The following is a 72089-nucleotide window of genomic DNA, read 5'->3' as shown; positions in this document are numbered from 1 at the left end:
TAGGCCGAAGAGGAAAGTTGAGCTGAACAGTAATTGAGCAGCGAATGAATGACGATAATGACTTCCAGTGGTTGACGAATTCGCGAAAAATAAACATTTGAATCGTTGACATCCCTCATGAACATTCACTGTTCGCCTGCTTCGCCAATAATCCATCGGTTTTTGATTTTATCATGAATATGGTTTATTATGAACATCGCAACTTTGTTCAAAAGTTTAATGTTGACCTTTGAATGTTACCTAACGGATGTAGGATGCTAGATAGTGATGCATGATAATGAACTGCAAGTAAAGCATGGGTATAAACGTCCTTCTATAAACTTGACCCTTCTTTATCGACAGACTTCGCAGTCGATTATTAGAGTACAGGAAAATTACGGGGCTAGTGCAAAGATCCTATTAACTCTGTAGCGGCACCGCCTAGTCGAGATTCGAACATACGACGACTGGTTTGTTAGACTAGCATCGTACCCCGTAGCTAACTGGGTGGGCTGATAATGAACTAGTGAAATTACTCGTCATCGATTCTGCAAATTTCAAAAGTAGTTTTTCTGTTTGAAACAAACATTTTGTTCATGCAAATATATTCGCTGTTGACCAAACCTCGTGATTTTAGTCATGACCTTGAAATGCGGTCGGGCATATGTTAATATTTTTTTGAAACGATGGTTCTACAATTGATGAAGGGACGGTAAGGGAAAGTAATGAAGATGGATTTTTTTGGGAATGGAGGGGAAAGAGTGGGAAAGAGAACACAAAGTTAGATTAAAACTTCTCGGTCGGTGGTCTCTACAGTAGGTGGAGGCACCATTTGTGTCTAAGAATAGCCCAACCCATGTCGCTACGTTAATAAGGGGGGTTTTTCAGACTCCTTTTGTCCAGCGCCTCTGTGGTTCATAGGTACACGGGCACCAACGAGCCACATGCCCTGGCGGGTGTTGTGGGTTCAAATCCGGTTATAATCTCAGATTATAGCTTGGTTCGACCCTTGCACCTTCCAGCATTGGACAAAACGTAGGAGTCACAACGACAACTTGTTAAGCGTAGCTACCTATTACCCCCCCCCCCCACTTCCTTTTCACTCTTTCCCCTCTATACCCAAAAAAATCCTTCTTCATTACTTTCCCTTACTGTCCCTTCCGAACTTAGGCTCTCCGACGAAAAGTTAATGACTGCTAGTTTCCCGTTAAAGTAGTGTTAGTTGTTTTTAAAGCAGCAGAAAATTTTATTTTATTTGCCGATGCTCTACATACGACGATTTGACAATTCTCCAATGTTTGGTCATTTCAGTAGTGTGTAAATATCAAGAAGGTGGGGCTACGCAAGAACGGTAAGTTTCTTCTTCGTAAGTGCGTACTATTGCTGCAGATGGATGTATTGGTGCGGCGCAATGAATGGTTGCGACACCGAGTGTTCAAGAGTAATGAATTTGAAATATGCGAAAATTTGATCTTTTAATGTTATATATTTTTATATATTTGCATAAAAATCTGGAACCCCTGTAAGCAAAACAAAAGATTGCTCTGGTTATTACATAAAAAAGCATTGATAATTTAAAATTTTGTCGACGGCAATGTCGTGGCCCTATTTCATCCGAACTCAACTTCGAGTCAACTTCACAACAATCGTCAACTGAATCCCTACAATATTTCCCTTCTCTACTCTTTCCATTTGCAAAAATAAAAAAATAAATTGCAAATTTTTACAAACAAAAATCTACAACATCATCATCATCATCATCCTCTTCCATCGCAGTTTTTTTCCTTTATACTTACTTTTACATCATACCGTCATACCATCTTTTTCATCGTACTTTCTTTTTCATCATAGTTGACTTTCCCTCATACTTCATCTTCCATCAAACTATCTTCTTTATCACTCTTTCGTTTTCATCATACTTCCTCTTCCATTATAGTTTCTTTTCCATCATACTTCATTTTCCGTCATACTTTCTTTTCTATTATACTTTCTTCTCCAACATTCTAACTTTTCTATCACACTTTGTTTTCCCTCATACTTGACTTTCCCTCATACTTCATCTTCCATCAAACTATCTTTTCCATCACTCTTTCATTTCACTCTTTCGGTTTTGTCATCATATTTGCTTTTGCATCATAGTTTGTTTTCATCATACTACCTTTTCCATCATAATTCCTTTCCGATCATATTTTGTTCCCATACTTTTTTTTAAATTTATTTTTTTTGCATCATACTTCCTATCCCATCGTACCTCTTTATCGCATCATATTTTTTCAATCATACTTATATTTTCACCATACATTTTTCCAATCATATTTTGTTCCGTCAAACTGTTTCGAAGTTGGCATCAATTGCCTAAATCGAAACCGTGTCAAAATGGAGAAACTCTTTTTAATCTGGGAAAATTGAATATGAAAGTGTCAAAATTGATTAACCATCATTAATCAACGATTTATATACGTTTGCAACCATTTTGTTGAAGAAACAACCATCGAGAGCTATCGCAAGCTCTTTTGAAACTCTCGCTCGGTTTGTTTTCATTTTGGACTTGGGCCCTTTTCAATTGTTAGTCTGCTTTTAATTACGATATAGTAATTGCGCATTTGCGATTTATCAAAACCTATAGAATGCGAGTTTCCAGGATGCTCTATATTTTACAGATTCTGTAACTAACGAAGACACCCCATCGTACGGTACAATGATTTAATGTAATCTTTTGCCCTGCGCTTTCGCCCGGCGGTGATGACAGTATTATATGTGCGCCTTTGTCTACCACGGTGGTGGTCTTTGGCGGGTGACACTTTTATTCATGGGATCATGCCGAAATCATATCGGCGGGCCTAGGAATCCTTCGGTTGCGATCCAAGCGGACATCGAATTAGTTTTATGAGGCCCCTTTTTTTCGCATAGCTGGGATGCTCAAGGCCGTTCGGTTCGGCCAATTATCATAGCCATTCCATGGTAAATTTACCATTATATTGTTTTTTGGAGAAAACCTCTATGCATAAATTTGTGACGCTTTTTAATAACCGATTGGCGCCGGTCTACGTTAGTTTAAAGTGAGGCGATTTTATTGCGGTTGATAACTGGCGTGTTGGTGCCAGTTAATATTGAGTCTGCAAGAGTCCATTTTAGTGTAAAGCATTAAGCGTGTAAACCATTCTTTTATTTTGAAGTTTTTGGAGCGTTTTAGTAGAATACGAAACCTGAAATTAAATTAAAAAGAAAACTTTCCAATTCCAATACATAGTAGAATTTAATCGCAAAGTTTTCTTTTTAATTTAATTTCAAGATTCTTTGATTCGTTCTTAAAGGACAATTACTGATTTAGGTCTGTACTGTGCTGTGGCACAGTTAGGCACGCACCCTACCTCTTCTAAATTTTTAACGGTAAAAATTTGTATTCTTGAGCATAGCGTAATTTGAATATTCAGATTATTTAACCTAATCGCCAGGTGTTTATACATAAAAGCAGATCTGTTATTATGTGGTTGTCTGATTTTTTTCAAACCAACGCTTAGTGCTCCGCCTTCTGTAAACATTTATGTGAATTTCATTGCACCCAGGAAAAGTTGGGTAATCGCTTCAGCATTATAATATTCTACCCGCATCGTTTATAGAAGACTTAGCAGAATCGAAAAATTTGCTGCGTAGGCATTTCGGTGAGGTGAATCATCGGCGAATATTCTTCCATCGAAAACGCATCTCGAAACACCTCGACTTATATGGATATGGGGGTGGGAATTTAATATAACACGTTTGTGATGCTGTTTTTTATATCATCAATCCGTGATTTGTTTAGGTTGTATAAAACGTTTGCTGAAGTTTTTTTTAAGAACGTTTGGAACACAATTCTGAAAAATATGCCGACAACAAAATTAGTTCAATAAAAACGTAAAACTTAACGGAACAAAGCAGCAATTTAAAATTAAATCGGAATTAAAATAAATGTGATATCACACAAAATGAAGGTAAACCTTAATGTTAAGACATATTTTCATAAACATGAACATAATAACACTTTTAGAAATAGTTTTTACAATCCAGTTGTTGTGTACTAAATTGTCCACATTTGTTGTGTACTAAATTAACCTCAATTATTCAATATCAACATTCAACTTTTTATAATATTTTCATTAAAACACACATATACCTAAAATTAAAAGGTTCTTCGTACCATGTCAGCAATTAGATGAAAAGCCCCTGCGTCTTTTTATTGGAGTAATGACCCAAACTCCTCATGTAATGCTTTGAAATTGGTGTATCCAATTTCTCAAACAAACAAGAAATCTTCAAGTATATCGTACACTCTTAAATGATTCTACCTGTAAATAGGTCGGATTTAGCTAAAACTTGGTTGAAACTACTCAAAATGCCCTTAACAACTCAAACTCAATTTTGGGTAAAAAATTCAACCCATTTTGGCTACGTGCTACCGATAATTGAACTATTTTCTGTGACAAATAACGTACTTTTATGTTCCTACTACCAATTTTTTGGTTGAAAAACTACTCAAAATCTGAGTTTGCACACTTTCAGGGCATTTTGAGTAGTTTTAACCAAGTTTTAATCCAATCCAATTTACGGGTAAACTCATTTAAGAGTGTACATTGAAATAAGAATAGGAACAAAATCATGCCTGTTTAATAAGCCCTTTTAGGAACAGAATTAATGAGCCTGCAACTCTCAATAAAGCACGGTTCTTTGAACAGAGAACGAACGAACGATGATCTGAACCGAACCGAAGTTTACTGAGTGGCACATGCATCACTATCAACCAGGCAGGCAGACTTCGAGCCCGGTTAGAGCCTGTTTGGTTCTTTTGAGTCGGTCCACATGTGCGCTACCATTGAAGAACCGTTTTGAACCCCCGCACCTCTCATTTTGGAGCGTTTTGTTGTCAATTATTTATGTGTATTTGTCATGGTAATGATGTATTGCCTCACTGGGGCTGTTCAGTAATTACATCCAGCCAGGAAAGGACGTGCTGACTGAATTTGTATATCAATTGTCTTTGATGTAGGGAACGCTAAATTATAGAGTCTGTTCATATTGTGTATAGTTAAATTTCTTCACAGTTATAAGGATGGACTCAAATGAACTCCTTACAACGTCCAATTCTACTTAAAAATAAATTTTCGAGCTTACAAGAACTATCCAAAATTATTTTATTGCCAACCTTATGGATACTTATAGACCTTCTAGAGTCTAAGTTGATTAAAAACCCGATTTAATATACCTAGCAGTGAAAAGAACCTGTGTGAAGCTATCTTACTTGTTATTTGAGCTAGAAGTCGACACGCCTTTGGAACACAGTTAACGCTGTGTTAATATATGAACCAATTAACACATATTGGCTTACCTATATAGGCAGATAATAAATATAAATAATAACAGTAAGTTTATAATAAAAACTAACCCATTATGTCTTAGCGTATAATATATCATACCCCGCCTTCAAAACCTGTTTACTGCTGAATTTCAATAGTTAGCATTGTTAATATATCACTACAAGAGAGATAAGACATCAATTTGATGTGTGTGTGAGATAATCTGTCAGGTTTTGCTATTTCATTTGCATTTTCAACGGTGCAAAGTTGTGCTAAAAAGCGGAAAAAAAGTTGAAAAATGGCGAAAAAAACTTTGTCTCCAAGACGCATGAAAAAGTCTACATTTTGTGACGAAACATGACCTGAAATATAAAATGGTATTTAAGAGGTATATAAGAAATATGTAAACAACTTTGTAATTTGTTTGTTTGAAGCTGAGCGTATGAAATATATATGCGATATTTTGGCCTTGAGACCATTCCAAATGACGATTTTGAGTTTCCCGAGACATTTGAGCCATAATATATTGGATTACACAGTTTCACTTCATTTGGTCCAAATTTAGCCGGGTCATAATGGATTAATAAGTTTATAGGTTTTTTGATGAAATTGAATTATGCATAATTTTTGATATTGGCAATAAATATGAGGCCTTTCAAACGACACTACTAGGGCATAAATCGGTTCGGTCATCTCTGAGAAACAGATGATAGTTTTTAATTATGTCAAAACAAGTTTTTAAGTATAACTTTTAAACTACTCATTTGTTTCGGACCACGAAATAATTCAATAGTGATATAGGGTAAATTGCCAATTGTTGCATAGCTAAACACTCGTTAAGAGCAATTTGGTGATTTTGAACAAATGAAAGCAGATTTGTTTTGGTAAAACCGCTTACTATGCCGATAGACTAATTCGAAATTAGTTCCCCTAGCCGTCTGTATGAAATTCCTTACAAAAACTGTGTACTCTGCACCCAATTATTGCAGACCAAACAACCTTTAAATCTTATTATTGCACACTTCTCGCCCAATTGTTGCGCTTCTTTCTTTTAGCTTTTCCTCATTATTCCAATTGCTAAGTTGATTTATCTGTGGACAAAATCACTTACGTATACTTCAGGATTATCATCCATTAAGGACCTGAAAACCTGGCAACAAATGGTGAAAAACGAAAAAAATCGCGAGATGGAAAACTCCGGTTGCTACCGCTTGCGTGCGTTGAACACAAAGCAACACCAGAGAGAAGTGAACATCACATACGTGATGCAGAAATAAAACGGTTAAAACTATGTTAAACAAAAAATAACAAAATTTTAACAGCAAAACGTTTAATAAACTATCAACAATGATATAGAGCCGATAATACGAAAAAGCCATAATTTACAACTTAATAACTAAACGCTAAACTGAAAAACTTCTTCATTGTACCGATCAATTTAAAAGTGATCGGTAACAATACACACAGACTTGCTTGACATGCTCTTTTCGCTTCTGCCTCTCAGCTAAGCAGAATTTGAAAAAGTGGTGTACGGAGCATTTGTAGAGCAAGTAATTGACTATAATATTGCTGAAGAAAGTAAAGTTATCTTTTGTAGTTACGGTACACTTGTTTGCCTTGCATGTAACCCCATGCATACAAGTCGAGAGAATTCAAATCATGCGAAGAGGCAGGCCACTCTTTCGAAGAAATAAAAGAGTATCAATTTTAAATAAATATAGAAATAAAGTTCGGAAGATTGTCCTCACACCAAGCCTGTGTAGCTTTCGTCTGGTGAGACGGTGCAGAATCTTGTTGAAAGCAGTATGTTGCATTTCAGATGCGCTATTTATCGCTTTGACTGGCAGACACTCGACTCTGCTAAAGATAAACTCTAGACGATGCCGTCGCAAAAAATCTTGAACAACGATATAATATTGTTATGGCCAACTGTTCGGGAATGTATATTTAGGACAGGGATGGTTCGATCACTTTGACTCAATTTTGATTCATTTGACACTACCGTCTCAGCCGAGCAAAATTTGACAAATTGATGTATGGGACATATGTAGATAATAACTAGATCTACAATTTTGCTGAATAAAGTGTTGCTGTAACTTTTGTAGTTACGGCGCTACAATGCTAGTACCTCTTTAGTAACTAAATGAACGTTCATTTAGTTACTAATGAGGTACTAGCATTGTAGCACCGTAACTACAAAAGATACAGCAACACTTTATTCAGCAAAATTGTAGATCTAGTTATTATCTACAAATGTCTCGTACATCAATTTGTCAAATTTTGCTCGGTTAGGACGCTACTGTCAAATGAATCAAAATTGAGTCAAAGTGATCGAACCATCCCTGATTTAGGAACTTTAGAAATGGTTTAATGCGCATCGTTGTTAACTTTAAAGTAATACGGACACAAAACTGTTATTCGATCGATAGTATATGTTATATAATGTGTTTCGTATATTTTGGACCTTATAAAGCTTGATTTCAAATTTTAAACGGATGGATTGATGTGCTCTACTTTACTTATCGAAAATAAAAACTTTTTTTTTCGTCATCCAACAATGTGCCCCTTGAGAAACTTCGAATGCAGATATAGCCTTTGAGTAAAATGTGCATCACATACGGAAGTAGAAATTTTTCCTCTAGCCTACTTGTAAAACTAGACAAATTGTTGATTTATTAGTCACTCATCGGTGTTTGCTATTCGCTGTCAAACGGATCCGTTTCGGTCACCCGTCTAATGACTCCTGTCTACCCACTGCGAGTCCAGATTAGACGATGCTAATAAGACACCGTTAAACAGTAAACATTTTCGACGATGACAGGATGACGTGTTCGTACTAATTTCAAGCTTGTTGCACATCCATCAGACGGTGGTTCGAATTATCATCTGAACGATAACGCGTTCATTATGCTGCGGTTGGGTGCGGATCGCAATGATCTGCTAGATTTATTGCCAGCTAATAATATTCGAATCCACCCGGTGACGTTACGCGCGCTGTTGCTTGGTAGCGGACTTTGAATAACGCACGTAAGTGGCTTTTCGATGGTGATTTATAAGCGATCCGTTAATAGGAAAATCTACTCACCGCAGCACAGAACAGAGGTGAATCAAACGTTGGAATTGGTGATTCGCCGCCTGAAACCGTAGACGTTGGCTAACTGTTTCAAAAATGCCAGACGTGTATTATCTACTATGTTATAAATCTACGGGTTGTTATAAATAGTACTCTGTTTATGCTGGAATTCGTCTGGTACATCCAAAAGTGGTCGTTGCTGGAAATCAAGACATAGCTTAAACTCGCTTTCGGCTGCAAGTTCGGTCACAGATTTCGGTAAAGTTCAAACTCATCACTCCGGCCGTAGATCCGTTTGTGACCTGTTTTTGGTGTTTGATTAAATTCAAAGTGTGCGATAAACAAACGTCTAACCGTCGTGAAATACTTTGACTCGTTACTTCGACGACGTGTTGATAGGAATCAAGCAGAAGAAAAATGGGTCCAGAAAGAATTACCGGAGAAAAAACCGGTTGCAATAGATGGGAAAAAAGTTCCACCAACGATTAATTCATGGATTTCTTCTTTACGTCTTCTGCTGATATTCGATACTGACTAACTTTCGGTTAAAATTGTAAATATTTCTTTGGTGTAACAGTAAAGTATTTAGCAGTAAATTCGACTCGAATGTTGTACCTAGAAAAGTGACGTCATATTGCAGAGGGAGCACAAGATTATTTTGCATTTTTGTTTTTGTTTGATAGCTCTAATTAGGATTTTTTATCTGCTTGAAGAATTATAATTGCTTCTATTCAAAAAAGTTTTAAAATCATCATTTTTAATATCGTCTTCATGAGTGCCTTTTTGATTCGAGTTGAGCCACTTTGAAGCAGGTCCAACACTGCCCACGACGATCCTGTTAAAATCCTTGTTCATTTACCTGAAGGAATCAATTTTATATCGTGGCCCTGAATGGAGTCCAATTTGCAAAGATGGAGATTTGATTATATTTATTTAATTCCTTGTTTTCGCTCCGATCGGTATAAAGAATACCAGTACGGCAAACAATTATTTTTTTAAGCCCGGGTTCTAGGAATATCGGTAAAATATCCGGTTATTTTTTGTCCATGCGTAGGAAAAGGTTACGATCGACCAAGGCAAACTCTTTCAAAGTTTGATTGAGGGAGTTAAAATTTGTATTGTGCAACTTGTTGGTTGGTAATTAAAGTAAGGAGAAAAGTGCGACGCACGAAAAAAGCAGCCCCGTACGCAGGTGATATGCACTTGCATAAAAGATAAATATTCCCAACCGGATTACCGATGGGATTAAATAACGTAAAAGGTAAAAAAAGCATAAATAAATCTTCAGCCGGGTTAACGTTTTCGGAATTGTAAATAATTCCTCGGTGCGAGCGCGAATAACAATCGAACCCAGTCAGACGCAACAGGTCCTGGAACGAAATCAGGCTATTTTTAGCACTGCCAAACCGCTGGCTGCTGTGCTGCTGCCAACAGCGTCGTCGGAGACGCTGACAATAAAAACGGGCTCCATAAATATTCCCACAGCTTTGCTAAAAATAACCACATGCCGAAGAAAAAGTTGAACCCGAGAGAAAGGACAATTTTGGAATGGATGGGACTTTTTTTCTCGCACCACTCGGCTTGTTGCTAACCCAAGCACTGTAAGAATTCCTTTCAAATGCATTGAACAGCATTGACAATAAAACGGAGTACCACGAAGTCTTCTTCGTATCCGCGGGGAATTTATTTGCATATTATTTAAGGTCGTTTGGGCTTACAAGAAAATTTTTCTTGTTTGTTTGTTTGTTTGATTTCTCGCCATGTTAGGATCGTTTGTGTGTAGATTGGGTTATTATTTCGTTTTACAAGCGTCGCGGTTCGAAAGCTTTGTTAAGGAATATATTTTATTTGTATAAAATATTTACTTTAATTTGTGATATGGTGAAAGGAGTCTTTGTTATATTGTAAATTGAAAATGAGCTTTGTAGAAGGTAGCAGATACCGATTACTTTTAGCTTTCGTAGCTGCTAAAAATTTAAATGGTCCTCTCTGTGACCAACTATATGGTTTTTAAACCACGCCCTCCATTTTTAAGGATTAATATTAAATGATAATTTAAAACTAAAATAAATAAATAAAATCGAAATTCCAAAAAACTCTTGATAGATTTGATTGTAGTGGGACCGTTCATATGTTATGTATACCGATTTTCCCAAATTCTTCTATGAAAATTTTTGTCAAAGATACTTCAAACTTAATTGAATTTAACCTTTTTTCTTTCTTAGCCTTTAAAGTTTGAACATTTCAGAGCTCTTGTGAATTTTCTATCCTGGCCGTTTGAAGAGCGGTATTTTCAAAACTATCGAAGCGCCCCAGAATTAAATTTTGTACATTTGGTTATGACTGAAAACGATAGAGAGAGAGAGAGAAAGAGAGAGAGCGAGAAAGAGAGAGAGAGAGAGAGAGAGAGAGAGAGAGAGAGAGAGAGAGAGAGAGAGTAGAGATTTTAGAAATAGATTCAGCTTCAAGTCAATTTCAAGTAAGATTTCAAGCCCATTTTCAAATTTTATGTATGTTCATTTAAAGTCCAGTTCAATTACCAGTTAAAATTGAAATAATGTTTCAATCTTTAAATTGATCTAAATTCAAGTCCAATTTCAATAATTTCCATGTAAGATGAATTTGAAGTCCAATTACATGTCCGAGTTGAACTTTAACAATTTCAAGCCTAATTTTAAACCCGATTTCAAGTGCAGTTTTTAGTCCAATTCAAGGTTTAATTTTAAGTACAATTAAATATTATTTTTTTAGATTTCTGAATTTTATTGGCAAATATTGTTTTTAACGTTCCTTTTTGAATTTTGATATATGATTTTTATTTTTTTTTATTAAAGTGGAGGAGCGTTTGAGGAGAAGAATGGTAGACTGGATAAAACCGCGAAACTTTGATGTGAGGCCAAAAATATATTGCGTATTCAATTGGTAAGTGGGACTCTAACCCACACTCTCTCGGGTTGCGCTCAAGTGTTTTTACAATTCAAATATCACCACACGGCACCCTATATTAGATAGTCTCACATCTATTTTCTAGACGGACGGAACTTTGAACTTTTGTATTTTTATTTTGACTTTCAACTTCTTCTTCTTCTTCAGCATAGAGCCGGGGTGGCTCGTGCTGTTTCAAGCACTCGTCTCCATTCAACTCGGTCTTGGTCCACTCGTCGCCAATTTCCTAGTCGTCTCAGAAGTCGCAAATCGCTTTCGACCTGGTCGAGCCATCGTGCACGTTGGGCCCCCCTGTTCCTGGTGCCGGTGGGGTTGTTGAAGAGGACTATTTTCGTCGCACTGTCGTCCGGCATCCTTACGACGTGTCCGGCCCACCGTAGCCTGCTAACTTTCGCTAGATGTACGATGGGAGTCTCCCCAAGCAGTGCCTGTAGCTCGTGATTCATACGCCTCCGCCACTCTCCGCTTTCAGTTTGTACTCCGCCAAATATCGTCCGCAGCACTTTCCGCTCAAACACGGCAAGGGCGCGTATGTCCTCCGTAAGCAGCGTCACGGCTTCAAGTCCATAAAGAACTACCGGTCTAATAATGGTTTTGTACATTGTTAGCTTCGTGCGGCGGCGTATGCTTCCTGATCGTAGCGTTTTACGAAGGGCAAAGTAGGCCCGATTTCCCGCTTGGATACGCCGCTGGATCTCCTTACTAGTGTTGTTGTCCGCGGTCACCAGCGATCCCAAATACACGAACTCCTCTACCACTTCTAGTTCGTCGCCGTCAACGGTTACCGTCCGTGGGAGGCACGCATTTGTTTCCTTTGAGCCTCTTCCTTTCATGTATTTGGTCTTCGACGCATTTATTTTTAGCCCAATTCTCCTAGACTCCGCTTTCAGTCTGGCGTAGATTGCCTCCGCCGTCGCAAAGTTCCTGGCTATGATATCGAAGTCATCTGCAAAGCCTAGAAGTTGGCTACTCTTGGTAAAAATCGTACCTCTCGTTTCGATGCCCGCTCGTCGGATCACCCCCTCAAGAGCGATGTTGAACAGCATGCAGGATAGACCGTCACCTTGTCTCAACCCTCGTCGCGTCTCGAAGGGACTCGAGAGTGTCCCAGAGATGCGTACGAAACACATCACTGATAGCTCTGATCAGTCGCGTCAGTTTGTCCGGAAAACCGTATTCGTGCATTATCTGCCATAGCTTGTCTCGATCGACTGTATCGTATGCTGCTTTGAAATCAATAAAGATGTGATGCGTGGGCACATTGAATTCCCGACATTTCTGCAAGATCTGTCGGATAGTAAAAATTTGGTCCGTAGTTGCGCGAGCCCCCATGAAACCCGCCTGATAATTCCCTACGAAACCTTGTGCTATCGGTGACAGCCGGCGTAACAGGATCTGGGAAAGTACCTTGTAGGCGGCGTTTACCAGCGTAATACCACGATAGTTGCAGTAGTCTAGCCGATCACCCTTTTTGTAGATGGGACAAACCACTCCTTCCATCCATTCCTCCGGTAGCTTTTCCTCCTCCCAAATCCTAGAAATAACCCAGTGTAGAGCCTTTGCTAGCGTTTCTCCGCCATGTTTATAAAGCTCTGCCGGTAGGCGGTCCTTCCCAGCGGCTTTATTGGTCTTCAGCAGCCTGATTTCTCGTTTGACTTCTTGGAGATCAGGTGCTAGGACATCACTATCTTCCATGGGCGCTCCTAGGTTAATTTCCGTTCCGCCTCCTTCTGCGACTTCGCCATTGAGGTGTTCATCCAAGAACTGCTACACATGTCAGGTTTCGGTGTGTAGCCCTTCCGAGTTTGGTTCACCTTCTAATAAAACTTGCGCGTGTCATTAGCTCGGAATAGTTGCTCTAATTCTTCACGATCTCTGTCCTCCTTTTGGCGCTTTTCTCTCCTCAGGATCGTTGTCAACTGGTTCCTAGCTCGTCGGTACTTGGCCAGGTTCTCTCTAGTGGCAATACTTAGATAATTTTCCATGAATTTCCAGAATTTTTCCAAGCATTTTTTTTTCTCTTCCACCGCTTGTTGGCATTCCCCATCAAACCAATCATTTTGTGTACTCCGAGGTTCAATACCTAGTGCCGCGGTAGCGGCCTCTCCGATGGCCGAGCGTATTCTGCCCCAACCGTTTCCGAGGTTTGAAGCACCTAACTCCTCGGAAGAAGGCAGTGCCTCATTCAGTACTCGCGCGTAGTTCTCGTAGTTAGATACAAATTGTACCTCTTCCTCCACCTACTGTAGAAACCACCGACCGAGAAGTTTTTAATCTAACGTGTCTAAAAATAGACCAACCCATGTCGCTATGGTTAATAAGGGGGGTTGTGCAGACTTCTTTTGTCCAGCGCCTCTGTGGTTCAAAGGTACACGGGTACCAGTGAGCGACACGCCCTGGCAGGTGTTGTGGGTTCAAATCCGGTTATAATCTCTGATTACAGCTTGGTTCGACCCATGCACCTTCCAGCATTGGACAAAAGATAGGAGTCACAACGACAACTTGTTAAACATAGCTACCTACCTACCCCCCCCCCCTTCCTTTCCACCCTTCCCCTTCATTCCCGGAAAAAAATCCTTCTTCATTATTTTCCCTTACCGTCCCTTCATCAATTGTAGAATCATCGTTTCAAAAAACTATTAATTTTTAATTCAATGCAAAGTCCAATTTCAAATAAAACCAATTCTAATGCATATTCAAATTCGAATTCCAATTTAAATTCAAGCCCCAATCCTAATCTGATTTCAAGTCCAGTTTTAGGTACAATTGTCATTGAGGAGTCAAGGTATAGTAGAGTAGAGATACTCTGCTAGAGTAGAGTAGAGTAGAGATACTTCTGCTATACTAGCAGAATAAAAAATTTAGTAGAGTTGAGACTATAGGATGAGTAGTAAAAACTGGCAGTGTTTTTTGGACGTGTTTAATTAAAAATTGGGTAAATCACAGATATGTCTGCATATTTTTCATTAAGAGTATATTCAAATGTCAACACAGTTTGCAAGTTTCTTTGTTTGTTTGTTTGTTTGTTTGTTTGTTTGCAGTTTTTGTTCGTTTAAGAGTCGTGGTAATCATGGACGCAAAAAGGGAACTTGTGATAAATCTGTTTTTGAAAAGTTTCCGACCGTGTGATATTTTAAAGAAGCTGAAGCCACTCTAAATAAACGAAAGTTTCATCTCCTCGTATCAACAAGCGATACAAGGAAACTAATCCTTGGGAAAAACTCCCCACACCTGGCTGGGACACCGAGAGCCATCAAACGAGTAAGAGAGCGAGTTCGACCGAATCAGATCAGTCTGGACGTAAGATGGCCAAGGAACTGAGAATTTCGCAATCAACCATGAAGAATATTTTGGAAGATGATCTTCGATTGATTCTGTGCATAAAACAACGGGTGCACGGTTTCACCGAAAAGCAGAAGGTAGCAAGCGTCGAAAGATGTCGGAGGCTGCACAAACGGCACGGTGATTGTGAAATTTTGTTTCCGGGCAAAAAAACGTTCTTGCCACAGCATCACCACAACCAACAAAATGATTGGATATTTGCAGCTCATCTTTGTGCCATTCCTTGGGACGAATTGGCTGTTCAAAGGTTTCAGAATGTTTCCAACGTGATGGTATGGGATTCTGCAAAAATTTGAAGGTTCCATTGTTGTTCGTTTAACATGGTGTTTTGAAATGAACACTTAATATTACATCGATAATGTTTTGAAGAATCATTCGATTCCCATTGTCAAAAAACACTATCAAGAATGCACTATACTGCCGTTACTCGCGTAACAATCCCATTTTTTTAAAGAGTTTCTTATATAAATAGGATTGTTATGCGAGAAGCGGCAGTATACTTCCAATAAGATTCTGTACCGTCTCTCCAGGGGAAAGCAACACAGGTTTGGTGTGAGGACTATTTTCAGGATTTTATTTCTTCGAAAGATTGGCCTGTCTCTTCGCCGGATTTGAATCCTCTCGACTTCTATGCATGGGGTTACATGCTAGGCAAACTAGGGAGCAGCAAATAATTGACTGTAAATACCTTCAAGTAAAGCTTGTAGAAGATTCGGGATGAAATGCCTCAGGATATCGTGCGTGCCAGTTGTAACGTTTTTCAATAACGATTGCGACTGGTAATTAAAGCAAAGGGAGAAAACTTTGAATTGGACTAATTTAAGACAAATGTTATGGATATACTTTATACGAAATACACTGAAGTCGTTTTTTACGCGGTTTTTCTCTACGCGGTTTGTTTTTTTCGCGACTATTATTACGCGAAATTCGGAATTTACGCGGTTTTTTACGCGATTTTCGGAATTTACGCGGTTTTTTTCGCGAATTTCGGAATTTACGCGGTTTTGATTTACACTGGATGTATCCTTCGCGTAAAAAGTGACTTGAGTGTACACTCAAAATCAGAAATTTATGCAAGCGTCTTAATTTTGTGACCATTTATTTTAATAGTCACCCTGTATAGTAGAGCAGAGAGTAGAGTATATTGGAGTGTAGAGTAGAGTATATTGGAGTGTAGAGTAGAGTAGAGTAGAGTAGAGTAGAGTAGAGTAGAGTAGAGTAGAGTAGAGTAGAGTAGAGTAGAGTAGAGTAGAGTAGAGTAGAGTAGAGTAGAGTAGAGTAGAGTAGAGTAGAGTAGAGTAGAGTAGAGTAGAGTAGAGTAGAGTAGAGTAGAGTAGAGTAGAGTAGAGTAGAGTAGAGTAGAGTAGAGTAGAGTAGAGTAGAGTAGAGTAGAGTAGAGTAGAGTAGAGTAGAGTAGAGTAGAGTAGAGTAGAGTAGAGTAGAGTAGAGTAGAGTAGAGTAGAGTAGAGTAGAGTAGAGTAGAGTAGAGTAGAGTAGAGTAGAGTAGAGTAGAGTAGAGTAGAGTAGAGTAGAGTAGAGTAGAGTAGAGTAGAGTAGAGTAGAGTAGAGTAGAGTAGAGTAGAGTAGAGTAGAGTAGAGTAGAGTAGAGTAGAGTAGAGTAGAGTAGAGTAGAGTAGAGTAGAGTAGAGTAGAGTAGAGTAGAGTAGAGTAGAGTAGAGTAGAGTAGAGTAGAGTAGAGTAGAGTAGAGTAGAGTAGAGTAGAGTAGAGTAGAGTAGAGTAGAGTAGAGTAGAGTAGAGTAGAGTAGAGTAGAGTAGAGTAGAGTAGAGTAGAGTAGAGTAGAGTAGAGTAGAGTAGAGTAGAGTAGAGTAGAGTAGAGTAGAGTAGAGTAGAGTAGAGTAGAGTAGAGTAGAGTAGAGTAGAGTAGAGTAGAGTAGAGTAGAGTAGAGTAGAGTAGAGTAGAGTAGAGTAGAGTAGAGTAGAGTAGAGTAGAGTAGAGTAGAGTAGAGTAGAGTAGAGTAGAGTAGAGTAGAGTAGAGTAGAGTAGAGTAGAGTAGAGTAGAGTAGAGTAGAGTAGAGTAGAGTAGAGTAGAGTAGAGTAGAGTAGAGTAGAGTAGAGTAGAGTAGAGTAGAGTAGAGTAGAGTAGAGTAGAGTAGAGTAGAGTAGAGTAGAGTAGAGTAGAGTAGAGTAGAGTAGAGTAGAGTAGAGTAGAGTAGAGTAGAGTAGAGTGGAGTAGAGTAGAGTAGAGTAGAGTAGAGTAGAGTAGAGTAGAGTAGAGTAGAGTAGAGTAGAGTAGAGTAGAGTAGAGTAGAGTAGAGTAGAGTAGAGTAGAGTAGAGTAGAGTAGAGTAGAGTAGAGTAGAGTAGAGTAGAGTAGAGTAGAGTAGAGTAGAGTAGAGTAGAGTAGAGTAGAGTAGAGTAGAGTAGAGTAGAGTAGAGTAGAGTAGAGTAGAGTAGAGTAGAGTAGAGTAGAGTAGAGTAGAGTAGAGTAGAGTAGAGTAGAGTAGAGTAGAGTAGAGTAGAGTAGAGTAGAGTAGAGTAGAGTAGAGTAGAGTAGAGTAGAGTAGAGTAGAGTAGAGTAGAGTAGAGTAGAGTAGAGTAGAGTAGAGTAGAGTAGAGTAGAGTAGAGTAGAGTAGAGTAGAGTAGAGTAGAGTAGAGTAGAGTAGAGTAGAGTAGAGTAGAGTAGAGTAGAGTAGAGTAGAGTAGTGTAGAGTAGAGTAGAGTAGAGTAGAGTAGAGTAGAGTAGAGTAGAGTAGAGTAGAGTAGAGTAGAGTAGAGTAGAGTAGAGTAGAGTAGAGTAGAGTAGAGTAGAGTAGAGTAGAGTAGAGTAGAGTAGAGTAGAGTAGAGTAGAGTAGAGTAGAGTAGAGTAGAGTAGAGTAGAGTAGAGTAGAGTGGAGTGGAGTAGTCTTCCAATATTGAAAAATGTTTGAGCTTCAAAGTTTTATTCCACCTGTCTAATATATGCTTAACTCTTTCATCATGGTAGCCCATTTCCTGTGAATTATGTTTCGAATTTTATATCTTTGCACGGTTCCTACTTGACGGTTCCATATGTCACTTATGAGAGCTATTCATCACTTTCTTATTCTTCTTGCGACTCACTGTTGCTGACTGAATTTGGTATGTATTACTACTTTAATAAGTGCAGACTTGGCCAATTCGTTTTCCCGCAGAGTTTTGAAGTGTAAATTAATAAATTTCGGGTCCAAAAGTGTAACCGGTGCATAAGTTGAGGAAATTTTCAATCCATCAATTCGAAAGTCCTGCAATAGTAGAAGCGTGTGGTATCTTGCAATACTTTTTCTTGATTTGATTTCGTCGATGGCCTTGAACAGGCAATTGGTTATTGGAATAATTACGATTAGGCGTCGAAACTTCTTAGATTGATGAATCCATCATCTTCGGCTGTAGATACCTACTGGTTGGTGCTCCTTCACAACCCTATAAACCATGGCATTGTCAATAACGTTAGCCTTGGTTGGAACCATTATCTGAAAATTGATTCAGTGAATGTCAGTTTAAAAATACTTATGCTATATTTATTCAGCTCTGATTCATTGGAAAAAGCTCTGATTCATTGGAAAAATATTCCAAAGTTTAAGTACTGCTCGAATAAGAAGCTCCGCTTTTATTTTCCGAAAAAAAAACACCTTCGAGTGGTTTTGATCTATTAGGATCCCGGACGAACCAAAACGATTCGCACCGAATCTCTGGGATTCCTCGCATTGGATTCGTGTTTAGAAATTCTGGACAAGATTCGCCTTGCTTATAGCACCAGGATTCTTGTATAAGAATCCAAAAAGCGATACATCCCTACTAGCACAATTGTTACAAAGTAGTTGTGGTAACGCCTACGTGACTAATTCTGGTCATAAATAGGTTGATGCAACTAGAAGTGTTGAAATTATGCTGCTTGGGGTATACCGTGGACCCCCGTTCGTTTGACCGTTTTTAATCTGAACACTTTTTAATTTGAACCCCGTTGGTTTGCACGATGTGCAAATTAAAAATGGTTCAAATGTCATTCTCAATATGACATCATTTGCTTATGCAGACAATGCACATAAACACGATTTGTTTGTACTGATCTAGCGTGTTTAACCTGTTTCACAATGCGTTTTCCCAACGATTATGGTAGAAATCTGATCGGAGAATGAAATATTCGCTGCTTGCAACTGCCAACTGAATCAAACTACCAAAACAATAACAAAGAACAGGGCAGCCAGTTCACACAAGCTCCAGCATATTTAGGGTTACCAGTTGTTCAAATTAAAAGCTAACCCCGTTAGTTTGCATGAGGAATCGTTCAAACGAACGGGGGTCCACTGTAACTCGGTAAAGGAATCTCCTTTACTGTGAAATAGGAATCCTCGGGATTCCGAAACAGGAATCCAGTATGTGTTAGTAAGAGATGCTTTTGCAAAGGCACTTTTAAATGTATTGTACTACCTCTGCGAGGAACATCAACCTGGTTAATTTTGCATTTTACAAGTATACTTAGTGCTGCTTTTGACAAAGTAATACCAAACTTAGGACGTTTCAATTTTCCCGCAAGTGAAAGTTTTTGACAGTAGGATTGGATCACCAGAAAATGCAAAATACAAATGGGAATGGTTTATGGTTGCCAAATCAACTATTATTATTATCGATAATCGTTATTTTTTGACAGCAATAATCGGGGAATTTTACATTGTTTACATACTGTTTCATTCTTTTTGAAAAGTTGTTGTCTAATTGAAAAACTATAATTAAAATGCATGTATTTTGGATTTTTCATTGTTTATGTAGTTTTTATCAATCGATTTTGTTATGTAGCAAATCCCAATTGGTGATATTCTGATAAACTCATCGATAGGTTATATAATATTTGTTATTTTGATTAATTTGCCAGAACACCACATTAATATTTGGCTGTCGGAAATGTCAGACACTCTGCACGTAAGCTGCCCATTTCTATTCCTTACAAATATTTCAATTTCGGCGGAATTTGTAGTTTATCGCTGTTTACTGACCATATTAATCTAGAATAAACATTCTATACCGGTAAGCCACCGAAAATTTGCATAATTGGCTAACTGCCGTAATAAAATTCGATCGACTCGTCATAATTTAGCGCTACCGCATCCTTCACATCAAATTAGACCAATTTGTAGGCCACAATTCTGCTCTCATTTGGGGCGGAGTATATGCTACCGACAACCGAACCAACCGCAACAGCAGTGTGAGCCCAGAGCATCACACTGGAAGGAAAATATTTTTATTATAATGCATTGTGACCCAAATCTAGCGTGTTATTAATTCTGTGCCGCTATCAACACCAGAAATTCTAACGTATTCTGTGGTTTGCCAAAATGAAGTGACCTTTGCCTCAATCATTTCGCCATCTGCCGTGTGCATAATTTATGTTGCTCGCCAATTTGTTTATGTTCTTATTTGCTGGAAAGCGTCCTGGCTCAGATGCGATAGCATCTAAATGCGAGATTAAAACTGGGTTTGAAGTTCGATTTTTTTTATTTATTTGTGATAATATTGGTGGTAAATATATTTAATTTAATTTTTTTCGATGTTTTAGTTAAGAAGTTTTAAGAACCAACATTTTAAAAATAGTACAACAAATAAAAATAAAATTTTAATTTCTTTGCGCAGGTTTGTCTTGTCAAAATGTGAGAGGAATAGACAAGAAAAAAGATTCATTCTTCTGTGCTTATATTAAATAAAATAAAATTGTAGTCATTATATAGGCAGAGTTCAACTATTGCTACGGAAAGTTTTCTACCAGAACGATAAGATTGTTTAACACTTTTAGTTTTTGCAAAAGTGTACTAATTTGTAAATTATATTTGAAAGATCGGCTTCGTCTATATGTTTTGCGGCAAAACCCAACCAAGCTTTATTAAAGTGAAAGCAGGGTAGGGTCGAACCGAAAAAATGTATGTTCTCAAAACTTATTTAAACTACCCTCAGTTTCGGAGGCTAAATTTGTTCGAATATTTTATGTGCCATTATTTCTTATTTTTCATTTAAAATGGAAAAAAAAACTATAAGGTTCAATATCAACCAGTAGCAAAACGCAAACTAGAATACCTCAGTCACGATTCGATTATGTTGATGCTCCTTAACTTCGTAACTTATGACGCGATTACGTGACATCCATTGCGTACGGATCAAAGTTGATTCATTTGATTTAGTTAGCATAATGTGGTTAAAGGTGTCCAGCAAGCTCAATCTACTGCTGCAGCATTTCAAGGGTACTCGCGGTCAGCGTGGTCGTCATGAGCGATGAACTCTCCTCAGTCCCCGTTGTGCGGCATCGAACGGAATTCCAAGATCAAACAGAGCAGCAGAACTAAATGGCGTCTCTCTCTCGTATTAGCAAATTTATTTTCGATTAACGCAAATTTGTTCGCGTGATATCGGAAATCACAACTCTTTCACAATCCGCAACCTTGCGCGGCTACTGCTGCTGAGCTTTAGGGAAATTTGTGTTTAAGCAATAGTTCATAATAATTTACGAATGGTTCTGTCATCTGATTCTGTCACTTTATAAGCAGCATGAACTTCCGCACTATTTTAGCAAACAAACAATTTTACTTGACGCTATTTTAGGGAACAACAGTATTTAGAATGACGATACTAGTTTTGATACATATTCAAATGTGACAATATTTACGGCATTTGCCATAGAGCAAGCTCAAGGCTAAGTGAGACGTGCTGCCGAATTAGCATTTTCCAACCGCCTTCGGGTCGAGCGGTTGATAAAAACTAAACTGTTTCGGCGATGGCTGGCCAGGTGAGGAAAAGTGCAGTGGCGCCGTTCTGGTCGGCGACCAACTCAGCGGGCTCAGCTGGGTCAATTTCGAGCCAATAATCATGGGACCGATATGGTGCTGCTGCTGGTTCGAGCACTAATATGTATGAGCGACGAAGCCAGTTTCGTTATTGTTTTATATCCTGAAATTTATTAATGCAAATATCTGTTCCGAAGTTTCGCACAAATGATAATTAGCAAACTGATTCGGGATATCTGTACGGAAAAGCAACGTTTTGGGGGAGTCGGATGATTTTTTGAATATTGTTCTCGCTTTTGTTGGCGCTGTCTGCAAATTGTGGAATATTCAACATTGAAAAGACATTCTTGGAGTCAATCAATTTGCGTTAAGTCTGGAATGAGCTTGAGCTATGTAGTATAAACATTTGTCAATTTCTTATTTTAAGATTTCGGTCCGCCAAGAATTTTAAATAGCATTAAAGTTGTTTTTAAATTTAAAAAATAACTCCGCAAGCTTGAAGAATTTCAACAAATATTTACCGAATGATATAGAAACATGTCGTGACAAGAACTGTCTGTTGTAAGCCATTTATTCCATTTTTGTAAGAACTCTTCCTTGCTGCTGACACTTTCACCCTTCTTCTTGAGTTTACCCTTCACAATCGACATGAGTTTATCCTAAATCAATCTTAGATCCAGTATGCTGGCCGGATTCCGCTCCGTGATTGGTCGAATTTAAATAGTAACAGATTGTCAAGTCGTACCAGAAATAAGGCAGCAGCCTATTTAGAAATTACCTCTTTTTACGTGAGGGTAGCTTTCCAATCCAAAAGGAATTTGTTCAAAAACGGCCTTGTTCCAGGTTTCCCGTCGACGGCCAGCAGTTCTCTAAACCGTGGATTTGGCATAATTCAACAGTTCAGCCAATTGACAAACGGACCAGTCCGATACTGTCATTGCGAGCACAGGCTGGGGCCCTCTGGGGCACGTGGCCCACTTTCTCTGTAAAATTTAATAATTTAATAAATATTTTGGTGGGAAAATCATGTTCTGTCGTATGGAAATTCTTTAGAATATTGTTTCTTGCTTGTCAAACTTTTAATGATAAAATTTTCATGATAAAATATTTTGTTGTTCCGGTGAATATGTTAGCAAATTGTCTTAGCATATTCATTAATGGATTACCGATGGATTTAGTGACAGTCCGTGTACTTTTACTTTTCAGAAAAAAATCAAAATAAGAAAAAAGAGACATAAGGAGAAAAAAAAAACAGAAAAGAGCATAAAGGAAAACGTGACAATAACTGGACAAAACGTGTTAGGAAAAATGGAAAACCCCGAGAGAAAAAAGAGTAAAAACTGGCATGTAATAAAAACACAAGACTGCATGAGAAGGAAAATGGGGCATAAAAACGAGGAGTCTGGACAGACCGACGATTTCTTAGATTTAGTTATCAACAATGGCTATCATGAAGATGTAATCGTATTTAATTACAGTTTTCATCGGATTATGTTTTGCAAAATGTCTTATATGACATCGTTTTAGATTTATATACAAGCAGTGATAATCATGAGATTCTAGGTGCATTAAAATATGATTTGCATCAAAACACGTTCAAATTTGTTGTTATTTCTTTACAACAAAAACAACAAAATAGAGATATTTCAAGGTTACGTTCTTAATACAGATTTGTCAACCAAAAAAATTAACGGTTTCTTCGTTTTTATTTTAAATTTAAATATCTATTTATTTCTTTTATTAAAATTGAATTTATTTTGATTGTGGCGAAATATTCAAAAAACTATTATCTGGTTTGAAAAACTTTTACAATTACCTTGTTAATTATTTTAAAAATGTTAATAATTCAAATAAGCCCGCCTAAATATTAAGCAGCAGGCATATAATGATTAACACATACTGACAAGACAATAAAAGATCTTTTTGAAGAAGCACTCTTTGAGGAGTTTGATTGTTTTTTGGCGTATTAAAATCACGTAACGTAACGTTTTAAAAATTAAAAATGTTAAAAATAGAAACTCATAATTTTTTAGATATTTCTCTGATAGGTAAGTGAACGAACGGAAATCTTAAAATTTACCAAGGAGAGTATTTCTCAGAACTGGGCAAGTCTAGATTATGATTCATTCCGCTAATCTAAATGCCTTAATATCAGTGCATCTTATGGCTTTTCAGAAGAAATGCAAATGTTAAGTAGAATTGGAAAAAGACATTCAGCATTAAACTGGTACAGTAAAAAATAATGGTTGATGCTTATTGTTGTAAGCAATTTTGAGCTGTCCTATAGCATCTAAATGTTCAGCATTCTATTTTAAATAACTTTTAATTTCTTTTTAAGAGCTTCTGAAATAACAGACAACATTTTTGTACTTGAGCTTTAATAATATTATCTCCATGTAATCAAATATCCCAAGCAACAATGTGAGTTTTATTGTACTCTTATGGTGGTCTACAAGACCAATTTTGCTCTTAAATACAATCATAAGAGTGCAATAAAACCCAAATTGTTACTTGGGATGAATATGCATATAACGTATTCTAATTTATATTTAGAACAATCTGTACCACTGAATGCTAACAAAGGTACTGCATATCATTCCATGAAGTCAGCATTTTAATTTAATTTTAATGATATTAACGATCAAATGCAAACTTATTTACAACACTGTAATTCAGTCACAATTGACACAAACTCGTATGTCGGATGAGAATAAATCAAATCCGTACTTACATGTTCAATGCATCAGATAAGATCTCGTTGCTTACATGTACGATGACTTCGGTTTAAGATGTGCAAAAATATCATTGAGGTACTGATGTACCAGTAGCTTAAAGGTAATGAACAAATACTGCGGTACGGGTGGTTGTTGGTTCTAAACCAGATGAGTACAGCTTGTTTTAAATGATATAGACAAAAAGTTTTAAGTATTGTGACAGGTCGGTAATATCTGGAAGCTTATGAAAGAAAGCTTTCAGCAAAGCTTTTACTTTTTTGTCTCAGGGCGAATATTTGGCTATAAATAGCCTGCTCTGTATGCAATTTTTGACACTTGCCATTTACTACATGGTGGAAAGGCGAAGGGTAAAGCAGAATTATTATCGTAACTGTGTCGAAATGCAATCCAGTCAATCGGCTCAGTCGTATAAACTGTTTTGTTTTGTCGGCATTTCAATTATTCTGAAGAACTAAATCATGTATATCGCCTCCACTTTTGCATGTATATGCCGTTTCTGCGCATGATATATGATTTGATAGACCTTATATGCTGACGTTTATCTCATTTAGAATTAAGTTATACAGACCAAAATGTTTGCTGGGTCCAGAGTAACCTTTACCTCCCATGGACAGTGACTATTGACGGCGATGAAGTCAAAGTGGTTGATGAGTTCGTATATTTGGGATCTCTGGTCACCATCGACAATAATTCGAGTAAGGAGATTCAACGACGCATTTAAACTGGAAGTCGAACCTACTTTTCCCTCCGTAAGACGCTTCGATCAAGGAGCATACGTCACCGCACAAAGCTGACTATGTACGAAACGCTTATCAGACCGGTAGTCCTCTGCGGACTTGAAACAGTAACTTTGCTTACGGAAGACATACGTGCACTCGCCGAATTTGAACGAAGGTGTTGCGGATTATTTTTGGCGGAGTACAAACGGAAAGCGTAGAGTGGCGTATGCGTATGAACCACGAGTTGCAAGTACTACTTGGGGAGATTCCTATCGTACACTTGGTGAAAGTTGGTAGTCTAGGTTAGGCCGGCCACGTCACAAGGATGCCGGACGACTGTGCCCACCACCGGTACCAAGAAAAGAAGGATCGACCAGGTTGAAGCTGACTTGCGTGTGTCGAGATACTCAATGAATTGGCGACGAGTAGCCCAGGACCGAGTACAGTGAAGAGCAATTACGGCAAGAGTTACCTCGGCTTTCTGCTGGTAGAAGTAAGTAAGAAGTGAGTGTGGATCCCTAAGTAGCAAACTAGGAACATACGGAGTGCGTGCTTTGCGATAGCGTTCATCCTGATGGATCGCCGTCTTACACGGATAGGTGCCTTTTACTTACTTAAGGGCTTCTAAGTAGGTGGAAGAATTGTTTGGTTTCGGTGAACCGTCGCACTCGTTTGACGTGAAATTACGTAGTTTTAATTTAGTTATTTATTTATTTACTTGTTTATTTATTAATTTATTTATTTAGCCTCCTGCATTAGTTCTCGATGGCCTTAATCGCCAACAACCTCTTTTAGTGTTTCGCCTGTCATCGACAGAACGATCATGACGTCTTTGGCGGTTCATACCCAGCTAGCATTTTTATATGCATAAAAAAGTTAAAAGTCAGCATTACGTACATATATATATATGTGCTAATAAATCGTATTTGATGAGCAAAACTGGCATATCCGTGCTATTTTGGAGGCGATATATGTGACGAGGAATAAGCATATGCATTTCATCGATATAAGTAATTATATACGACAATATCCGATTAAGCTCGACCCGCTCCGTGCTGCTATACGATTCTGGGTTGAATATCGTATGTATGTCAGCAATTATCGTTCTATACGACTGAAAAAAAACTTGAGCGGACTTTGTTAAGCTTTAGTTACGATTTCGAATTTGTTAAGAGTTATTTACGATAATTTTCGGTTATTGATGTACGATTTGGTGCTAGCTGGGTAACGTCTGACCGAGATATATTCTCGTAGACAAGACTCTGTCCTGTCCTGACGAATCTTTCGTCTGTTCGAAAAGTTTTTATACTCCAGCTATTTGTGCAACACTGGCTCTGAACATGTCCGGGAACGCTTGTATCGTTTCCTTCGGAGTCTTATTTAGGATTTCATCCAGATCGAACATCATTAATAATTATTAGTAGGTATAGGTATACCTTTCCAAGACTCCCTAGTTCATGTTCAGTATGAACGATGCGTCGCCGAAGGTGACGTCGATGATGGATTCTTGGCCGTACTAATGAAAAGGGGTAACGGTGCCTTTGTTCAACAGCCAGGGCTTCCAACAGACTGTTCCCTGTGGCGTTACTATATCTCACTATCCTTCTGCGAAACCCAAGTGTAGAATACTTCTCTAATGACGATTGGCCATCACCTGATGAGCTTCTCGGCCAGCGCATTCAGTGGAACTGGTCCCTAGTCCATTTTAGGAATGTATGATGGCTGCATACGAAGATCCCATTGATTTTGACGGTCACGAAATCGTCACAGGACGTCGGTGATTTTGCACGTTTACACACATTCACACGCATGACGATGAGGTATGTGGGTGGTGAGAAGTGTATGCGTGGAAAAGTGTGTGAGCTAATAAGTGTGTCTATGGGTGTATGATGCATTTGCAGTAGGAATGCACATATTTTGTTTTATGTAACGGAACTGCTCATGAATAATGTTGTTTGTTTGCAAAAGTATTTGATGTATTCATATATGTAAATTGAAATGAAAACTTTATTACAAATAAGCCCATTCATTGCCGTATCTGTCTACTTACTACTGCTGGATGTGTTTTGTTATTCAAAGTATCTGCGTTAACATATGTATATTGAACCTAAAATTCGACCGACAGCTAGACCATCGTTATCATAATTGTCATTTCAATCCGAGGCAACCTCCGATTGTGTGACAAACTTTCTTGGAAATTCTGGATTCGAAACAATTTTCCTAGAAGGATTACATATTCAGCCGATTATCATATTAACGTGGTTCATCCAAAGGCCTTCCTAAGTCCGGTAATGATGATGCTGACACAAAACGTTCCATTTGGTAATGGAATTGACTCTAAGACCAGAATTTATTACAAAAGCCAGTCGTCAGCCGGGGCGCCCCATTTAGATTTTATTGCCAACAAGTAGGATGCCAAGAAGTGGTGTTTTGTTGGTGTGTCAATTCGCAAAAATTTGTTGTTGAATTGACTACGGGCTGGTGCGGCGCGGCAGGCAGTGTGGTGTTGATTCATATTTATTTCGAGTTATATAATCACTTTTTGTTGATGATGGAGGTTGTTTGTTCACCGAAAAACGCGTTTGTTTTTTTGCATAATTAATAAGATCAAAATTTATAGAAAATTCATAGATGATAAATGATAAATATGTGGGCAGCTTTAGTGCGACTAGTTATAATTAATGGATTGTCGATTTTTCTAGAACGACTTCTAGTGTTAGCTGTAAGTTAGAAGACTTATAAAGAATCGCTACTTCATAGCCCATTCCGGATTCCACGTGGTCACTGAAAAGGTGTCAAAATATAATGACGACGATTTGAACAAATTTATAAATGTCACTTATGTCACATTTAGACACCAGTCAGATTCACGATCAAGGTTTATGCTTTATAGGTTTCGGTCTGTAGGCCAAACGATACTGCAGTATCGGCACGATACGCCCTTTTAACGGGTTTTTTTGCCTTCTGAACTGATTTTTGATGAGCAGATGATGTTTTCCATAATAGCTATGTTTTACCGTAGGATAAAAGCTTTGAAGGCGAAGGGCATATTTTATGTGATTACCGATGGGCCCTTTTATCGTCGTTACAAATTGGTTGAACTTGAAAAACAGAAAGCGGAACTTTTACGAGCAGTTCATCACCTGGTGATTGCTAATGGTGATTTCAATCAAATGATTTTTTTTTCTTTTTGATTTTTTCATATGGAATTGTTTAAGGGCTGTATTTTTTCAGTGGAAAGCTTGCTCAAAAGATTTATTGTTTCTTGATATCCGAAGTTTTCATTTGGGTGCGATATCGAGTGGGTTCAGTTTGATTAATCCGGTTGGCAGTAAATGCGCCATAGGTTGGTGGATAAAATGCTAATTTTTATTTCCGCAGCTGCTGCTTAACATATTTAGGTTTACTATATAGAAGAATTCACTTTCATACAAGTTAGAAAAAACGAGACATGATTTCTTTTTGAAGTAACATGCTTTATTTTGAAGATCTTAACAATAGAAATGGGTTGTTTTAAATAATTTTTAATTCAATAAAAATTTTTAAAATATAACCTGTAAAATCCATTTGCAAAATGCATTTTTCACTAAAGAAACTCAATATCGATTCCCGATTAATGGATAATAAAATTCATTTGATTTATTTCAGGTGTGGGCGAAGAGGTATCGGTATAACTTGATAAATGTGTTTTTTATTCAAACGGCAACTCTGCTGTGTCTAGAACCATGTTGTGAATAAAAAATGAAATCGTATTAGGTAACCAATTCGTATGCATTTAAATGGAAATATAACATTTTAAATTTTCGTTTATTAGCATCATTTAACTGCAAGTTATCTGTAATTACATGATGTCTAAATGATCATAAAACAGCAAAAGGCAATCATTTTTTTGGCTTTTTCAAAACCATGAATCACTCTCTAAATCGAATAGTCAGTAAATCATTGAGATACCATGTTTTCTTCGAGTCTTTGAACAAAGTTAAAATTTTTAAATAAGAAAGTTATGAAGAGGAATTGAAACATTTGATTATTGTATCTTAAGTTAATTTGAAACTACGCCTTTGCTGCAATTGTGAAACTGCTTGTGAGAATGCTATGTCGACGGTATTCCGATGTATAATAACAATATTATTTCACATAGGGCACGGGAGGGTATTTTCGGCCCATTAAGCGATTGCTTCTATTTTCGGCCTTTGGCCTAGTGCTAGTGGAAGAACAGGTGGTTTTGGCGCTCTTAATAAAAAACAGTAGATTACTTACTGTCTTGAGAAAATAGTTATATAACATTAAAATTGTATGTCGGCAAAGTATTTTTATTAATGAAAGAAAAGCAAAATCGGCTGAATTTAGAAACCTGCTGAAAATAGCATCCCGTACCCTACCATAATGATAACCCAAGGAGCATATTTTTGTCATATTTAACCAAAATCAGTGAAAAACTGGTTGTAGTAACTCAATATGACACCCTACGCTACTTCCCAGTAAATTGATATAAATGACGATCCCAGGTAGGAAGTGCATCAGGAAGAAGCCCGCTTCTTCATGTGAACAACATTCGCCCCGAACAACACTACAAAGTCTGAAGCAGTATCTATTCCATCATCTCTATACCCTATTCCGTTGAGTTTTCAATAACATCAATGTTAACGAGGAAATTTTCAACTGCTTCGTGGTCCGTAGGTATTTCACGTCCTTAACATACTGTTCATATTGTTTCAGAAACGTTATGTACGGATCACAGAACAGGTTAGACTTACCTTATCCGGCAATCCCGTTGGCTCTAGGCACCTTCAGATGGAAAATACGACAGTTCTCGGTGGGGGCGCCCTTGAATTATCTGTGGTCTTCTCCCACGAATTCTTTTGAGTGGTTGCAGCAGCTAATGCGGTCAACAATGTGCTGCTTGGCGCATCTCTGAAGGGTACAAGATACTCTCCCACGTTCCAGATTTTGTTACGTCGTCTAACCTCCAAGAGAATTCGTAGAGCAGTATTAGGCGGGCTTTGCTACTACGGAACAATTTTTCACCGATAAATTCTCCATAAATGTGATGATGATGATGATGATGATGATGATGATGATGATGATGATGATGATGATGATGATGATGATGATGATGATGATGATGATGATGATGATGATGATGATGATGATGATGATGATGATGATGATGATGATGATGATGATGATGATGATGATGATGATGATGATGATGATGATGATGATGATGATGATGATGATGATGATGATGATGATGATGATGATGATGATGATGATGATGATGATGATGATGATGATGATGATGATGATGATGATGATGATGATGATGATGATGATGATGATGATGATGATGATGATGATGATGATGATGATGATGATGATGATGATGATGATGATGATGATGATGATGATGATGATGATGATGATGATGATGATGATGATGATGATGATGATGATGATGATGATGATGATGATGATGATGATGATGATGATGATGATGATGATGATGATGATGATGATGATGATGATGATGATGATGATGATGATGATGATGATGATGATGATGATGATGATGATGATGATGATGATGATGATGATGATGATGATGATGATGATGATGATGATGATGATGATGATGATGATGATGATGATGGTGATGATGATGATGATGATGATGATGATGATGATGATGATGATGATGATGATGATGATGATGATGATGATGATGATGATGATGATGATAAGGAGAGTACAACGTACTCACGTATCATATTTTAGTGGATTTCAGGTCAGCATACGATACAGTCAAGCGCGAACAGCTATGGCAGATAATTCCCGAGAACGGTTTTCTGGATAAATTGACCCGGCTAATCAAAGTAACGCTGCAGCGAATGATGTGCAACGTGCGTGTTTTGGGTGCTCTCTCGAGTCTTTTAGAATAGCACAGAGGGTTGCGGCAAGTGAATGAACTATCATGCACTTGAAAGTGTTCTCTTGCACGTTCTCGTACTGAGCCTCGATTAGATGGGCTAGCTTATCTGGAACTCCTCTACGCCTAAGTGCGCCACAGATGTTTTCATGCGTTAATTTTACCACTTATCAAATCTAACGGGTGAAAACTATAATTTTGGAATTTATTTCTCATGCAGTCAAAAAAAAGAGCAAGATACGTGAAGAAGATCTGATTTACTAAAATTAAAGATTGTTAAAGTTCATTGTTGAAAAAAAAATTAGTGCCCATTTGAAAACAGTTCGTAATCGGCTGTTCGGCGAAGCTTCCGTTTGATGTTGGAACAGGAACGTTGTACGGCCCTCATGTCAACTTTGCGAATGCCTCTGTTGATTCTACCAATCAATTGTTTGCAATTCGCGGCTCTTCAGTTATTTTTGTACACCAAGAAAGTCCAAATCCCGCGCGCACTGAGACAGATTTGTCGGGTCGTGGTTTTTGGGTAAAAATGGGATCGAATGGGTATTCGGGAACGGTCTTATTTTTGGAGTAATGCGATGATGGTCTATACGGCCAAAGCATGTATTGTATAGTCCATCTGCATGATGTTTTTGTAGAAACGGGATCAAAATTTTCTACAAATATTCGTCTAATGCACGTATTAATTGATAGACAAACCAAAGGGCTTGCTGTTGAAGGCACGAGAAAGAGAACGATGTCCTTCTGCGTCCATAATTTGGGCTGGTCTTTCACTACCTTGTTTACGAATTGTTGTTGGGCATCTTATAATATAATGGTAAAGCAGTTCGTAGAAGTGCACAACGCGCTCCCGAAATGCCTCTTGTTTCAACGCCATTTTAAGCAAAACTTGGCAAGCATAAACAAAACAAAAACCTGATTTAATCCACCTAGTGGTGAAAGGAACCTTTGTTATACGATCTTACTTGCTATTTGAGATAGAAATCGACACGTGTGGTTGACATGAAATTTTTGGAAATTGAATAAGTTTACAAAATTTGAACCAAATAGAAACACTTATAAATTTTGATAGTTCCTTTTCTCATGAAATTGCTGAGTAAGTTGCTACTAATGAGGGTAAGTCCAAGTAAAAGTAAGTTGTAAGATGAAATATTATTCTTTATCATATGCATTGCGTAGTAAAGGTCTAGTTTATAAGTTTTTGAACTATGCATAATTTCCTGTAATGCCATTCTATTTGGTTCACAACAATAAAGTTTTCTTGAATAAATTTCATCAATTTTTATTAACTTTCGGTTACTCACGCTGTTGTATTTTGCACAACATGTGTAGATTTTTGAATGCCATATTGTTATAAAGTTACAAATCGTATATTACGTATATACTAACGTATATTCTTCAGTAAACTTGTTATGAGCAAAATGTCAGAATTATTCAATGCATTAATACTTTAAATTGTTAGGAAACAAGATTAGCATAAGCCGACATCACAGAAACGAAGCAAGTAGCATGTGAAGTGTACCGCAATTGACCCCAACTGGAATTTTCTCTCGTTTCTTCATATGGAAAAATGGTGTTTGTATGCAGCAAAACTACCAGCAAACGTAAAATGTTTAAGATGTATCCGTCTGTTGGCAATCGAGTAATTCGGGCTCAAAATCAGGTTATTTTTTACAATTAAAGTTCTACAGTTCCTAAACAAGCAAACATAGAGGTATACTAAATTCAACAAAGTTGCGTATTTTTATTATTTGTACAACTTTGTAATACATGGAAAAGTCATACAACAATTACAAGAAGAGTTAGAATAGAAAAACTGATTTTACAAATTCATATACAATAAATAAGATTTTTCTACCTTCACTGAAGAGATAGAAGGTTACTGTTTTCAGCAAAATTTCTTGTAATAATATGCTCTAAAAGTTTGCAGAACACATCAATGTGTTGTATTGAAACTGAAGGAAAATAATTTTTTTATTTCACTTTTAGGGGGATTAATCAAAATTCAAATTCCACCAGACGATAGAGCTTTCAATTTTAAGAAACTCTTCCAAAGGTTCGATAAACTTAAAACCAAGTTTTCCTACTCAAAACTCCAGTGCGCACGTTTTCTTTGGTTTTGGGTTATTGTGCGCGCAAGTAACCGTGTTATAAAAGTTGGCGCGAGTGTTCGAGGGTTAATATCTTTTGACCGGTTAAACCAATTCTTATGTAATTTTGCATATGTATTCGTAGTGTGAAAACCTCTCGTTTGATATTAAAATAATTGAAATTAGATAAATTATCTTGGTTAAAATCATTATAAATTATTGTCAATTTTGGTGTGGTGCATTCGATTCCTCATAACTTTCAAATTAAACGTCCAATCAGAAAACCATTCAATAGTGATCTATCCGGCTATATTACCTGCCAAACGAAACTAACAGCGTGTAAATCGGTTTGGCCATCTCTGAGAAACAGGCGTTCATTTGTACCTAGTCAAAACAAGTTTTTCAAGGCTAACTTTTAAATTGCTTGTCCGTTTTCAATAAAACTTAGCAAAATGTTTAGTAATAGTAAGAGCTTTCGTTTGGTACTAATATCGTTAAAAATGGTTGCGTGGTTCCGGAGAAAACCGTGTCACGTAGTTTTCACATTTTTGCTTATAACTTTCAAACGAAAAGTCAGACTACGAAACCATTTAATAGTGATATACTAGGCAATAATACCTTTCAAACAAAAGTAATAGCGGTCGAATCGGTTCAGCCATCGCCGAGTAACAGGCAATAGAAAATTCGGAGCGAACACACATACACACATACACACATACACACATACATACACACACACACACACACACACACACACAGACATTGCTCAGTTCGTCGAACCCTATCGATTGGTACATGTGACTCGGCCCTCCGGGCCTTGGATCAATTTCGTGTTTTTCGACCAATTTCTAAACCTTTGTTATATAGTATAACAAAGGTAAAAAGATGTTGACAAAAGAAGGAGGGAGAGAGAGAGAGAGAGAGAGAAGAGAGAGCTAACACATAGATACTCCCATTTCTCTCTGAGCTCGTTTGTTGTTGAGTATAGGGGCCTCGAAAAAATTCGAAAATTTTAGTTGTCACTCATTATTCAATATATCCAATATTCCAATATGCACGCTAAAATTTAATGCGCATACGCTGCACAACACTTAACACAACTGTAAATCAAATTAATCAGGACGATCTGACGGTGAAACTTTACCTTTTCTGCTCACGGCATATATTTTCAGGTTAATAATGCCCTCTGGGTGATTGAGCTTTTTAATGCAGAAAGTTTTATGCTTTATTGCTTTGTCGAACATGAGGAGATTGTCATGAGAAGACTTAAATAGCACGGATATGCGAGGCTGAATGTATTGCTAGAATATTGGATAAATATCATGCAAAATGATGATCACGTCGAATCCGGTTAGAACAAGATGAAGAAGGGCCAGCAAGGTGACTGGAACAGGTGGGGTTGGGGCTGGCGTGCACTTGGTTCTCACGGGGCGGGAGTTGGTTCGAAAAATTATGTTATGTAGGCCTTGTCATGAGACTTCAGTCCAATTAGGGCGAAGCAAGTTATAGAAAATCAACCGCACAGTGGTCCAAAATAAAAAAATCTGCGCATTAGAGTTTTGAATGGGAAAAGTTAGTTTTTGGTTTATGGAACCTTTGGAAGAGTTTCTTGAAATTTAAAGTTCTATCGTTTGGTGGAATTTAAATTAGAGTATTTACTAAAACTTTGCAGCGTACATCAATGTTTTATATTGAAACTGAAAAAATTTAGCTCTATTTTACTTTTAGGGGGATTAATTAAAATTTGAATTTTGTTTTTTTTTGTTTTGGACCACTGTGCTCCCAGAATCCTCCCAGTTTGCCTCGAGGTATGATGCTGGCCTAATAACTGACTGAAGTTTTTGGAGCGTGTTAGTAGAAAACCGTCATCCGGGGATACTTGCAACACCGGGGTTCCCAAGCAACCAAAAGTTCGAATTTCATTTAAGGAACAAACTTGAAAGTTCATATTTGGTTCAAATTTAGTTTCGCAGAACTTTCTTGCTGAACAACCAGACACTACATTTGTAAACCGAACTTCATTCTCATTAAAGTACCGTTAATATCTGACTTGAAAGTCCAAAATGCAGCTTGAAAGTTCAACATACAACTTGAAAGTAACCTAGAGTTCGGATAATGGTGTCTAAGGAAGGTTAACAAGCTTTATGTCTATGGAGGTATAGCTTGCTAAGCAGCTCTGCTTGTAATTAACTGAACTTTAAAGTTGTCATGAGTTCGCTGCATAGAGCGCTAAGCAGCTTCTGAAGAAACTTCGGCAAAAGTTTATAATAAAACAGCACTTGTAGTTCTATTTTTATACTTTTCCATTTTCTACTTCCGCCTCCTCCTAACTTTTGTAAAGTCGGTTCATGCGATTAAGATACACCATTTAAAAAAATGCCTAACTAACACTGACCGCTACTGGATTTTAACCTGAGCGTTCCTCGTTGCATGTCTATCCTGATGCATTGCGCCATCTCTGACGCCGCTAGTGACATGAATTTTGCCGATGAGTTGTTCTTAAGTGTAAGTTCGTTTCGGGGCTGTGAAAAATGAGAAATTAGCACACCGAGTAAAAACGATGCAAATCGCATATTCCAGCAACGGAGCAGTGGTATGCGTCTAAGTTACCGAAAAGAAGTACTCGAGTTCAAATCCCCGAGGTTTATGTTGGTGGTGTGTGGTAAGTTACAATAAATTAATATTTATAAAAAAACAGTCGATTATTAACCGAAATTAAATACCTTACCCAAGCAACCAAAAGTTCGAATTTCGCTTATCTTATCTTATCTTATCTCACACTAACGCAGCCAATACTTGAAGGCATCCTGGAAAATGCCGATTGCTTAAATCGGTCATTTTTCTTGTCAACGGCCAGGCCAACTGCGCAGCATGTACCGCAGAGAGAATTCCAAAGAATTAAGTGGAATTAAAAATGATACTTAATTCCATTCAACTCATTGAAATCAAGGGGAAGGAAGAAAGCGTGGACCTCCCGTACCAAACGCTTCCCTTGAATATATTGATTAATTTACAGATTACAAATTGTAGTCGTTGGGAGTATCTTTGCTAATAAAGGTTAAGTGATACTCCGGACCCTCGGGGATGAACTTATGGCATTAACCATAGTCTGGCTGCAATACGCCAAGGTTATAGCGCCTTTTTTTCGCTCTCTGAAAATTGAAAAATTCCGTCTACCTGGCATCATTTTAATTACTTAGTAAAAGAATAAAATTTAGAAATAATAAAATATATGAATGCAGGAAAATCAAATAGATAAACGAGTGAAGTTATGAAACGACCTCACCGGCATTTGTTTCTTCGTCCATTCCATTAAATCCCGCCACTGAACAGCATCTTCGATTAAACCTGAAACAGTCCAAAGTCCCATTCGAAAGCCAGGTTTTGGGTGCCTCCGGGGCAGAACCCCACAAACCGCAAAAGTCACTACCGTATGCACAAGCTTAAATTCGGACCGCTTCCAGTAACAGTTGCCTCCAGTAATTCCGTCTGCATCCAAACATGTAACTTGCTTGTCACTATCTTCAAGGCACATGCCAATTCTATATCTGCTGCCGCTGGCCGAAAAACTAATCTGTTTGACTATTTCCAACTTCCCAACTCGTACGGAACCGATAATTCGTTTTATTAAATATTGCTTCACAAACTGTAAGAAAAATTTTGACAGCGAAAAATTTTGCTGCCGTCCACACGCGCTGTTTACTGCGATCGCAACCAAAAGTTCGAATTTCGCTTAAGGAACAAACTTGAAAGTTCATATTTGGTTCAAATTTAGTTTCGCAGAACTTTCTTGCTGAACAACCAGACACTACATTTGTAAACCGAACTTCATTCTCATTAAAATACCGTTAATATCTGTAGCAACTTGAAAGTCACATGCAGCTTGAAAGTTTAACATACAGCTTGAAAGTAACTTAGAGTTCGGATAATGGTGTTTAAGGAAGGTTAACAAGCTTTATGTGTATGGAGGTATAGCTTGCTAAGCAGCTTTACTTGTAATTAACCGAACTTCGAAGTTGCCTCGAGTTCGCTGCATAGAGCGCTAAGCAGCTTCTGAACGAACTTTGGCAAGAGTTTATAAAACAGCACTTGTAGCTCTATTTTTATACTTTTCCATTTTCTACCTCCGCCTCCTCCAAACTTTTGTAAAGTCGGTTCAAGCGATTAAGATAGACCATTTAAAAAAACCTAACTAACACCGACCGCTACTGGATTTGACCCCAAGCGTTCCTCGTTGCAAGCCTCTCCTGATGCATTGCGCCATCTCTGACGCCGCTAGTGACATGAATTTTGCCGATGAGTTGTTCTTAAGTGTAAGTTCGTTTCGGGGCTGTGATAAATGAGAAATTAGCACATCGAGTAAAAACGATGCAAATCGCATATTCCAGCAACGGAGCAGTGGTATGCGTCTAAGTCACCGAAAAGAAGTACTCGAGTTCAAATCCCCGAGGTTTATGTTGGTGGTGTGTGGTAAGTTACAATAAATTAATATTTATAAAAAAACAGTCGATTATTAACCGAAATTAAATACCTTAGTTAATGAGAAATGTTATGAATCTGCAAAACAGGAAGAAGTGGGAAAATATTCGCCCAATCTTTTTTATTTTGATAATGATTGGAGTTTCTTTTTGGGCTGAACAGTGTTCTATATAGCGACTCAAGTGAACTTTTTGCAAACTTTCTAGTTCTGTTAGAAGTTACTTTGTATTCCCTTCGAAGTTTAAACATCAAATACGAACTTGAAAGTACGGTTAATTACTTAAAAATGAAGTTGAAAAGAGTTCTATTCATGATCATTTCGTTGGCTGATTAAGCCAAAAATCACCTTTTATCGGAACTTTTGGTTACTTGGGTTACTTGCAACACTAGCGCGCATCGCGCTTTTGACAGTTCTAACTTTTTTGTTTGTTAACATAACCATTTGTAGCCAATGGCGTTTTAAAGAAGGAACGTTTCCTATTGTTTAGTTAAGTTTAATCCATTATATCATTGTTTTGCTTGTTTTTATACGATTGCAAAGTAATTTCACCTTCAGAGTAGGAAAAACGGAAGTGCAAAGTTGCGTCTGTTCATTGACATGAAATTATTTTTTATCGTTTGGCTCCTGTACACAATTAGTGCATCATATAAGCAAACAAATAGCAACTTTGAGCTTTGTTTATATTTTGAACTTGGAGAAGTAATGATGAATTCGTGTTGTTACTTCCAATATGGCGCGGATTGCAACACTTGTAAAATAGATAATTATCGCAATAGACAGTATGTACAAAGTAAGTTTGCATCTGTGTGATGAGTAGAATCAATATATATATATATAGAATGCCAGTGTCGCTGCAGTGCTCGTGGTAAACATCACACATTTGAAAATTATGTATTTACATTGTATGCGCATATGTGTGAGTGATCGATTAGAAACGGGAATCTGATTGTCAAACTAAAAAGGCAACCCAATAAAAAATCTTTCTGCTTTTTCGTAAATCACGTAGGATAAATCACCCGATTTGGTCGTTTTAAGGTATTTCGTCGGCAGGAAAATTTTCTATTGGGCAATTTGACAATGTAGTTCCCGTATCCAAGACACGAACCAGCAACATGTTTGCCACCAAAATATCCATGAAACACCAGCGACACTGGCATTCTATATATATTGATTATACTGTGTGATGTTATTTTGTCTACTGCCATCTACAGAAAAATTAAAATTGTGAAAATTTCCACGTGTCTTGAAACGGCAATTTAAAGTTCGCCGACATGCTGTATTTTCACCGAATATCTTTAAAAAACGATAGACAGCATTGGGAAACAAAACATGCTTCCAGTATCTCTTGTTTACCTTTGAACCATAGACGCGCTGGACAAAAGGAGACTTCGCAACCCCCCTTATTAATGTAGCGACGTATCTGGTTTGGGTTATTTTTAGACACACAAATTGTGCCTCTTCCTCCTTCTACACTCCTTCTAGTGAAGTAGCAAGCGGTCATTGTAGTTGTGGAAGTCTTGCAGCAACCAGCAAATTTTTGCTTCGAACCATTTTAGTTTCCTTTTACTTCGCCGTCAAGTCTTCAATCCATGAACTGAATGGAAGACTACGAAACATTAAGCTGTTCGACCCGTGAGTTAATCACACGAAGATTTGCCGGTGCGTCTGTCGGTAACGGACTGCCCGTTTCTATCGCATTGATCGAGTAGATAACGGTCTATTTTCTCGGTGATAGAAACAAAGAGTCATAAAAAATATATAGTATAGAATCATAAACAAGTAAATTAAAAAAGGCATCTCCTTAGTTCTAGATGCCGGTCCTTACGATTTGGTTCATTTACAATTATTCATTTCTTCCTGTCATTTTGTTGTGCGATATGTATATAAATTTTTTGATGACACCAACATATTCCCACATTCGCAAAATATCGCATGGTTGGAAGTTTTTTTAAATAACTTAAATTAAGTCAATCAAGTCGGTTTCAATACAGGTTTTTTTTTATCCATGCTTGTAAGTTTTTGAGTACTAGGTATATGAATATGTTTTTTGATAAGAATAAATGCTTCATGTGACAAATGTAAAAATGACAAATATATGAATATGAAAACATATTACACTAGTTTGTTGACAATTCAATGCATTTCAAATGAAAAACACTCAGAGATGCATTCAAAATTATGCCATCTTCCTATAAACAGAAACAAAAAATGCTGACAGTAGTGCTGAATCACATTGTATTTTTAGAGCTTTAGACACAATTCTTAATAATTTGTAAGGTGATTATAATACTCAAGGACGTAAAAATATAAGTTCATAGTCCATCAAGCAATCGGTAGTAATCATTCAAGACCTATTTTATTGCAGGTGTACGTACTTTTTTGGAGGTTCTAATTATTAATACCAATGCTGTCAATTTAAAAGCTCATTATCATGTACCAAAACTGGCCACATAATGGAGTGAACAGAATTTGCAGACCTCCAAAATACGACCCTCAACCTAAAACTAATTTTTGACAGGTAGGAGCTACTTGTTAGTTTTCTCACAACATTTTATCCGTCAGTCACTGTCAGTGCACTGACTTATTCCATATAACTAAGCCCATGGAAGTAAACCACTTTCTTGATTCCATGCATTTGGAGCAGGATATCCGTTTGTCACCATTCAAAGAAAACCGAAAAACAAATCATTGTGAAATAGTTTTAAAATGCGTCATCTAAAAATACTGTCTAGGTTACTAATCAACTAATCAACATGCGCTTGGAAAATCCCTGAAGCCTTTGTTTGTGTGCAACTAAATTAGCTCTTCGCCTTTTGATAATCATCTCGGAATGTCGCAACGATATCAGCTAATTTTGAAATTATTGCGATACCACGAATGTAAATTTCAGCCATCACGTCCGCTCGACCGTCCGAAACACTTTCCTGCGGTTCGCACTTACAGTTCCGTTGTTTTTACCAAAACTGGTAAAATGCGGATCTACGAACGACTTTGGCCGATTGCGGACGGGGTGCCGTTGGTGGCGCCAAAAATATTTATCTCTCGGAAGAAACGAAAAGAAAAACAACAACACCAAATTCGCCATCATTTATCGATAAATTTTTTTTCTTCTCGATTCGCTTTTCCTCGGCTGTTTGTTTACGTTTTTTTAGAGCACTACACCGTGTCGCAGAATTTATCGAGGAAAGATTAGCGAAATGATCCCGTTTAGAGAAGAGTCCGGATGATGTGGAACAGGGAGAGTTCAATCTACCTTTTATGGTGAGAGGGTAAGAAAATTGTTATTCAAATATATTTTCAAAATATCTTACATGCGTTTAACTTTGCAGTAATATCTACTGGTGGTTATGGTTATTGGATCATGGATAAAGGCGGGGTTGAAAAACCTTTTATTTTATTTTCAACCTTCAAAACCTCAAGGACGGCTGAACGTGTGGCTGATCGCCTACCTCCTTGGCAGACTATTGCGGAGTTCCAAAAATATCCTTTTGGCCGAATGTGCGCAGCCAAAAATCGAATAATGATCCAATTCAAACATGATGTATACTAATGTTTACTTAAATTAAAACTGTCTAAAAATATAAAGGGTAACTAGAAATAATAAGTTTTTTTAAATAACGCAAAATTTATGTTTTTTTGCGTTTACTGACTAGAACTTAAACTTTTGTATGTTAATCTGAAACTTCCCAAAATTGCTTTTATTATGTTAGGCCGTATAAATAAAAAAATTCGATAATTAGGGTGATTTATCTATTTAATTGGACTTTAATTTGGACATTTTCATGAAATTTTGCCGTAAATGTCCAAACTAGAGTATACGTAACGCTTGTCGAAAATAGATAATTTCCCTAAATAGCATTTCAATATTTGAAAAAAAGTACGATCGGTATGTTAAGATAGCTCCTGTACATTGTATTAGTCATTATTGTCCTATCCGGTTTGTCAAAAATTTATCAACAATCGATGTCCACTCTGAGATTATATCTTCAAAGTTTCCTTTTATGGTACGCGCATTGCTGACGCAACTCGATGACGTCGTTCGCCGCAGCATCCGTCGATGACGATCGATCGTACAGTTTCTTTTATGGGTGGAAAAACAATTGATTAGTCTGAGAGATTTGGTTGGCGAAACGGCGACGTTCTGCGTTGCCCATCTCCGGAAGAATGCGAGCCGGTTTTTTTGGTTGAGGCTATACGCTGGAAATCAACACGACGATCGCGATCGTCCGGGTGCAAACAAAAATAAAAACAAACGAGCCAGCCGAGCGGTGAATTGCTGTTTTCCCTCTCGCTACCAACCAAGTGGACATTTTTGGGCTGATATTTAAATAAGAGCGTCGGTCTTGCGCTATCGTATAGTCGATATCTGTCAGGCATTCGAAGCACATTTTGTAAGAAATTGGATCACGCCTCAGAATTAGCCGAAAAAATAAGTTTATTTGCGAGTGGTGCACCAAAAGTAAATATTATCACCGTCTAAACAGGAAAAGTTAAAGAAGTTTAAGCAAAATAGACCGTGCAATAGTTTGTATAGTGATCAGTAAAGTTGTGATTTCACTATAGTTCTATCAGTTTTGGTGCAAGATGAAACGATTTATTGTACTGGTAAGTAGCGAAAATTTAGAGTGCTTGTTTTTTCCATGCCGGTCATCAACGCTTTTTCGAAGTTGTCCATTTAAAGATAGGAGTATATAGGAAAATTTATTGATATGAGCCGGTTTCCAGAAAAGAAATTTAAAAATTATTCTTGCAACAGTGAAATCCGAGATGTTGTGCTGTGCTGAGAACAATCTTTAATATTAATTCTAGGATAAAATATCGATCGGTAATTCGATCTTAGTAATTCGATTTAATTAAAAATGATGAATTAACCATTTTGTATAATTTCAAAAGTTTTGGCAAGAATGTGATTGGCAGATAGCTAGTGAAATGACTTATAAAATGACTCATGTAGAATAGGGTGATTTATATATTTTGGACAGGCGTTACTCGTGCTCTATTTTGGACTTTTACGGCAAAATCAAATGGAAAATGTCCAAAATAGAGGAGGTGTAACGCTTGTCCAAAATATATAAAACACCCTATTCCAATACAAAAAAGAAAATAAATATGAACTAAACAAACAACATGTAAATGCCTAAAACAACATTGAAGACAGTTTGCAATCACACTGCTCTAGTTTACCCCAGAAACCAATTAGGCCATCTTTCCAATATTTTTCCTTACGTTTCGCCGCTTGACAAACGCCAAATATTATTCGATCCGATAGAATTGGGAGCAGTTGGGAAGATTAATGATATTCGCGCTGAAATCCACCCGGTAGCGGTATCGTGTTACCACACTACCTGTAGTGCCGGATCGCCAAATCCTGAAAAAAATGTGCAGGACCCCTGCCGGTTCTAGTCGATAGCAGAAACCGCTTTAGCCGTGATTTTCATTTCTATGGTTGCGAGTTCATCATTTGGTCACCATAAAAGCCGAATTAATGGGCGTGTAGCTTTTGAATTAGTCGGCTGCGGAAAACGTTTGATGATAACGCGATATCTCGCCGTTGTGGTAGCGTGGAACTTCTGGCCGGTTAATAACACGTTTGTATGTGCCTTGTAACTGTTTAATTCAGCCAGATACAACCCATTACATTTTAAATATTTTATGGTAAAATAGATAGCGGATTTTTTTTAAGAACGCTGTAACATGTGACATGCGAGGTTCGAATTTCAAGCAGAAACCGATTGGTTCCGGCTTTTTCTATTCTTCTGTTTTCAATGTTCTAAAGAAACTTCAACTCTACGGTTATTTTCTCAATGGAATGATATTGTGAGTAACTATTTTGAAAGGAAGTTGATTTCAATTGTGGTCTTAGTGTTCATGAAATTAATGATATAGTATTTGCAACCAAAAAGTTTAATTTCACTGCAGACCAATTACAATTTGTAAAACAATTTGTGGGGTTAGGTGGAAGTTAAAAACCGTTTGCGTTGTCTGGCTGCCAAGATATTGAAACACTTCCAGCAAGAGAGCAAGGGAATGTTATCGATCTAGCCGAGATAATTTAATTGCTCTGTTGGTAACAAGGTAATTTTTCTAAAGATAATTCTCGATTTGGTTTACTATCTGTTCCTCCAATTAAGCTCTCGTCCATAACTACGAAGCGTATGCAACTTTGTCTTCCTTAACAGCAAAATTGTAAAAAATTCTCCTTCTCTTGCAAGTCCAAGGCATCTGTTGGCGATTATTTCATCGTTAATCGGTTCTCATCTCATCAAGACCGCGATCGTGCGAGCTCCTGGGTACAACATGAATAAAATTCTCGCTCTCGAGTCGCCAGCAATCTACCCACAATCACAGCGTTTTGAGTCTCATGCGGCTAGTTTTTCAGGACAATTGGGCCAGCTTTCTCTGCTGGGCAATGACCTAAATGTTCCGATTTGTGTCCGAGTTTTCGTGTTAAACGTCATTACCCAAAATCAAGATCAATCCTTTTCTTCATTTTCCGTAATAATAAGGTTGACAGATATAAATAATAGGGCGTTGGTATTAAATCGCGGTTGGGGTACCCATCTTAGACATACTGGCGGGAGCCGCTTGTCGTATTCAGCTGAGCGCTCTAAGACAGTTTGAGCCCTCCCTACCTTGCAAAACAGAAAATAGTATCGTCCTTTTCTACCTGCGTTCGATAACCAAATTTGCGTACAACAGTCGGAAACAGAGATAGGAGTTAATCGACATAGATGTTAGAAGGAAGGTTACGAAAATATACATCTCGCTATTAATATTGAACACATTTAGATTTAATGATGGATCCGGATAGGTTGGTTCCCTGTCTGCACCGGATCATAGACAGGATCTGGGAAACAGAACATCTACCCGAGGAGTGAAATGATGAAGTAATATACCCAATATACGTACAAGAAGGGCGACAAGTTGGAATGTGAGAACTATCGAGCGATCACCATTCTCGACGCCGCCTGTAAAGTGCATTCTCAGATCATCTATCGCTGTCTATCGCCGACAGCAAGTAGAATCGTAAGAAGTTATCAAACTGGTTTTGTGGAAAGACGATTGATAACGGACCAAACCTTTGCGCTGCATCCGACACTCCAAAAGTGTCGCGAATACCAAGTCCCAACGCACCACCTATTCATAAGTTCAAGACCGCCTATGATACTATAGACCGCGAAGAGCTGTGGAAAATTATGGGCGAAAACGGCTTTCTCGGGAAGCTGACGAGACTGATTAACCCTTTATAAGGCCGTGGCAATTATTTTGCCACCAACGAAAAATATTTGTTTTGCGTCTATAATGACATCAATATAATTATAGAAGCAAAATAAAAAATATTTGTTGGTGGCAATATAGTTGCCACTGCCTTATAAAGGGTTAAGGCCACGATAGATGGTGTTCGGTGCTATGTGAGGATTTTGGGCGCGTTATCAAACCCTTTTGAAACATGCAGGGAACTTCGACAAGGCGATGGTATTTCCTGTCTCCTGTTCAACATTGTGCTAGAAGGTGTAATGAAACGTGCGGGTTTTAACATGCGGAGCACAATCTATATAATAAAACCAAGTTGGTTCGTTTGTTTGTAAGGGATAAACTAAAGAACGGCTGAACGGAATTGCTTGATTATTTTTTCAGTTGTTGTGTTTTAGTCTGCGTCAGGTTTATACGTACAAAAAAATAATGAAAATCCACGCAAAAAGTTGGAAAAAGCAAAAAACCGATATTTTACTTTTCCCGCCATTCGTCGTATACGCTATGTTTTAGGTTACTACGATTTTTATCGGGAAAAAGTAACTGCTATCAAGCAGCGTCGTTGTTATGGTCGTTATTTGGTGGTAACCAAACACGTGTTAATCATGGTAGGTAACTTTGACCACTGAATTTTTACAAAACGCGTGTTCCTTACAACTGTGCTATATCATTATTTAAAAATGGCAATCTTTCCGAAATCATAAAATTTCTCGCAATCATCTATTAGAATGTTCGATTGGTTTCATGTTGATTTATCAACTCCCACCACTACCCAACAGTTGTGATGGCCATCAGATTATCATTTCCATATCTTTACCATAAGTAAACTCAATGGCTTTAGATAACACCCCATTTCGCCTGCTCCAGTTGACTGTCGAAATAACTTCAATGCATATTGAAACGAAATCTTTATATGTACTTGCTATAACCAATTTTATGAATGTATTTAATGTATCTTATGTTTATTTAATACATTTTTCCAAATTGATGTTTTGAGCCATAAAATGACCTGACCATCAAGTGAATATATTTACTAGAATAAAGTTGCAGGAGAAGTATATGTATTAAAGTTTTACAAAAGCAGTGAATCATTAGCATTCAATTAATGTTAATAATTTTTGGCTCACTTCACTTCTAATTGGACTACTTAAAAGTATAAAACTGTAAATTATTTGGGCAAAGAAATTATTTGGGAGTGAAATAGCAAAGGATTAGAGCAGACAAACAAGGATTTAAAGTGAAGACTAACATTTATTTGAATTTTCGCATGATTAATGAATCAAATAAAATTAAAGATCTGATGACTATTGACATCGGATACATATCAGAATGACGAATTTAGACTTAAAAATAACCGTGAAAATCGAAATGAAGCTCTGATTGTGATAGAGGAAATATGCTCAAAGGCGTCAAAAAATGGCTGAATAATTTAAAACATAAAACTTACAAACTAATAATGGGGTGAATGCACAAAGGCTAATAGAAGAAATATTGGTGGCATTTAACATAACAATTACATATTTCAGCGGCAATTAGAATATAGTTGGTGGCAAAAATTATTGTGTTCTCAGAAAGTTTTGAATGTATATTGCATTTCATTAAACGGTGAACTGTAACTTTTACCAAAAATAAACTGACGGCCAACACAATTCCGGTAACGGGAATTAAAAAATGAACATTTCACATATGTTTCAAACAGACGCTCTGTGAAAATCCGAAATCAGTTAACTATTTCACCACATTCTCCAAAAAAATGCAAAACCTAAATTATATCTAGAGTACACTCAAGTCATTTTTACACGGTTTGTTTTTTTCGTTTACTCAAGAACAGTACAACTGAGGGACCTTTATAAACTACGTAACGAATGTCGGGCCTCTCCCCAATATATTGAGAAATAAATTAATTTTCCCTAATTTGTCCTGTTCTTATTAATAATCGAAAAAATAAACCGTGTAAAAAAGTACTTGATTGTACTTTCGAAATTTACAATTTATGAAATTTAGTTCAAAAAAGGCCTTTCGGTTGGCGTCGAGGTGCGTACGACCTCACAAACTACCCGTTGCGTGTTCGAATCTGGGCTAAAGGTCCGCGCAGAATTAGTACTTTACGGTTGCGTTTGTGCAAATCTGACAGTTCTCCCATACAATTTGACAGATTATCTGTCAAATCTACGCAAACGCAACCATAAAGTACCAATTCAGCGCGGGCCTTAAGAAAGTCTGTAAAAGGCAATAAGATCGCAGCACCAGCCATGCAACCGTCCTGCACTACAACAGTCGGCCGCGAAATCATTCAAACAGAAAACAGCAGGTCAAGTTCCGAATGCAAAATATAGCACCAAGGCTTTGCTTTTTCCATTTAGTACAATTTGTGGCAGTACGAAGTTTGCCGGGTCAGCTAGTCTTCAATAAATTTATCTGTTCCGCTGACGACGTAGACTGCAGTTGCAGAGCACTATACCAAACTGAAACGTAAAACAGTAAAGTAGCACGATCGAGCTCTCGTAGGCAATAGTGTGATAGTCAAAGGGGACGAGTTAGACATGGTGGACGAATTTGTAAGCCTCGGGTCGTTGATGACGTCGGATAACAACTGCAGCAGAGAAATACGCAGATTTATTCTTGTTGTGCGCACTATGCATTCCGCAGGGCCTTAAGGTCTGGTAAGTTTCACCCAGTACGAAATATACCAAGTACATAACGGTAATAAGACTGGTAGTCCCCTAGGGGGATAAAACGTGGACAATGCTCGACTTGAAAGCACTGGCCATTTTTGAACGTCGTGTGCTAAGGACCAGAGCTGGTGCAGTTCTTCGGCGAAGCCAGTATCCAAAATGGTGCTCAAGCTGGAAGGGTACAATAAGCGAAACATGTTGTGATAATCCCGTAAAAATGGTTTTCACCCAAAATCCGGTTGGTACCAGACGCAGAGGTACACAGGTTAGACTAAATGGAGCATAACCTAGAAAGTGTGAGACAGTCGAGAAATTGAAGACGCACAGCCATGATCCGAGTTTGTCGGCGGAACATTATTATGCAGCTTAAATCACGGGTTATATCGGACCAGGATAAGTAAGTAAAAGCACTTAATGATCGTAGCGAGTGTGTGTTCAGTTAAAGGAGTAGGAGCCTAAGCCTATACTCAAGCCCAAGCCCAAGCCCAAGCCCAAGCCCAAGCCAAAGCCAAAGCCAAAGCCCAAGCCCAAGCCCAAGCCCAAGCCCAAGCCCAAGCCCAAGCCCAAGCCCAAGCCCAAGCCCAAGCCCAAGCCCAAGCCCAAGCCCAAGCCCAAGCCCAAGCCCAAGCCCAAGCCCAAGCCCAAGCCCAAGCCCAAGCCCAAGCCCAAGCCCAAGCCCAAGCCCAAGCCCAAGCCCAAGCCCATTTTTTTGGCAAGCTCTTCTAATAATATTTTCTGGCTACGCCCCTGTATGAGAGGTTTAAAATGGCCCCGGGCAGTATTTGTTTTCTCTTAAATTAGTACGTAAATAAAATGTTAACCTATCGAGAAGCCCTAGAATCGGAAGGAACCAGCTTACTACCAAAAATATTCCAAGAAACTTGGTAACTGGGCCAAAAGTCGAGAGTCAGTAAATGCTATGTTATCTACCGAGTGAAAAGTGAACTAACGTATGCTAGTGTAGTGTGTATGTAAGTAGGGTATGTTGCTGCTTCGTCGTAATTGCCTATTCCCGTCCTATCCAACACAAATTATTAAAAATATCAGCATTTTAATGACACACAATGCAAAACTAGTTATTCCCTAATATTTTAATTTGTTCTCTATCATACGCAATCAATCAAAGTGAGCTGAGATCTATTTAAATGCTTTTTATCATTAAAGAAGTCCTACCAGCCAAATTTCCTACGTTTTTTTTCGTGCGACGAAGAAGAAAATGTCGACTAATTGTTTTAATTTCTGTCATTCATAAATGAACACAACTCACGCAAGGCATTGTCGTTATTCGCCAGGAAACCTTGCCTGACCTGTAGAAATTTTGCAGAATAACATTTGTCATGCCGTCCTACACAAGTTCATGCGCGTAAGCGTCGTAAAAATGATTGTGATTTTTAGTTCGGACGATGAAAAATTTTGATGGACGGATTTTAAAACGGTACGACGAATTTTAGAAATAAAGTCAGTTCGCGGTTCGAAGAAGAGATGCTAGTTTTTTTTATGTAATGTTTTGGATACTACGCAAGTTTAATGGTTGTCACTTGCTGTAAAATTAAAATAAAAAAAAACTTGTTTTCGAACAGATTCTAATGTAACTTTTTGCGTCACTTTCGAAAGTCTTTTCTCTCGTTAGGGGCCGTGCACTAATTACGTAATGCATAATGGGAGAAGGGGGTTCCACAAAACCTTACAAAATCTTATTTGGGAGGGAGGGGGGTTTAATCATTTCTTACGTAAAATTTTAATACATGAAAAAATTGTGAAAAATTCACATCTCTTAAAAGCAACTCACGTTACTAGTTCCAAAAAATTTTAAATTGAGGAAAAAGCCCTTACGTAATTATTGCAAAGCAAAGCAAAGCCTAGGTGCTACATTCCGTTATCGAAACTTGACCTCCTGTTTTATACGACAGAGTTCGCAGCCAGCTGTTAGAGTGCAGGACAATTGCAGGGCCAGTTGCTACGATCCTATTGACTCTAGCAGCCTCTCCCAGTCGAGATTCGAACATACGACGACTGGCTTATTAAGCTAGCGTCATAATTCAAAGCCAACTGGCAGGTTGTAATTATTGCACAGCCCCTTAAAAGCTATAACTAGCGATTCGATTGCGTGAAATGTAAAAGGGGAATGTGGTACATAACGCACCACTCAAGGGGGCATAGTACTTTTTTAATTCCAAGAAATTGCTTTTTTATTAGTTAATTCGAAAGTTTTACATTTTGAGCACATGTGCTTGAAGCTGTTTGGATGAATTCTGAAAATTGACAAAGGTATAGCTATTTGTACTTCGCATGTCTGAAACGATTGCACGGCGAATAAAAACTTCAATGCAGTTTTCCTTGAAACCAGGTTTTCAAAGTCGGTACCACAAATATCTCAAGAACGGCTCAAGCAATTGATAACTGTCACCATAAATCACCTTATTGTTTGTCATTTTTGACGATTTTTAACAAGAATCAAAATCATCATGTGGGGCAAAACGCCTAACCCGTGGGCAAAACGCTCCAAATTTTGACAGGGAGGCATTGAACGCAAGACGCAGAACAACTAATACAACGCGCATATAATTTCGTGTTGAAAGTACAGCAGTTCTCCATAAGACGGTTTCGAATAAGAATATTTTTAATAAGGACGGTCTCGGGTGATTTCGTTAAGCAAGCGTTAGTGTATATGTAATATTCTTATACAGTGTAGCATGTACCCGTGTACCAACCACACGCCCTGGCAGGTATTGTGGTTTCAATCAAATCCCGTTATAATCTCTGATTATAGCTTGGTTCGACCCATGCACCTTCCAGCATTGGACAAAAGATAGTAGTCACAACGACAACTTGCTAAGCGTAGCTACCTATTACCCCCCCTTCCTTTCCACTCTTTACCCTTCTTTCCCAAAAATTTTCATTACTTTCCCTACCGTCCCTCCGTCAATTGTAAAAACCATCGTTTCAAAAAATATTAATAATAATGCCTGACCGCATTTCAAGGTCAAAGACTAAAACTCGAGTTTGGTCGATTGAGATATATAAATGTATAATTAAGGGATATATTTTATACCTGTTTCCCCTTAATGAACAATAGTTAGTTTTAGGCTCATAATTTTTTATTTAGCATCAGGCATTATATTATCAATTATTATCAAATTGTACGATAACCAAAACGTAATTGGCTGGCCAAGGCTTTTCTTTTTAATCCAAAATTGGATGCTTGGCGCTAATCAGGAATGCATTTCGAAAAGTATTAGTGTCGATTAGAAAAACCTTGCTGCTATGGTCGCCATCGTTTCGAACATATTTTATTAGAATTTCGTTTTTGCCACAAGTTTATCACTAGTATTTTGCTATTAGCATTCAAAATGTCATCAACGTCACATTAATATTCCTAAACGACACCCCCTTGGAAGCAATTACGTTTTCCCATCAACCCAAAACATGTTATAGTGGGCCTAGTTTTTGAACAATTTAATCTAGCTAGTTTATTATACATCGTCAAAACATCTGAGTCTCTAATACCCACTACGACACAGGAGCACTTCAGCTCGAATCAAGAACAATCTGGTTAGCATCTCAAACTTGTCGCTTCGCTGTCTGGTTCTCTTCAACGGCTATTCTATCGACATAAATCTTAATTCACTCTAAAGCATAGTCACACATACAATAAACCAAGCGCAGTTTTCGGTTGATTGCTGTAGGATTCCAATGGCAACACCCGCGCCGTATTGTCATTGGTCATAAATTACCGGCTGATGGTCGAACGGTGTCGTATCGTATCATCACGGCGCGAATCGGACGGAACCTGACAGGCTAAACTAGCGGGTTGTTCGGTCACACTTCGTTCACACCCGTGCGATCAATTAATTAACGCGAGTGCCATCAGAGCGCCCGTTGATGAGCATGTGTTTATCATGAATTATCATGAATGCATGATGCATATTGAAGTGAAATTACCTTTTCATTAATAACATACTTCCGTCTCTATTTAATTCAACGCAGACACATGTTTTCCGATTCGATCCAAGTGTCTGTCTTCCAATCCTAGAGAACGACAAAAACCAATTACTTTTCTCATTAAAAATTTAAGTATATTTTTGCCCACTATATCATGCAAATACTGAGTGATAATGTTTAACCATATTTATGCTATTTCCTGTCGTGTGCTCTCACCTGTGCGGCGCTATGGTCATTTTAGCGCGACCTTTGCTTTTTCTTTGGGTTTCAATTTCTTCTTTTGGTGCTTTTTCGTCAGCGTCGGCTGCATCGGTAAACATAGCCAGCCCGCCAGTGGTCCTCTGCTGGCCCAAAAATCTTTGCTAAGTCACTAATTAATTCGCCAAATCCGGCATTCAAACAATCAAAAATGCTAAATAAATTTGGCTGCTTCTAGTTGTGTCCAGGGGTGGTACGTCCAGGGATGCACCCGGCCGGCAGTATGGGACGGTCCGCCGAAAGTAGCATCAGCAATGTCATTATTTCGACCGATCCGCCGCCGTAAATGATCGACAAGGGCGCCAAGTGATATAAAATTCATCGATTTCTCTCGAAACTGCCAGCAAATCCGATTGGTTCGCTAATTAGTGCTAAACAAACGTACAGACGGACGCCACGCCGGGCTAGGAGCTTAGTGTGATGCTTTCAGGTATTTACTACCGTTTGGCATTGTAATGCTGAATAGCAGGATAGGATTAAAAATATATTTGAGGTGGTTTAGGAAAACTTTTGTTCCGCATGGATTGGCGAGGCATTCTAGTTGGCACAAATCCTGCTTCATATAATGGGTAATATTGAAAGGAACTAAGCCAACCTCACTCGGAATGTAAAACCAAATTGTTAGGATAATTTCCAATTTACTGCATGTGCTTATGGTGAGAATCCGGAAGCAGTAAATGCAACTTTCCGACCGCCTATCATCAGAATAATACACATTCCCATTCGGACGGTCCGACTGCATAAATAAAAGTTGGACACGACCTTCGCAAATTCCTTGCATCTAATTCCACATGGATGGAACAGGTTCGGTAGAATTCCTAACACCCCAATAAAACAAAACCATCGATCGAATAATCATAAGAATTGAATAATAATAAAGATATCTGACAAGAGCGATCCGCTTCGCGTCGCTGACTGATAATTCGATAATTTTGTAGGCGTTAGTTTGTCGAAAAAACTCCATCTGTGCTGACGCTCTGACATCCACGCCGGTTCGGTGACTAATTCGTGCCGTCATGCTTCCCATTCCAATGCGATCACTCGTCTGTATGCTAATTCTAATCGTTTCACATTTCTATCGCTTTCCATAAATCTAGCTGGCCTTAGCCGCGGTGGCTCAGGCGCTTTCGATCGACGATCGCGGTCTGGATATCAACATCAATGTGGAGAAGAGCTCGAATCTGTACCATCACGGTAGGGTCAGTTCCTTCGAGTACGGTTTGGACGTTGTGAAGCAGGTGGACAATCATTTCCAGCATAAGGTCAAGGGTGAGGATGGTGTAACTTACGGATGCTACGGATTCGTCGATCCCGATGGCAAGCCACACCTGGTGCATTACGTGTCCGATTTGAAGGGCTACCGCGTTGTTCCACCGGATCATGCCACCAAGATTTACATCTCCCGCCTGGAAAAGAGCATGTAAGTACATGTCATAGTTGTTCAAACTTTTCGATCGATTAATATTGATTTACTTTATGTTTTAGAAACAACGTCTATCAAGCCTCCATCGAAAAGGATGTCCAATGGAAGGATCTATTTTTCCCACCGGCATGCCGGACGCTACGCGCAGAACTTGAGAAGCTGGCTCCCGTAACCACTCGTCGACCAACCACTCCACGCCCAACAACTCCACGCCCAACAACTACTGCACGCACAACAACTACTCCGCGTCCCACGACAGCCGCCCCGATAGAACCGGAATTCGGTGATTCGAGCAACTTGCATGAAGCCTTCGCACCGAATCAGGATTCCGGCTCGTGTTCGCGAGTATGTGATGCACTTCGAGTTGAGCTGCAGGATATTAAATCCAAACTGAAGACTCTGATCGATTCACTGAGCGATAAGAAGGAACAACGAGTTAGACCGATCAGTGGAAATAGCTCGTATGCCTATTTCCCGGTTCTGCTGAGTGATAGCCCACCGGCGGGTTTCGACGGTCGATCAGGAAAGTATGCTCTACCAGTATTTGCGCAGTGTGGCAACTGAGAAATCATCCTGTACCCGTTGCAGCAATGCAATGAATTTGGTCGAGTGCAATGAGTAGAGCGTAAGAAACATTTTAATTTGCAGATGTGAGAAAGGATTGTGATTGCCTATGATTAAGTGAATGAAGTAGCATTAGTCGCATAGAGTAGGAATTGAAAATGTATCTTTTAAAATTTATTGGAAGGATTTGTTGAAAAAAATTGAGTTTGATAAACAATTACAAATTTACAGTGCGAAATGAACAAATTGATCATAGTGAATAAGTATGTAAATTTTCAGTCAGATCGGAAAAGGTCGATTCAAAAATATAATTTTTGACAATGCCTCAGTTTTGACTTTAAAGAACTAGGGAAAAAGATTTAGAATTTTATCGAAGTAAATGTATATGTAGGTAATAAGCAAGACGAAAAATAAACAAAACGAGTTTTAAACATAACTTAATGTTTCCTGTTGCATTACCAAAATGTAAAAAAATATTTTTCTACTAGTCGAACTCTGCGGGTTGTCGACTAGAAATCAAAATCTGATAGCTTGCCTGCTGGAATGAATATCTATTTTCGACCCAGTTTTGTTGAAAACAATCCATCGTCTGGTTAACGTTAGTTTTCCACACACACTTCATTTTCACGTTCAATCAGATCATGTCTGATACAATAAACTTTATGAAGAAAGTTTAATCATATTAAATAGGTGTTGAGATTCGAAACTTTTTAAAAAAGCTATCACTTTTTAAAAAATATTACTGTGTTGCTTATCAATATATTATGTGCAACAGCAGCCTTTAAAAGTTTTACAATAATTTGTAACTAATAGTCATCTGTTATTTTCCTACTGACAACTTTTTGATCATTGTCGTTAGAAATAGGTCGATTTTTTCACAGACAAAGTTGTCCAAACTGTAATTCCTGTGGTATTTTAAATGATTTAGCGTTTTTTTTAGATTTCCCGTCGTAATAAGTAAAGCCGTTCTAATTTTCATCATTTGTTGGATGGATTTAATGAATACTCCAAAAGTTCTTGTGCTGATTTGACTAAAACACACTTACCTTCCGATCCGTGAACTTTGAAATCACTGAAAAGCGACTATTAAAGCATATTATTGAAATTACGCAATTGATTTTATTTCTAAAATTCATCGTACCGTTTTAAAATCCGTCCATCAAAATTTTTCATCGTCCGAACTAAAAATCACAACAATGTTAACGTAGCTAACGCGCATATATTTGTGTAGGACGACATGACAAATGTTATTCTACAAAATTTTTGCAGGTCAGGCAGGGTTTCCTGTCTGTAGAATAACGACAAAGCCTTGCGTGAGTTATTTTCATTTATGAATGACGGAAATTAAAACGATTAGTCGACATTATCTTCTTCGTCGCATGAAAAAACGTAGGAAATTTGGCTGGTAGGATTTCTTTAATTATAAAAAGCATTTAAATAGATCTCAGCTCACTTTAATTGATCGCGTATGATAGACAAAAAACTAAAATATTAGGGAATAACTAGTTTTGCATCGTGTGTCATAAAAATGCTGATATTTTTAATAATTTGTGTTGGATAGGACGGAAATAGGCAATTACGACTGTAGCAACATATCCTATTTTACTTTTTTTGTGCAGCACCTGAGTTATAAATTTAATCAAAACTTTAATTTATTTAATTTAATAGGGATTTAACTGTAGAGCGCTCAGGTAACAAAACACACGTCTGTATAAAGGCAATTGGTGGGCGTGTGGTTTGTGTCTTAGCTGTAACCCCTTGTAAATATAGCGGAAATATGTAATATGAGCCGGCGACTGCAGTATTATGTGAAGAAACCTTAAGTGTATCATATTATTTGTTTGACGAGGAATGCCAACAAGCAATAGAGAGAAAAAAGACGGGAAAAACTATCAAAACATTGTCATGAGGGAGAATTTGACCACCAAGTAGCGATGAGCGTGGAATGAGTTGGTCACGATCCTGAGGAGGAAAAGGCGTCACAAGAAGGACAGAGATCGTGAAGAGCTAGAACAACTCTTCCGGACTAATGAGAATGAGACGTAAGTTCTATGAGAAGGTGAATCAATCTCGTAAATGATACACACCGAAGCCTGATATGTATACGGACGAGAAGGGAAATCTGGTCACAAACGAGCACGAGGTGATTGGCAGGTGGAAGCAGTTCTTCTACGGACATTTCAATAATGATAACAGAAGTTGACAGAACGAAAGTTAATCTAGGAGTGCCTACGAGAAATAGTATGATAGCATGCAGGGTCGGCGCTAGCCAATTTGTCACTCCACGCAAATTCTTAAAATGGCTCCCTCCTAAATAGTTGAAAAACAACCGGGGTTGCTATGTTCAGACATTTTACGACCTACACACCTCACGAGGCAAACAACTCGTGAGCAGCCAGCTGCCCGTGAGAGCTAGCGGCACACTGGGAAACAGATGGTGCATTACTTTTTGTTCTCTTTTTCATCTTACGCCCTTCGCGATCCTCGCGAGTGATCGGTATCAGTTGCTCAGGCTGCAATAACGTGCGAGAGCGACGCCCGTGGCTGTTAGCTAAATATACACTTGCAAAAGTCGTTGCAGTGCATGAATAAACAAAAGCGGGAGTCCGAAAGGAATGCTTATGCCGGCGTGTTCATTAGAACGAGTACGCGTGTGTGAGAAAATTAGCCTTCACTAGTGCGGGCTTCACAACACTGGTCACAGTCAACCGCCATTTCTTTTGAATAATTGTCGGTTTCTTGAAACCCGTTATTAGAATGATAAACTTTCAAAAACGAAAAAGTTCGGTTCATATTTCCTGTTACTTCAGAAACTCCGTCTTCATACCTTGCTACTTCATCGAAGGTAAACGTGCTGTTTGCGGATTCTGAAGAGATTAGAAAATCTCTCCCGAAAATCTCCTGAATGTTTTGATTGTTGTATTTTGTTGCGACTAGATTTTCATCAGGAGGAGGTGGAGCGCAAACGGAAAGCGAAGAATGGTGTAGGCGTATGAACCATGTATTGCAGGCACTACTTGGTATGATTTTCAAAGTACACTTGTCGAAAGTTGGGAGAGTACGATAGATCGGTCACGTCGCAAGAATGCCGGATGACCGTACAGTGAATTTTCTCTCTTCTGGACCTTCATCGGCCTTAAGGGCCACATCACGTTCGCATATGTTGGGTTGGAAACGAATAAAATGTTGGCGGGTTATTCAGGTCGAGCGACAAGCCCAACATCTTCTTTTGCCTGTTTGGTTCGTGGCACTCATACACAGGCGAGAGTGTTGACCGAACATGAATTCATCAACATTTTCCGCCAACATGTTCGTCCGTGCATGAGCGCCTTTTGGAATAGACAGACCCAACTTACTAGATGGCTTGACCAGGTTGAAGCCGATTTGATTGTGTCGAGATGCTTAACGAATTGGCGGTAAATAGCCCAGGACCCAATACAACGGAGAAAAACTCTAGATACACCACTTGCCATCCCGGCTTTATGCTGCTAAATGAGAAAGAAGGAAGTTTTATGTTAACCACTTATTTATTTAATTCTATAGTGGTTTTTAATGTAGGCGAAATGGCGCCCCCTCGTAGTGGCGCTCCAAGCAGCTGCTTGTTTTGCTTAAGGGAAGCGCTGGCCCTGGTAGCATGCCGGCTCTCGGCCTCAAAAAGATTTGGCGAGATATAGGTCAGCTGAAGAAAAATAGAATCGCTGGAAAGGATCGATTCCCGGCAGAACTCTACAAAAATGGCTCAGAACCACCAGCAATTGCACTCTGCTGGATAATTTCAAAGATTTCAATAAGGGGCAGTCCCGGCGTAGTGGTTAGCATTCACGCCTCTCACGCCGAGGACCAGGGTTCAACTCCCAACCCCGCAGAAGTCACGAATGACCCAAGCTGGTTAAAGTGACCATAATAATAAAAAAAGGATTTGAAAAGAGAAGAAACTACCGGAGAAGTGGATTGAAGTCCCATTTACGGGAAGGACGATCGGCTAGATTGCTATAATTACACGGAATTAGGTACGCGGGTCAACTTCGCCTACAAGACGGTCTCCTAGATTTTGTTACGTCGTCTATCCCCAAAAGCAAGGTAATTCATATCAATCGGGCTTCATGGGAACTCGTGCTACTACGGATAAAATTTTGGCTTTCCGAATCCTCCAGAAATGTTGGGCACGTTGTACTGCCCAAGAATAATATGTTCGTAGGGTTGCGGCAAGAAGATGGACTGTCCTGTATGTTATTCAATATCGTTATTGAAGGTGTGATCCAGCGTGCGGCCATCGAAACGAGAGGAATGATCTTCAGCAAGAGTAGTCAACTCCTAGCCTTCGCAGACGATCTCAACATCATTACTAGAAACCTTGGCACGGCGAAGGTAATCTACGCCAGACTAAAATCGGAGATTAGAAGGGTTGAGTTACAAACCAGTCGAAAACCAAATATATGGTAGGAAGAGGCTCCATAGAAAACAACGTTCGCCTCAACGAAAGATGTAGCCGACTATTTTTAGCGGAAGACGAATGGAAAGCGGCGAGTGACGTAGGCCTGTGAACCACGAGTTGCAGGTACTACTTGGAGAGATTCCCATCGTACATCTGGCGAAAGTTGGGAGACTACACGTCGCAAGTATGCCGGACGACAGTACAGTGACAGCCGTTCACTTGAAGAACCCAACCGGTACCAGGAATAAAGGGACTCAACTAGATGGCTCGACCAGGTTGACACGACCTGGCTGTAAAGAAACGCTCCACGAATTAGTAACGAGTAGCCCAGGGCACTGTACACGACCGGAAGAGGAATTCATGATACGGTAAAAGCTACCCCGGAAAGAATATTTATTTCTTTGTTTATGTATTCTAGTAATTGACATCGGAACGAAAATTGAAGTTGGGGTTTCGGTCCGATCCGACCTTGCAAAAGCCGCGAAGAGGAAATAGCGGATAATTAGGTGAGGGAGGATCATTGAAGCAACACTTATTTGAGTATGCGTACCGTTCCTCTTTACCCAAGCTTAATAAGGGGGTTGTGGAGCCATGGTGCGCTGTTTTCCTACTAGTAGAAGGTATTATAGTCGTTGAGGTCGTAATGGACAATGCAACTAAAGTGAAGAAAGTATAATTGGACAGTCATGTATACCCACTAAAATTTTATGGGCCGTCGTAGCTATGATGTCTTTCCGTCGTTGTTCAAGCGAAGTGACACCGATCTATAAGCAAAGCTACTAATAAAGTGGCAAATTACTTGGTTTTCTTCAGGATAATGTGCGGCATGCACTTCGCACGACGCGTTTCTGGATGCTTTCAATGCGGCTATTCCAAAACTCAAACTCTGGATCCCACACAACACAGCTTACTTACAGTATAGATCACACAAGTGACCAATGAAGGGCTTGCAATGTACCTGAGTTCCTAAACTCCTTCCCAATCCTCATGATGAGCTCGAGTTGGCGATTAGCTTTGATAAATATCATAATGCGGTCGGGAGGTTAACTGTTCATTGAGCACAACGCCAAGATTAGTTATGACATCAAGGGGTCAGTCCCTGCGTAGTGGTCAGCATTCACGCCTCTCACGCCGGGTTCAAATCCCAACCCCACAGAAGTCACGAATGACATAAGCTGTTAAAGTGACTATAATCTATCAAAAAAAAAAAGTTATAACATCACTACGATGCAGATGCCCAAGTAGCACACTTTTATCATTTCTGGTTACTACAACCTATTTATGACTGAAATTAGTCATTAAACGGTTACCACAACTAATTTATAACAACTGTGCTAGTAGGGTGCTGGCCACAAATGTAGTAATCATAGATCAATGTTTGATTTTTGCGGGAGAAACTGATAATTGTACTTTTCGGGATGCTAATCGCTAATGTTGGTCAGCTACTGCAGTCTCAGGTAGTTCACATTGGTTCGGACGGCTGTGTAAATTTTAGTATCGTCAGCATAAAATAATCGCGTGCGAGGTAGTAGAACTCGGGATAAATCATTTATAAACTGCGAAAACAGTAAAAGTCCTGAGATGCTACCATGAGGTACTTCTGAGCGATTTCTGAACCAGTCAGATACAGATGCACCTAATTTTGCAGTAAGCCACGTTGTAAAAGGTGCCGATGCTCCGAGTTTACCGAGTTTAGCTAACAAAATACCCTGATCGACTCGTTCAAATGCTGCCTTCAAGTCAGTATAAACGGCGTCAAACTGAGCTAGCAATCGGTGATGGTAAGACATAGCAACATTTCGTAACCAGTGCAGCAGGAATACCATCCGGGCCAGGGCTGTAGAATTGTTTCAGTTTACAAATAGCCACGAAAACTTCATCTTCAGTCACTGTGAAAGTTGTGATTCTAATCTCAATTCTTGGGCAATACTATCATCAGTTGCAAGTTCCCGACAAATTTTTAGCAGACTAGTCACATTTTCGGCGTAGAGAAGTCGTTTCGTCGTCATTCAGAAATACGCTGGAAGTAAACCATACTGCTTACGTTTCGTGTTTCTAAATCTCCAAAGCTTTTCGGATTGAACCGAAGATTTCGCTCAGTTTTACGAATATAACTGAGGTGGAGCCTTTTATTAAATATTTTGTTCTAGTCGTGGTAGAATGCATCCGGTTGGAGTCAGTTTATGTCCTCTGATAGGCGCAGAAGGATGATTTACGTTTACGGTTTAGACGGGAGAGTTCACTATATTAAAATGCTAAAATGCTAAAATTGACGAAAACAGTGTTGAGCTTTTTGAGATCCCAAGAAGCACAAATTACGCAATCGAGTATTTTCGGTTGGGGGCTCATGGTGAAAACGGCGATTTTTTGATAAAATCCAATATGGCGACCAAATCCAAGATGGCCGCCAAATTTTTTTTACTCCATTTGAAAGCCCTGTTCTTCTTCTTTACAGAACCGGGCCATTTGTTAGTTGTTTCATGGCAAATTTATGAAATATCGCATGATATAGATCGTAAGGTTTGCTCAAAATTCAACTTTTTGAAACTGTTAGGCCCCTTGGCGAGCGAGGGGTCGACTATTTCGAGGTATCAAAAGCGTAATTCTTATTTTTAACCATTTTCAACCAATTAAGTGCAAAAGTTCCAATATTTGAAGACCTTGTGTCAGTAGTGGCCCCGTTTCAGCGAGAATCACTCAATGTTTTAATCACTTCAAAGCCGCATATAAGGTCCACAAATAAAAAAAGTAGATCAACTCAATTCTCCACAATCACTGCGTAAAGGGTGTCCTACATCAAATTGCACCACGGAAGAAATGCTGTAGAAAATTACCGAATTGACCGATCCTTTTCAAACTTTCAGACAACAAAATATAACCCTTTAGCAAGCTTTTGGCATATTTGGTTCATTCAACTTCAATACGACAACCGTATGCTAGCACCTTACGCTTAACTCCACTCAAAAAGTTTTGTACAACCTAGCTGCAGCTTCATCTGTACGGAAACCCACGTTTTCTTCATGTCTTCCTCAGACTTGACCTCCTTGGGATGCTTCCGAAGTGCCTGCTTCATAATAGCCTAGTATTTTTCGATGGGCCTTAGTTCCGGTGCGTTGGAGGTGTTCATGTCCTTGGGTACGAAAGTGACTCCGTTGGCTTCGTACAACTCCAATACACCCTTTGAATATTAGCACGAAGGTAGATCCGGCCAGAAGATCGTAGAACCCTCGTGTTGCTTCGGCGGAGATGCTTCTGCAAACACTCTATGAGGTAGATCTTTCCGTTTACAGACCCGGTAGTCACGAAAAGCGCACTCCGTTTGCCACATGATTTCAAGGCCAAGTCATGTATTTCTTGGCAAACTATGAAAGTTTCTGCATCCTTACTGCCTCCGGAACATCAAACCGGTGCTGGGTGGTGAAGTACAGTAACCCCGGAAGCTGCCGGAAGTCCGCCTTGATGTAAGTCTCATCATTCATGATGTGAGAGTTGAGCATTTTCCAGGTGCTTGCGCAAAATAAATTCGCGACGTTGCTTTTCGGGTGATGCCATTTTTTCCAATTTTCGGAAAACTGACCATGATGAAAATAGAGTGTAAACAATACACTCTAAACTACTTCTACTCAAATTTTCAAGAGAAAATACCCAATGGGTAATTTTCTACAGCTTTTCTTCCGTGGTGCAATTTGATGCGAGACACCCTTTATATTTTCTTTCTCCTAATTCGAAAAGTTCTTCAACTCGCGTGAACTGTATACTGCGGAAATTTTTCAGGATCTCGTCAAGGCAAATCACAAAGAATCATACTGGTGAATTTTTCCTGGATACGTTCGATTTTTAAGATTCAGGAATGAAGCCTAAAGGCCTGAGTATGAAATGGGGAAGGCAACTAGGAAGAAGCGCCCAACATAGCTCTAGCCATCCCAAGCCCCTAACTAGCGCCTCCACGTGGCCATACCTGGAAATACTTCAATTTGTATAATTGAGTAGCCAAGCTAGGAGGTGCGGGGTCGTGCGGTTTTCAGTTCCTAACCTTACAAATGTAGTTTTAGGCAACCATTAAACCACACGACTTTATTTTCAAGTATTATATGATTTAAACTAATATTTTTGGCAAACTAATCTATTTTCAGAGAGCGAAATAAGGCGCTATATCCTTGGCCAATTGCAGCCTGGCTTCTGGTCTAAATACCATTAGTTCATCCCTGAGGGTCCGGAGTATCACTTAACCTTTATTAGCAAAGATACTCCCAACGATTGTAAATAAATCATTATCTATGTATACGGGAAGCGTTTGGTACGGGAGGTCCACGCTTTCTTCCTTCCCCTTGATTTCAAGGAGTTTAATGGAATTAGATATTTTTTCTGGTTCCACTTGATTCCTTGGAATTCTCTCTGTGGTACATGCTGCGCAGTTGGCCTGGCCGTTGACAAGAAAAATGATTGATTCAAGTAATCGTCATTTTCCAGGATGCCTTCAAGAATTGGCTGCGTTAGTGTGAGATTAGATTAGATTAGATTAGATTAGATCAGGAATGAAGCCTAAAGGCCCCATAGTACAGGGTGCGTGACGAATTTTTGCAGTAAATGATAGAAAATGAAAATGAAATGTAAATGTTAGAAAATGAACACCAGTTAGTCATATATGCGAGGAATGTTTTGTGGTTTATTTTCTTTCGTAACATATGTAAATTGTAAATTATTTCGACGACGGCTGACCGATTATTTTCTTTTTTCGACATCTTTCAGTCGAAGTTGCTCAATACTGTTTGTTTACACCTGATACCCAACAGTATAAGCAATTCAGTGCTGCCAGATATATCTGAACATAGTTTCGCAAGCACGAGAAATTGCTATTTAAAATTTACTGCAAAAATTCGTCACGCACCCTGTACTTCCTTGGGGAACATTAGATTTATTAGTAAAACAGATTAAATGGTAGATTCCCGCTTGTAAGACTGGTAAGACTTTATCACATAAATATGAGCCTTAACCAAAATAACCACATACTTCGGACTACAAGCCTTTTAGTTACTGTAACCTATTTGTGACCAGGAATTGTCATAGATGAGTTGCCAAAACTAAATGTGACGATAATGTGCAGATAGAGTATCACTGGCCCCAGGAGTGACCTGATTATTAGGGATCGTCGGGGATTGGGGTTCAATGTCAGCGGTCCCAAGATCCTCTTTGAGTTCGCTGCTACTTGTCTTAGAATTTTTGACATCCTCGTGGTGACTTGGGCTATGACGTCGCGTAATTAGACAAAATGTGCGACGAAAACAATTTTAACGACAAGTAATTTCTACGAGACAAAGAGCAGACAGTATTCAATCCCTGAAGAAGACTGAAATACACGGTTGAAACGTTGGAGAGATTATAAAATCTGTTTTACTTGTCATAGACTGACCGCCAATTAAAACGAGAATATCGTAATACAACCGTAAATCCTAATAAAAGTAAACCGAAACTACCAAAACTGCTGAGTAATATTTCAAATCCAAGACCAAGGATCACCTCTTTTATACTTTTCTATCTCGTAGGCCGTAACAACATTTTAGAAGTCAATAAAAACTCAATATTTTCCCTGCGGGAAGTAATTTAATATCTACGAAACAGCTCGTAAGTGCAATAAAAATGATAGCGATGAAATTCATGATGGTTCATCGCTGAAACTAATTTACGTTGCATATTCGGCAGTGGGCGAAGGTCTCGCTTTTTGTTGTTAGCTTTAATGATTTTGGTCAAAGAATACGACACCATTTGTGCTGGCTTTAGAATAGAACTCAAACAGAACACACTGTCAGCGTCAGGTTGTTCAAGACGATTGAGTTTGTAAGATTGATGACAACCTAGATATTGTAAGCAGATGTTTGGATGCGAAAGGTGTCCTTTTTTATATTGTTGCTGCATGTTTACCAAGTTATTTTGTAGTCAAACGATTTGAAGTTTAAAATTTAGTTTTTTCTTTTTTATGGAATGTTCACTTTGCATTCTCTCGGAATACCTTTTTGTTTTAAACATCTTATAACTGCAGACTTGCAGTAAAATGTACGCAATGCAGTAATTTATGTTTCCTAATGCGATTATTTCTCTTCAAGTAATAGTAAATTAAGCTTACGAGAAGCGAATTATTACAAGGATGCCGTCAATCATTGTCAGAATTACCCACCTTACCATTATTATATCTCACCAGTGCAATAGATTACTATTCTTGAACTAGTGAAATGATTCGTAACTTTGCTTCGTTAGCTGGTCCACAAAATAGAGCTTAAAATGTTAAAGCTTTCAATCTAAACAAGTTTCTTGCAACGGCTTCAGAAAAAAGTGAACTCCTACAAGTATTGCTATAACAAAGGGGGAACGAACGTGTTTCCAAATCCGTGATCAAATTCGTGGAAGCTCGGGAGACCGGTTTGACGGTGAAACGAAAATATGTACTGTTACCTCAAGGTGTAGAAGAAGATTCCTCTCAAGCTGCGATGTATATGCAAATCTTCAGAAAATAGCAACAAAACCTATTCTGACGACCTTTTACTTAGTCAGTCCAATAAATTAGTTGTTCTCCGTTCGAATGTGGAGCGCCAACCAACCGTGCGCGCGGTAGAATTCCTGGGCTGGGCAGATGCGAATCCGGTTTGGGCTAGTGCCAAGGCCGATTCGGAAAGGATGAGCTGCTTCGTGTATTCTTCGGGCGCTACGGTTAATAGCGTTTTATCTAGTCGAACCATTTTTTGTGTGGGTTCTGGAATGGCAGAGGATCTTGTCTCGAGAATATTAGAATAATTCAGGCTTAACTCAGGCTAAACTCAGGCTAACTGAAGACTGGGCAATATGGGCGACTAAATTGGACTGCTTTGGCTGGGGAGAAATAAATTTTTTTATTAGATAAAGAAGATTTGTTTTTGTCAACAATTTCGGTTCAAGCACACGGATATTGAAATAAGCTCCATATTGATTTTAGTGCTTTTGGAAATTCGATAACGTCGTTTATGGTGAACTATATTACAGGATGTTATGTATTGTATGCTAATAAAAATGGTCAGAATTTGGATCATCCAAATCTATAACTTTTTATTGAAATATGTAAGCTTAAATCTTAACGATGGGATAGATGGTTAGAAAAAACTATAGCAGTCAGTAGGTAGGGTTTGAGCGTTAAAATTATTCTTATCCCACACTTTTGTGTTTTATTATTCTTATTCTAACATTATTCATACGTAAACTGACGAAGACAAACTGCGATTTTAATGTTTTTATTTTCAATCAGGTATGTACTTTAAAAAATTATGAATCAATTTTATTGATTTTATTATATTTCTACTGAATGCTGAATGTATTAATTAACGCATAAAAAATGCACGATAGTCTTTGGCATTCTTCGCCAGCTGGTACAGTTGAAAAGTAAGTGCAAAAACTATGGATTGTATCTATTATTCACTTAGATATTATTCTGGCCTCCCAGTTGGCCTCGAGGTATAATGCTGGCCCAATAAGCCAATCGTCGTAGGTTCGAATCTCGGCTGGGAGAGGCTGTTGGAATCAACAGGATCGCACCAACTGGCCCTGCAATTGTCCTGTATTCTAACAGCTGGCTGCGAAGTCTGTCGTATGAAAACAGAAGGTCAAGTTTCGATAACGGAATGTAGTATCTAGGCTTTGCTTTGCTTTGCCTTTTATTCTAGGTTTTATAATTTATTTAAGCACGACTAAGCATATGTAATACATTATAACAGCAACCATTTTATTCATCGCCGGATCACGAACTGTTTTTATTTTTCTCTAAGCGTCAAATTAGAAACGATAATCAAAATTAGCTTTTTAAGCACTACCGTTGCTGCTGTATTCTAGTATAAAAAGTATAGAAAGGGAATGGTAAGTTATGAGAGACGCTAATGAAGAGTCATTTTTTAAAAAACGAGTTTAGACATCGCGGTTCGAGCACGAGCTCCCGCAAAGGTGGAGGCTATTAATAGAATTGGTTAGAATTGCTGATTTACAAATGAACTTTTAGACAGGACATGCCTTATGTATGTAGTACTAATTTGGTCCAGCTGTTGCATCATAAGGAGGAAGAGACTTCAAAATAAAGAGAAGAGAGAGAGAGAAATATATCTTGCCAGATCGTTGAATAGATTCTATCTTCAAATGAGAGATTGACTTCGTGTCTACTCTCTCACGTTTATCACAGCGACATAAAATTATTTCTATAGTCATGATTTATAGTACGAAAATCAGCGTTAGTCTTACATATTATTCTATTGTAGATTTGCAAAAATCAATCCTGAATGTTCTGTACATATAAACGAGGGTGTATCCGCACGATTAGTCGTATTTTAAAAAATGCTTCGTGCGTTATACAAATTTTATAAAAGTTCATGGTAAAAATAGTATAATATCGTCACCTATCGGGTAATAGCGAAATCTCAAAAGCAAATTTTTTAAAACTTCATGGTAAAAATAGTATAACACCGTCACCTATCGGGTAATAGCGAAATCTCTTTTTTCTCGTAGTTGAATTGGTTTGTCATATCATCCAAAGAACAGTCGATGACGCCGCAGAACCACTACAACTGAATATTAAACAGCTCATGATTGCACAAGTACACTGATAAAGCATGGTTTATAGCACGAAAACGAACGTGTGTTTTACGAATTCTTTCAAATGTTTTCTACCACGAAGTAGATTCTTAAAATCAGTCTTGAATATTTCGTATATATGGACAAAGCTGTACTCGTACGAATTATTGCTTTTTAATATTCGTGGATTATACGAATGTACGAAAGTGCTCTCGATAAAAATAATACTAAATTTCGCAATTTTCCGATACGTGTCGCTATTATACAATACAGAACAGCCGACGACGTCGCTAACCACGGAGCCACAACAGCTGCACATGAAGCAGGAAATAATTGTACAAGTAGGTATATTATCTCTTACCTACAACCTTCGCAACCCGATCTCGTCGATAACGACGAGGCCAAACAAGAGCCGTGCATCAAATATGTTCTGGTGCCAAATGTGCTACGAATATGTTCTCGTACCATATACGAATCTTTCGTTACAACAATATTTGCAGTAGATAATAAGCCAACGAATGTTTGTAAATGGTACGAAATGTTTTTATCTGCTGCGAATATAGTTTTACGAATTTTTCCTAGAAATACCGAACTGTGTTCTCAGTGTATGCAAATTTTCTTAACGATCAGCGAGTTCACTACGCCAGTAACTATTTCATCCGAAAAACATGCGTTCAACTGCATTTGCTTCGTCGTGAGGTGCCTAAGACATGAAGAGAATGTATCATCTGCAAATTGGACCTCTTCGGAAATCAGGCCAGATATGAATTAAGAAAAATTTAAAAGCACAGACGAACGTAGTTGATATTTGTTTGTCAGAAAACAAGAGAAACATGCATATTTTTTTGCACTCAAGTCTTTTTTATACGCGGAATGCGTGGCGCGTCAAAAACAGCTAAAAAATCAGGTTGATTCGAAAAATGTTGTAAAAAATCGCATTAATTCAAAAAAATTTGTAAAAAAAACCACGTTAACTCAAAAATCATTGTAAAAAGACCGCGTTAAATAAAATGTATCCGAAAAAGCCATTTGAAATCCAAAGGTCGTCGAAAAAACTGCTCGAATTCAAGAATAACTAAAAAATCCTCTTGATACAAAAACTGATGTCAAAAAACTGCGTTAATTCAGAAATTATTATATAATAAGAAGAGTTTCCAACATACTTTGGCTCAATAGGTTTCTTCACGAGTACACGAGAAAAAATTAGAAAAAACTCATTTCTCAGATAGATAGATAGATAGATAGATAGATAGATAGATAGATAGATAGATAGATAGATAGATAGATAGATAGATAGATAGATAGATAGATAGATAGATAGATAGATAGATAGATAGATAGATAGATAGATAGATAGATAGATAGATAGATAGATAGATAGATAGATAGATAGATAGATAGATAGATAGATAGATAGATAGATAGATAGATAGATAGATAGATAGATAGATAGATAGATAGATAGATAGATAGATAGATAGATAGATAGATAGATAGATAGATAGATAGATAGATAGATAGATAGATAGATAGATAGATAGATAGATAGATAGATAGATAGATAGATAGATAGATAGATAGATAGATAGATAGATAGATAGATAGATAGATAGATAGATAGATAGATAGATAGATAGATAGATAGATAGATAGATAGATAGATAGATAGATAGATAGATAGATAGATAGATAGATAGATAGATAGATAGATAGATAGATAGATAGATAGATAGATAGATAGATAGATAGATAGATAGATAGATAGATAGATAGATAGATAGATAGATAGATAGATAGATAGATAGATAGATAGATAGATAGATAGATAGATAGATAGATAGATAGATAGATAGATAGATAGATAGATAGATAGATAGATAGATAGATAGATAGATAGATAGATAGATAGATAGATAGATAGATAGATAGATAGATAGATAGATAGATAGATAGATAGATAGATAGATAGATAGATAGATAGATAGATAGATAGATAGATAGATAGATAGATAGATAGATAGATAGATAGATAGATAGATAGATAGATAGATAGATAGATAGATAGATAGATAGATAGATAGATAGATAGATAGATAGATAGATAGATAGATAGATAGATAGATAGATAGATAGATAGATAGATAGATAGATAGATAGATAGATAGATAGATAGATAGATAGATAGATAGATAGATAGATAGATAGATAGATAGATAGATAGATAGATAGATAGATAGATAGATAGATAGATAGATAGATAGATAGATAGATAGATAGATAGATAGATAGATAGATAGATAGATAGATAGATAGATAGATAGATAGATAGATAGATAGATAGATAGATAGATAGATAGATAGATAGATAGATAGATAGATAGATAGATAGATAGATAGATAGATAGATAGATAGATAGATAGATAGATAGATAGATAGATAGATAGATAGATAGATAGATAGATAGATAGATAGATAGATAGATAGATAGATAGATAGATAGATAGATAGATAGATAGATAGATAGATAGATAGATAGATAGATAGATAGATAGATAGATAGATAGATAGATAGATAGATAGATAGATAGATAGATAGATAGATAGATAGATAGATAGATAGATAGATAGATAGATAGATAGATAGATAGATAGATAGATAGATAGATAGATAGATAGATAGATAGATAGATAGATAGATAGATAGATAGATAGATAGATAGATAGATAGATAGATAGATAGATAGATAGATAGATAGATAGATAGATAGATAGATAGATAGATAGATAGATAGATAGATAGATAGATAGATAGATAGATAGATAGATAGATAGATAGATAGATAGATAGATAGATAGATAGATAGATAGATAGATAGATAGATAGATAGATAGATAGATAGATAGATAGATAGATAGATAGATAGATAGATAGATAGATAGATAGATAGATAGATAGATAGATAGATAGATAGATAGATAGATAGATAGATAGATAGATAGATAGATAGATAGATAGATAGATAGATAGATAGATAGATAGATAGATAGATAGATAGATAGATAGATAGATAGATAGATAGATAGATAGATAGATAGATAGATAGATAGATAGATAGATAGATAGATAGATAGATAGATAGATAGATAGATAGATAGATAGATAGATAGATAGATAGATAGATAGATAGATAGATAGATAGATAGATAGATAGATAGATAGATAGATAGATAGATAGATAGATAGATAGATAGATAGATAGATAGATAGATAGATAGATAGATAGATAGATAGATAGATAGATAGATAGATAGATAGATAGATAGATAGAGCTAGAGCTAGAGCTAGAGCTAGAGCTAGAGCTAGAGCTAGAGCTAGAGCTAGAGCTAGAGCTAGAGCTAGAGCTAGAGCTAGAGCTAGAGCTAGAGCTAGAGCTAGAGCTAGAGCTAGAGCTAGAGCTAGAGCTAGAGCTAGAGCTAGAGCTAGAGCTAGAGCTAGAGCTAGAGCTAGAGCTAGAGCTAGAGCTAGAGCTAGAGCTAGAGCTAGAGCTAGAGCTAGAGCTAGAGCTAGAGCTAGAGCTAGAGCTAGAGCTAGAGCTAGAGCTAGAGCTAGAGCTAGAGCTAGAGCTAGAGCTAGAGCTAGAGCTAGAGCTAGAGCTAGAGCTAGAGCTAGAGCTAGAGCTAGAGCTAGAGCTAGAGCTAGAGCTAGAGCTAGAGCTAGAGCTAGAGCTAGAGCTAGAGCTAGAGCTAGAGCTAGAGCTAGAGCTAGAGCTAGAGCTAGAGCTAGAGCTAGAGCTAGAGCTAGAGCTAGAGCTAGAGCTAGAGCTAGAGCTAGAGCTAGAGCTAGAGCTAGAGCTAGAGCTAGAGCTAGAGCTAGAGCTAGAGCTAGAGCTAGAGCTAGAGCTAGAGCTAGAGCTAGAGCTAGAGCTAGAGCTAGAGCTAGAGCTAGAGCTAGAGCTAGAGCTAGAGCTAGAGCTAGAGCTAGAGCTAGAGCTAGAGCTAGAGCTAGAGCTAGAGCTAGAGCTAGAGCTAGAGCTAGAGCTAGAGCTAGAGCTAGAGCTAGAGCTAGAGCTAGAGCTAGAGCTAGAGCTAGAGCTAGAGCTAGAGCTAGAGCTAGAGCTAGAGCTAGAGCTAGAGCTAGAGCTAGAGCTAGAGCTAGAGCTAGAGCTAGAGCTAGAGCTAGAGCTAGAGCTAGAGCTAGAGCTAGAGCTAGAGCTAGAGCTAGAGCTAGAGCTAGAGCTAGAGCTAGAGCTAGAGCTAGAGCTAGAGCTAGAGCTAGAGCTAGAGCTAGAGCTAGAGCTAGAGCTAGAGCTAGAGCTAGAGCTAGAGCTAGAGCTAGAGCTAGAGCTAGAGCTAGAGCTAGAGCTAGAGCTAGAGCTAGAGCTAGAGCTAGAGCTAGAGCTAGAGCTAGAGCTAGAGCTAGAGCTAGAGCTAGAGCTAGAGCTAGAGCTAGAGCTAGAGCTAGAGCTAGTGCCAGTGCCACACGGGTGTATATGTTTGAAGATGTCTGGAGAATCAATAACAATTCTTGACTTGAAAAATGTTTAGTTTAACAAAAAATTACTGAACGTGTCACTTTTTAAAACAAACTGAACCAGCCTATACCATCCGCCCTTTATTTAAACCAGTAAGTCTGATTTTCATCTTGCATTTAACATTATTCCCCCATTCCGAGCTGGAATAGTTCAGGAAACCGTGTCGTTTTTTATTGTCTAAAAGCTGCTAGATTTCAAAAACCCCGCTGAAACTATTGCCGACTGCCAGTTTACCTATATGCCAAAAGTAAAGTTGATCGGTCACCGTTTCTTTCGTCATTTGCGTTGGTTAAAATGCAGATGACATTAGAGCTTATATAATAGACATTGACTTACTATTTACGGTGCATATTTTTGACAAGCTTAACGCCACCACCCGTCGCCATCGATCCTAGAAAATTGCCACACCCGCCGCTCGGTCGTTTTCATATTCCAATCTGTGATTTCCCTTAATAAGCTAAACCATAAAACCGACTTCCGATAGTTAAAATTTACTACTGGCCTCAGCGGGCAAGTGTTTTGTCTTAGAATTGTTCGAGTTGGAAACTTTACGCGACTTTACTTCCTGCTTTGGCGGCTGTCGAGGAAAAAAAGCATATCATGCTCTAGCGTGATGCTTATAAAAAGCCATAAATTGGCTTCTTCGGCATGCGAATCGCATCTATGCTATGCCCCTGCAGGTTGGCTCTCCGGTTCGGTTCTTGTTCGAGCAAACCGGGCCCGGCATCCGCATCATCATCATCATCTTCATCGGTTGCCTCCGTAGCCGGTTCGGTTGGCGACACATGTGTGTGACTTCTAAGCCTGACGAGCCCGCGTTGCCGCTACCGCGCGCGCACCATCCATGCTGTTGAACGAAAAAGTTGATTTTGCCGAGAAATAAAACACACTTCTTTCCATAGCGGTCGGGACTGATTTCACCAGATGCAGATGAGCCGCGGTTGTTTTTTTTTGGATGGTGAAAATTGAACTTCGATTTTTTTCGTATATAAATGTTATCTTGGTCGCGGAACTTCTTTAGTTGGCGGTTGTCGAGCATCGAATGTAGGACG

The 72089-nt window shown here is 38.2% G+C and overlaps 2 protein-coding genes across 2 annotated transcripts; one reads left to right on the top strand and one right to left on the bottom strand.

The window, feature by feature from the left end:
• Nucleotides 1–14633: 14633 nt before the first annotated feature.
• Nucleotides 14634–53489, top strand: LOC128735566 (uncharacterized). The gene is made up of 3 exons (XM_053830049.1): nucleotides 14634–14942; nucleotides 52600–52922; nucleotides 52988–53489. The coding sequence occupies exons 1-3, from the start codon at nucleotides 14634–14636 to the stop codon at nucleotides 53487–53489; spliced, it is 1134 nt and encodes a 377-aa protein (XP_053686024.1).
• A 16810-nt stretch (nucleotides 53490–70299) lies between these two features.
• On the bottom strand, nucleotides 70300–71423 carry LOC128735565 (uncharacterized protein DDB_G0271670-like; the record flags this gene model as incomplete). Its single annotated transcript, XM_053830048.1, has 2 exons — nucleotides 71381–71423; nucleotides 70300–71009 (listed from the first exon to the last, which is right to left on the bottom strand). Coding segments are annotated over exons 1-2 (753 nt in total), but the record flags the coding sequence as incomplete, so codon positions are not given.
• Between the last annotated feature and the right edge of the window lie 666 nt (nucleotides 71424–72089).

The sequence above is a fragment of the Sabethes cyaneus genome, chromosome 2 (genome assembly GCF_943734655.1).
Source record: "Sabethes cyaneus chromosome 2, idSabCyanKW18_F2, whole genome shotgun sequence".
Classification (NCBI taxonomy): Eukaryota; Metazoa; Arthropoda; class Insecta; order Diptera; family Culicidae; genus Sabethes; species Sabethes cyaneus.
Note: the sequence above shows the minus strand (reverse complement) of the source record. Positions and strands in the feature narration are given on the sequence as shown.

Excerpts from the sequence above, each read along its gene's own strand:
- LOC128735566 (XM_053830049.1), top strand. The coding sequence starts at position 14,634 with ATGGCCAAGGAACTGAGAATTTCGCAATCAACCATGAAGAATATTTTG. Across the intron at positions 14,943-52,599 it reads AGAATGTTTCCAACGTGATG|CTGGCCTTAGCCGCGGTGGC; the intron begins GTATGGGATTCT and ends CCATAAATCTAG. Across the intron at positions 52,923-52,987 it reads TCCCGCCTGGAAAAGAGCAT|AAACAACGTCTATCAAGCCT; the intron begins GTAAGTACATGT and ends TTTATGTTTTAG.